The sequence below is a fragment of the Perissodus microlepis genome, chromosome 13 (assembly GCF_051167445.1).
Source record: "Perissodus microlepis isolate ML-2025 ecotype Zambia chromosome 13, ASM5116744v1, whole genome shotgun sequence".
In the NCBI taxonomy this organism is placed as follows: domain Eukaryota; kingdom Metazoa; phylum Chordata; class Actinopteri; order Cichliformes; family Cichlidae; genus Perissodus; species Perissodus microlepis.
In genome coordinates, this window is record NC_140473.1 from 33212341 (window position 1) to 33283818 (window position 71478).

The 71478-nt window shown below is 41.7% G+C and overlaps 4 protein-coding genes across 9 annotated transcripts in view; 2 read left to right on the plus strand and 2 right to left on the minus strand.

Annotated features, from left to right (window-relative positions):
* Positions 1 to 7923: 7923 nt before the first annotated feature.
* On the minus strand, positions 7924 to 15084 carry yipf4 (Yip1 domain family, member 4). The gene is made up of 6 exons (XM_084948726.1): positions 14860 to 15084; positions 13746 to 13899; positions 12987 to 13158; positions 10340 to 10417; positions 10139 to 10252; positions 7924 to 8588 (listed from the first exon to the last, which is right to left on the minus strand). The coding sequence occupies exons 1-6, from the start codon at positions 14915 to 14917 to the stop codon at positions 8451 to 8453; spliced, it is 714 nt and encodes a 237-aa protein (XP_084804852.1). The 5' UTR covers positions 14918 to 15084; the 3' UTR covers positions 7924 to 8450.
* Positions 15085 to 16009: 925 nt separating this feature from the next.
* On the plus strand, positions 16010 to 33355 carry exo1 (exonuclease 1). The gene is made up of 14 exons (XM_084949513.1): positions 16010 to 16361; positions 17301 to 17491; positions 17681 to 17800; positions 20057 to 20180; positions 21587 to 21724; positions 21905 to 22117; positions 22602 to 22789; positions 22916 to 23018; positions 23099 to 23312; positions 23912 to 24098; positions 25180 to 25702; positions 25853 to 25942; positions 32046 to 32242; positions 33154 to 33355. Exons 2-14 carry the CDS (start codon positions 17331 to 17333, stop codon positions 33227 to 33229), a joined length of 2334 nt encoding a protein of 777 aa, XP_084805639.1. The 5' UTR covers positions 16010 to 16361; positions 17301 to 17330; the 3' UTR covers positions 33230 to 33355.
* Positions 33356 to 49931: 16576 nt separating this feature from the next.
* Positions 49932 to 63058, plus strand: LOC146375499 (uncharacterized). Of its 4 annotated transcripts, none has more exons than XM_084949008.1 (7): positions 49932 to 49995; positions 54669 to 54778; positions 56417 to 56497; positions 56604 to 56712; positions 56809 to 56984; positions 57572 to 59576; positions 59928 to 63058. In XM_084949008.1, exons 3-7 carry the CDS (start codon positions 56495 to 56497, stop codon positions 62408 to 62410), a joined length of 4776 nt encoding a protein of 1591 aa, XP_084805134.1. In that variant the 5' UTR covers positions 49932 to 49995; positions 54669 to 54778; positions 56417 to 56494; the 3' UTR covers positions 62411 to 63058. The 4 variants fall into 4 exon arrangements, with proteins under 4 accessions (XP_084805134.1, XP_084805133.1, XP_084805132.1 ...); XM_084949007.1 differs by having other exon boundaries at positions 57572 to 59105; positions 59349 to 63058; XM_084949006.1 differs by having other exon boundaries at positions 57572 to 58937; positions 59160 to 63058.
* Positions 63059 to 63080: 22 nt separating this feature from the next.
* edaradd (EDAR-associated death domain) overlaps positions 63081 to 71478 on the minus strand; it is a 17742-nt gene continuing 9344 nt past the window's right edge. The window contains exons 2-6 of one of the 3 annotated variants that reach the window (XM_084949012.1): positions 70515 to 70573; positions 70098 to 70140; positions 68765 to 68841; positions 66000 to 66048; positions 63082 to 64942 (exon numbers count right to left, since the gene is read on the minus strand). In XM_084949012.1, coding sequence (XP_084805138.1) covers positions 64554 to 64942; positions 66000 to 66048; positions 68765 to 68841; positions 70098 to 70140; positions 70515 to 70573 — 617 coding nt within the window. In that variant the 3' untranslated portion in view covers positions 63082 to 64553. Of the gene's footprint in view, positions 64943 to 65999; positions 66049 to 68764; positions 68842 to 70097; positions 70141 to 70514; positions 70574 to 71478 lie in introns of all 3 variants that reach the window. The other 2 variants (XM_084949013.1, XM_084949015.1) reach the window with 2 other exon arrangements.

A 71478-nucleotide genomic window follows, 5' to 3' on the forward strand; every position in this document is an offset into this window, starting at 1 on the left:
CATTCAGCAAGAGCCCACAGCGTAGCACTCGCCGCATGTCACTGGAGAGTGGCATTAGTCGAACGTCCCTCCGGCGGATATTAGCTACTCACAAATGGCACAAACTCCAGCTACTGCAGCATCTCAACGAGGATGACCCAGATCAGCACAGAATTTGCAGAATGGGCAAAACAAAAATTGGAACAGGACCCTCAGTTCACGCAGAAGATTTTGTTCAGTGATGAGGCAAACTTTTATGTGAATGGTGAAGTTAACAAACAAAACCACGCTATTGGTCTGACATTAACCCACATTGGATGGATCCCTCCAAGACTGTTGGAACAACAAAAGTGATGGTTTGGTGTGGTATATGGGGTACAACGATAGTGGGTCCATTCTTCATCAGTGGAAACCTCAAGGCCACTGGATATTTGAAATTGCTACATGATGATGTGTTTCCCTCTTTATGCACTGAAGCTGGCACGTTCCCTGAGTTTTCCAGCAAGATGGTGCACCACCACATTATGGGTGCAGGTCCGAGCATTCCTAGATGAACAGTTTCCTGGAAAGTGGATTGGTCGTCGTGGGCCAGTTGAATGGCCCCCAAGGTCTCCCGATCTGACCCCCTTAGACTTTTATCTTTGGGGTCATCTGAAGGCAATTGTCTATGGTGTGAAGATACGAGATGTGCAGCACCTGAAACTACGGATACTGGATGCCTGTGCTGGCATTTCTCCTGCGGTGTTGCTATCAGTGTGTGAAGAGTGGGAGAAGAGGGTTGCATTGACAATCCAACACAATGGGCAGCACATTGAACACATTTTATAAGTGGTCAGAAACTTGTAAATAACTCATGAAAGAATAAAGTTACGTTGAAACCAAGCACACCATTGTTGTTCTTGTGACATTACCAATAAGTTTGATGTGTCACATGGCCCTCTTCCTATTGAAAAAACAAAAGTTGTATCCAAGATGGCCGACTTCTAAATGGCCACCATGGTCACCACCCATCTTGAGGAGTTTGCCCCCTCACATATACTAATGTGCCACAAACAGGACGTTAATATCACCAACCATTCCCATGTTATTACGGTGTATCCATATAAACGGCCCACCCTGTACAATTCATTATTTAAGCACAGAATTCTTTATTTCAATGTGTGTGGCTCTTGTGGTCCTCCATACACAAGTGCCATCAAGCAACGTGGTGAACAGGAAAGAAAAATATATTTAATAAAAACACACATTTTTTCGTGCTGATGAATGCACTGAACAGTACAGTGTGAATAGTAAGTTTGAAGTCAACAAAGAGATCGCAGAAGTGCTGAAAAGAAGTGTATATGTATTAATTAATAGCCTCTGTCAGTGCGCCCCAGGGCAGCTGTGGCTACAATGTAGCTGCCATCACCAGTGTGTGAATGCGTGTGTGAATGGGTGGATGACTCAATGTAGTGTAAAGCGCTTTGGGGTCCATAGGGACTAAGTAAAGCGCTATACAAATACAGGCCATTTACCATTTTACCATTTATATATTAAATATTCATACTATATTCCTAATAATTAATAATAATACCTTTGAAGGGCAAAGCATTTTTAATGTGTCCATTTATATGTTCCTCCGTCTTTTCCCCGACAGCAGGGCTGAAAGAGGGCAGTGAAAGAGAGTCTTCTGCAACATGTTGTGCATTCCTGCAATGCTGGCTTTGAGGCAGAATTATAGATTGATATGTGCATCTGAAACAGAGAGAAAAGCAGATAAACACCATATACACGTTTGAACTATTTTGATGCTACTTTATGCTGTGTTCTTCAAAGTGCTGACAACAGATTAAGTGAGATTATGAGATCAAATATATTTTGGATGTAAAAAAAAAAAAAAGAAAGAAAGAAAACAGTTCAGGTTTTAGCAGCAATAACACATTACACTTAGCATGTGATAGATTTGGGGAGAAAAGTCTTTACAAAAAGATACTTTACAAGATACTTTTTTGTGACATACATATCTATTGACATACAATACATATACACTTTAACAAAGGCTAACTAAAATCTGGGCAAAAAGAAAGCAGTGGGGAGTAGAATAGAGAATAGAAGTATTTCTCTTTGGAAAGAACTTTCCAATGTTGATGCAGGTGGAATGAGATGCATGAATAAAGTGTATTATGCAGTAAATGGAACGATGTAAACTGATCTCCAAAAGTTGATTCTGTTCATCTGGACGTAGTGTTTTGTGGGAGAAACGTTTCGTCACCCCAATCTTATAAACAGGACATTTGCATAATGACTGAAACTAGCCCACTGTTTATAAGGTTGGGGAAACCTGCAGTCAGCTGAGACTGAAGAAGTCACTTGGATGAGTGTCGAAACGTTTCTCCCACAAAACGCTACGTCCAGATGAGCAGAATCCACTTTTGGAGATTTACTTACCTGGATGATTGAGCATGGATCAAGTCGATGTAAACTGATGTTACAGAGTGTAAAAAGTAGTGAAGTGAATTTGTTCAATAAGACAAAAAACAAATACGTTTGAAACTGACTACAATATGCCAACTGGAGAAGAAAAAAGTGCACACGGTTTACTCAAGTAAAAGTATAGATACCTCGAGTTAAAAATACTCGACTAAAGAAGAAAGAATAGGATAACTTCCCTTTGTTTTGTTTTTGTTTTGTTTTTTTGTTTTGTTGTTGCTTGTTTGTTTTTTAAACTATTTATTTATGTAGTTATCCTTAAGTTCTGTTATTGAAATTTAAAATGAAATAAATAAAAATTGTTGATGACAAAAAAAATAATAATACTTGACTAAAAGTAGAAGTATTGACTAAAGACTTTACTCAAGTGGAATTAGAAGTACAGGCTCCAAAAGTTTAATGTAACCCTGTAAAATGTAAGAAATAGAAGTAGAAGCACAAAAAACATACCGAAGTACAGATACCCGAAAATTCTACTTAAATACATTAACAAAGTAAAATAAAGTAAAAAAAAGTAAAATTTAAAAATAAACCAACCCAACCTTTACGTTTCCACTGTATCCATGCAGGGCACGCGTCTCCACCTACCGTGGAGCTCCACAGTGGCTGCAGCCAGACCCCTCTCCATAGCTTTGGATCACAGCACGGATGAAATGAGATTCTTTTTGTTCTACACAAATACGAGCACTGTGCGCACGGCCACTTTCACTCTGGACCCACAGACACACGAGCTGAGACTGAAACACCACACTGACTCTCTTACTGTTACTGGCACCAGGCTCCCAGCTGTGTTTGCAATATTGTGATCTCAGGTAGCATCAGTAATGTTTCCTGTTTGTAGTGCAGGACATTATCAGGAAGTCACTTTGTAATGTTGGCACAATCTTTGTGTCATGTGCTCACTGATGCTGATAGTCACACTCTCAGAAAATACACAATCAATCTCAATTCTACTTTTTCTACTTTTATCTTCTTGCTAAAGATTTGGGGTTAGGTGGGCTGCAGCTTCAGCCTGTGATTTTATCCCCTCTAAGCTCCTGTTGGCAGAGTCGAATCACATCTGAGGAGACACAGAAATCGTTTCAGAGAGCTGTGTCTGATGTCAAATTCTATTATCGGACTATTTCCATCTCATTGTGTCTACAGTACTTTATAACACACAGTACAGGTGAGTTTGAAAAACACTCACATACATTTGATGCACCCGCTGTGTTAAGGCCTGAATCCACTTTAAGTCACAAGAATGAGAAGTTCTTGTGACTTAAAGTATTTTACAGTAGAAAGAGAAAGAACTGCTGAGTTAGTTACAAACATACAAAAAAAAAAGAAGCTAGCTAGCTAGCCAGGCCCCTGTAGCTGGTGTAGCAGAAGGTAGCATAGTCCCTGCTTGCTGTCCCCTGACAGACTGTCCCAAGCAGCTGGGGAAAGAGGGCGGCTGGGTGACGGTGAGGAGGAAGCATAGTCCTACACAGAAGCCCCAGGTACACCACCAACCCGTTCATGTGTCTAACCGTTTTTCCCCACTCGGCGACACACCCGCCGGGGGTCAAACTCTGGTAATGGGTGATTCTGTTCTCAGACATGTGAAGCTAGAGACACCGGCAACCATAGTCAATTGTCTTCCAGGGGCCAGAGCAGGCGACATTGAAGGAAATTTAAAACTGCTGGCTAAGGGTAAACGTAAATTCAGTAAAATCATAATTCACGTCGGCAGTAATGACACCCGGTTACGCCAATCGGAGGTCACTAAAATCAATATTGAATCGATGTGCAACTTTGCTAAAACAATGTGGGACTCTGTAGTTTTCTCTGGTCCCCTCCCCAATCAGACCAGGAGTGACATGTTTAGCCGCATGTTCTCCTTAAATTGCTGGCTGTCTGAGTGGTGTCCCAGAAACGATGTGGGCTTCATAGATAATTGGCAAACCTTCTGGAGGAAACCTGGTCTTGTTAGGAGAGACGGCATCCATCCCACTTTGGATGGAGCAGCTCTCATTTCTAGAAATATGGACAAATTAATTAAACCCCCCAAAATATGACTATCCAGAGTTGGGACCAGGAAGCAGAGTTGCAGTCTTACACGCCTCTCTGCAGCTTCTCTCCTCCTGCTACCCCCCCAAAAACCCATCTCCATAGAGACTGTGTCAGCTTCCAAAAAGACAAAAAACAAACTAAAAACCAGCAACAAACAACTTAAACATAAACAATTACAAAGAAAGAACAGTACAGTATCCACATCTGAACCAAAGAGTAAAACAGTGAAATGTGGATTATTAAATATTAGGTCTCTCTCCTCCAAGTCTCTGTTAGTACATGACTTAATAATTGATCAACAAATCGATTTACTCTGCCTTACAGAAACCTGGTTGCAGCAGGATGATTATGTTAGTTTAAATGAATCAACACCCCCGAGTCATTCTAACTACCAGAAACCTCGAAGCACAGGCCGAGGGGGAGGTGTGGCAGCAATTTTTCACACCAGCCTATTAATTAATGAAAGACCAAGACAGACTTTTAATTCATTTGAAAGCCTGATGCTTAACATTGTCCACCCCAGCTGTAAAACTCAGAAACCAGTCTTACTTGTTATCATCTATCGTCCACCTGGGCCTTACACAGAGTTTCTGTCTGATTTCTCAGACTTTTTATCTGATTTAGTTCTGAGCTCAGATAAAATAATTATTGTGGGTGATTTTAACATCCATGTAGATGCTAAAAATGACAGCATCAACATGGCATTTAATCTGTTATTAGACTCAATTGGCTTCTCTCAAAATGTAAAAGAACCCACCCACCACTTTAATCACACTCTAGATCTTGTTTTAACATATGGCATAGAAACTGAACATTTAACAGTGTTTCCTGAAAACCCTCTCCTGTCTGATCATTTCCTGATAACATTTACATTTACAATAATTGATTACACAGCGGTGGAGAGTAGATTTTATCACAGTAGACGTCTTTCTGAAAGCGCTGTAACTAAGTTTAAGAATATAATCCACCCACTGTTATCATCTTCAATGCCCTGTACCAACACAGAGCAGAGCAGCTATCTGAACGCTACCCCAACAGAGGTCGATCATCTTGTTAATAATTTCACCTCCTCACTACGTACGACTCTGGTTACTGTAGCTCCAGTGAAAACTAAGGTCTCTAATCAGAAGTACCTGACTCCGTGGTATAATTCTCAAACACGTAGCCTAAAGCAGATGACTCGTAATCTGGAGAGGAAATGGCGTGTCACAAATTTAGAGGATCATCATTTAGCCTGGAGAAATAGTTTGCTGCTTTATAAGAAAGCCCTCCACAAAGCCAGAACATCTTACTATTCATCACTGATTGAAGAAAATAAGAACAACCCCAGGTTTCTCTTCAGCACTGTAGCCAGGCTGACAAACAGTCAGAGCTCTGTTGAGCCAACCATCCCTTTAACGTTAACTAGTAATGACTTCATGAACTTCTTCACAAATAAAATTTTAATCATTAGAGAAAAAATTACCAGTAATCATCCCACAGATGTAATATTATCTACAGCTACTCTTAGTACCATTGATGTTAAGTTAGACTCTTTTTCTCCAATTGATCTTTCTGAGTTAACTTCAATAATTACTTCCTCCAAACCATCAACGTGTCTTTTAGACCCCATTCCTACAAAACTGCTCAAAGACGTCCTGCCATTAATTAATTCTTCGATCTTAAATATGATCAACCTATCTCTAATAATCAGCTATGTACCACAGGCCTTCAAGCTGGCTGTAGTTAAACCTTTACTCAAAAAGCATCTCTAGACCCAGCAGTCTTAGCTAATTATAGGCCAATCTCCAACCTTCCTTTCATATCAAACATCCTTGAAAGAGTAGTTGTCAAACAGCTAACAGATCATCTGCAGAGGAATGGCTTATTGAAGAGTTTCAGTCAGGTTTCAGAGCTCATCACAGCACAGAAACAGCTTTAGCGAAGGTTACAAATGATCTTCTTATGGCCTCTGACAGTGGACTCATCTCTGTGCTTGTCCTGCTAGACCTCAGTGCAGCGTTCGATACTGTTGATAATAAGGTGTGGAGCAGTGGGTACAGGGTGTATTGTCAGAGGAGACTGAACTTCATCTCATGTCTGTGGAACCAGATGAAGTTAGAGCTGGATCAGGTGACCCTAAATCCTCCCTTAGTTACTTCTTAGGTAAGAAGTATTATTTTTCTCTCACTATGTGTTTATACACCACTCTGAATGTAATCATTAGTTATTAACCTCTGTCTCTCTTCCACAGCATGTCTTTATCCTGTCTTCCTTCTCTCACCCCAACCAATCACAGCAGATGGCCCCGCCCCTCCCTGAGCCTGGTTCTGCCGGAGGTTTCTTCCTGTTAAAAGGGAGTTTTTCCTTCAGACTGTAGCCAATAATATTATTTTAGGGTCTTGACCTTACAATATAAAGCCCTTTGAGGCAAATATTTTTGTGATTTGGCATTACATCAATTGGAAAGAAGTACATCAGTGTGTGAATGTGTGTGTGAATGTGTGGATGACTGGTTGTGTAAAGCGCTTTGGGGTGCTTAGGGACTAGTAAAGCGCTATACAAATACAGGCCATTTACCATTTCTAGTACATTTCTATCTCAATCCTTAATGACCCTAAACTGCTGCACTTACATTTTAAAGAATATTAAGAGTTATAATTACCTGAATACTACTCTAGTACCACCTTGACGTTTGTAATTTGAAGAGCTACGTAGTGGGCCACCAAGAGAGATTAATTCCTCAGTTCTTTGGTATTTGACAACCTACTGATGATGAGCCTCAGCTTCACTCTTGTTCTAAGTATTCTTCTAATGTCATGTCCCAAACCGACACAATACAGTCATTATCTGGCTGCCAGCCAGTCATATAAGCACATATTTACAGTTGTTTCTGCCACTTAAATTTGCCAAACTTACGGTACGTCATTTTTAAACCAGCACTGGCCTAGTTAAGCCTGGTTATAGTTAGGGTGAGTTAGAGCTGTTTTCTTGCGTTGGCCTTGGCTCTCCATGAACTATGCTTCCTTCTGATAACATGTTGGCAATAAACCTTTCTAAAAACTGACCTCAACAGCCTCCTTATATTCCTTTTTCCAGTTTTATGTTAGTCTCCTCACCACCTAGACCTTCGTGGGGATGTAACATAATTGTTACACTTTTTCTTCTTTTCTACAAACATTAGAAACCCAATTGTAAGTACAGTAGCACTGAATAAGAATACTGTCTTAGTGTGTTTGACCCGACATTTACAAATGATTGTAAAATTTGTAGGCAAATCTAGTGCTGCAGTATAGATTACAGGACTGTTAAGTGTGACAAAGTTGGGTTTACTGTAAAGCAGTGATGAGTCATGAGACACCAGATGGTTTAGAGACAAATTACTCTACAAATTTACTGTATTATTGATCAAACGAGTATAGTCCTGTATAAAAAAGACTCAGGGTTTAGAGAACAAGGCACCACATTTAGTAGACAATGGTTTATATCCTTCTGATTGACCCATTCCACCTGCTTCCACTGCTGAAATCTATAAATTAACATGTCTGTAAAAAGGGAAAAGCATAAATGAACATTTCTGGTAGAAAGCTACAGTGCACAACAATAAGGATCAGCACAAACATACATAAATATTTGGCACCATATTCCTCAGTGTGATTAGGATTTTTAAAAATATGACATTAATATCCAGGCCTGGACTTATTTCTAGACTCAAGAACTACAGGTTTGCGCAGGGCTCTGGAATCTGTATTGCACTGGTGATTGATAAGTCTGCATACCAAAGTTTAAGCAGCAAAAGCATATGCACTTTATTGACCAAAGACACAAGGGAAAAACTATATACATTAGTATATATTCCCAACTTCCCCAACATCTAGAATAACAGAGTTTTAAAAAAATCCTGGTTTTGTAGGTTTTTTTGTTTTTTCCCCCCACCCATGCTCCAGGGTAACTGTCCATGAAAAGGTCCACAGCTCCAGGTCATCCAATCACACTCCAGTATATAGTGACAGGAAGTAGATGTACAGTAGGAAAATGGGATATATGAGAAGGGGCTTCTTTGTTTTAAATTCATCTCCGACAAGCAGTGAAGCAGCACTGTATGCAGCCCAGAAAACTCCAAAAAGCTGAAAGATGAGAAGACATTCATTCAACATTAAGAGCAAACAGCCACAGGGTGAAAGAACTTCATTGCTTATCTAAAAGCTACAATTATTAACAATTTTCTATTATGCTGTGGGTTATGATAGACTCATTAGAAGACAAGCTTGTCAAGAACATACTGACTGGAGTGCACAATTACAGCAATGCTCTAATTACCTGATGGTTCTAATGCCATCCTGCTCTGACATGATAGAATTTTCAAGTCCAGGGCTCGCAAAATCGCTAGCCCGACGTCCCAGAGCTAGCGATATCTCCGGTCGGGCGACCAAAATCTATCTCAGCCCCGCCCGTCGGGTTATCATATAGCCCAACGGGCGGGGCTGAGATAGATTTTGGTCGCCCGACCGGAGATATCGCTAGCTCCGGGACGTCGGGCTAGCGATTTTGCGAGCCCTGAAGTCACTGCTTGTTGACGTAAACTTCTCAGGCAAGTTTGTGTCCCTGACTTTGCTTGCATACTGCATGAATGCATGCTGAACCAAGCAGCGTATATTTTCCTTTAGAGTAAAGGAGTGAATTTGGAACCAGGGACTATGGAGGACTCAAACCATCAGAAATAACAAGGCGCTCTATTTTTTTATTCATACATTTCTATCCGCTTCTCGTGAGGAGAAATGAGGAAACTGTCATAGGCGCATCAGTGTCTGTCACGTTTATGAAGCTCTGTCTCCATGTTCACACCAACATGTTTTTGGACTTGTTTCGTCCACACTGAGACGGCGTTTTTGGTCAGGGAAAACGCAGCGTTTTGAAAACGCTCTCCAAAGCGGATACAATTGAAAAGTCCAGTGTGGACTGCAAAATCGGAGGCTCTCGAAAACTCTGACGCATTTTAGTCATGTGATGCAGTCATGTGACCAATTCAACTAAGATGGCGGACGGATTACACAGCAGCCCTATTGAAGATTAATTCTGATTCTAATATCAGTTTGTACATGCTCCAGAAGCAACTTTGTACTCTCGTGTTACTCGCAGCAACAACTCCACCTCATCGTCAGTCCATTTGAACAACTCGGTGCTTTTCCTCAACATTTTGCCGCGACGCTTCAAAGAGCCGGAAAATAAATGGCAGAAGGAAATGACGCAGGTCGTCCTATGTTTCACGCATGCGCACCACAGGAAGGAAAGTGTTTTCAGTGTGGACGAACTCTCGGAAACGATTGAAAATGATAGTGTGGACGCAGAGTGTTTTCGAATTTATCCGGATCAGTGTAGATGTAGCCTTTGACTACAGCAGTCCAGCCTCCTTTTCGGAGCAGGCCCTCTCACTTACTCTCTACAATGATTTGAACACCAGCTTACTAGACTAGACCAGCTCAGCACGTGTTTGAGCCGTCTCTGCTTCCTACAATCTTTACAAAATACCCATACATGCATAGCACTACCGATTTGCTGTCATAATCATGTTTTTTATTTATATCTTTCATTTTGCTGTAGCCTATGAACCAGGTTGTAACATTGAGCTTTTTAACAACATGAAAACATAAGACACTTGTTTATTAAAGTGACTCACTTTGACTAGTGTAGAAACCACCTCGAAGCCTCCAATCACTAAGAGCAGAGGGGCTATGACGATGAGAGGAAGAAGGGAATACCCAATCACTCCAAGGACCTGACCGTATGAAACCTGCTCAGGAGAACAAAAGCATTTCTTATCCTCTGTATGTACAAGTTAGAGTTAACTTCAAGTGCTGCAGGTGTCAGCTGGATTTACCTCCCCACCAAGAACACGAGCCAGCAGGAAGATGGTTAGTGATCCAAATATCCAGATGGTGATGATCCAAGACACAACCTGTGAATGCAAAGAACAGGTTGGTGTTGACACTGAATTATGCCACAGTGAGTTTAAGACATGACATTCTTCTAACCAACTTTGAGGATCCAGCTAGTAGATTATATATATGTCTGACGCAGATGCATATAATGTAGAGGATGCAAAGTACTGTCTACTGAAGCTGCATTTGTTGGTCTACACATAAGGACGTGGTTGGTTCAAAGGAAAGGTTGTATTTAATCCAATTAATTAGCACAATGTACTCAAGTTTCCACTGGACACATTTTCAATCCGTCGTTTCCAAATGTCACTTGGCACAAACAAAATGCCGTGTTTTCCATCAGATATCTGTCAAGAAGCCAGATGGGACTAAATAACAGAAAAACAAAGTGATTTTATTTTAATGCTGGTTTTGAATTTCTCTGTAAGAACTATAACCAACAGCATATACAAACTAAAATCAACTCATCTTCAATGCAAACTTTTATCTTTGTAATAAGTTACAAGATCTTCTCTCACTCAAGCAACTCTGTACTCTGCTGGTGGAAAGAGGTACAAACAATGACCCTGAGTTGGTGTGTACCTGACATATTTCACCTTACCAAACAAAACCAGGTAATAGGCCTAACCGAATTCAGCAAACAGAGAAACAAAGCAGCCGATCATCACAGTCCTCTTCCACTGGGGAAATTCATTCAACAATGAAACGTAACACAGGTCTGCAACCAAAAAACTGCATACGAGTGTTTCTTATAGATTTGTACGCGCTGAAACCGGGAAAAATATTTTTAAAATTCCTTCTCGTCGCGTTTTCTTGCAAAACTCATGTTTTTAGTTTAACTCAGCGTAGAATTTTTAAACTGAAATCTGAGTTAAAAACCATATCCCATAATGATTTCTTACATTAATGTAATATTTCTAAGAGCGAGACTCCAGAGAAATACAAACAGAAAATGGGAGGAAAGGGAAGCGTGTTGGTAGCATCAAAGAGAAGCTTTCACAGACAAAAAGAGTAAACGTGTAGTGTTAAATCTATCATGAACGAATCGTTTTTTGTTTCTTCGTTCAATCATAAGAAAAATGATGCATAGTTAATTGTAACAAAATATTGATTTGTTTCATCGCTGTTGTGCTTTTTTAATGTAAACTCTTTGTGTTTTGCAAAAAAACTGTTCGTGATGGAGGGAGATCATGTTTGGATTCAGCAACATCAAATTTATCTAAAATATCCCACGCAGCTGAAAAAATATATAAATACGTTTTGCAGACCTGTGCAATCCGTCTTCATTTTCACAGACTCACTGCTTCCACTGCTCACCATAGGATTGGACCTACTTGTTGTTCAGGAAGTAATCCTAGCTATTACAAGTCTGGGCGGTAGAAACGTTATATGGTAGAAATGATATGAATTTGGCCAACGGCAGAGATTTTGACTATACAGCTCTACCGCGTGTTGATGATGTCATCAAGCTGCACCTGTTTTGATTGAAAGCATCGCAGTGGCTGCAAGCACGGAGCTTACACGTGGGGATTGCATTTATATAGTGCTTTACAATTCCACTATTCATTCACTGTCACATTCACACACTGGTGGAGGCAAACCACAGTTGTAGCTGGGGCAGCCCCTCTGGCCATCACCAGTAGGGTAAAGTGTCTTGCCCAAGGACACAATGACCAAGACAGACAGAGCTGGGGATTGAACCGGCAGCCTTCCGGTTACAAGATGAGCTTCCCAACCCCCTGAACCACGGTCGACCGGTGCTCATAAAGAAGACCGGTGCGACGCATTTGGACCTGGTTTGGGTTTAAGCGGTCAGATATTGAGCAGAAAAACAGCAAATTATGCCGGGGACATTGATAGCAAAGAGATGGAATACCAAGTCTGCATACCAAAAAGTTTAAAAGGAAAGCCAAAAACTGTGCCCTCCACAAACGCCCAGTCAGTCAAGTGGCCCTAACACCAGCAGACCGATCTTTTCCAAGCCTGTTCCAAAGGCACATTTTCCACTTTATTTTAAACAATTTAGAATTTTGTGTATTGGTATTTGGAAAAAGATCTTAAAAGTTATTTGAAAAGTTTTGCAATTTAAACATTTAAAAAAAAAAGTTTTGCACAATAAATATGCTTAAATGGCATTCTATACTGTTCAGTTCAGACATATATACAGAAGAAAAGAATATATGGTGATATATATCGTTACAGCAATGTGGATTTTGGGCCATATCGCCGAGCCCTAATTACAAGTAAAGGTTTTGAGTTACTGGAGGCAAAATATTCGTTTTGTCTGGCTCCAGCAGAGACTGGAACCCACAGCCAATCCACACAGATCTCAAAGTGCTGTGCAGCCCAGTGCACTGGAGCTGTTTGACACGGCCAATGCTATTTTGGGCTTTAGTTCTTTTCTGGATTCAGTATGAAGCTACATGAAAGAAAAGCAGTAACACAATGAGCACTACTTCAACTCCTGTTTAACCCACAAACATTGGTTTCAAATGCCATCCAGGCAGGACAGATGATGATGGTCTTGCTGTAGTTTGAACATGTTTGAATGAAACGACACAGCTGTGTTTCTTGTGTCCTCCTCACCCTGAACTGTCCATAGATGGAGATCATGGAGAAGAGCAGCACCACAGCCAGAGGGCCCCAGAAGTCTGGGTTGTCTCTAACCACCTGCCGGTTGTAACCCAGTGATGGCATTGGCATCAGCACACATCGAATCTTGTAATAGATGTCCTTTATATCAATGTCCAGCTCCTCCCTGTTCAAAAAAAAGCACAACAAGATGACATGATCATCACTGGTGTTAAAGTCAAGTCTAACCCAGTCAGTTTCAATGGTAAAGATCACAAAAACAGGATCTACAGATGTGCATGTGTTTTGAGCAAGCAGCACAAAGTGAACTGAACTGTTCAGAAGCAGTGGAATAATACAACTGTCCAGCCCTTCACCTTAAAGGGGATCTATTGTTTTATTCCTCTGATATACATCTTGTTCCAATAGTGCATACTTGTATTGTGTACTCTGATGTCTGTGTTATTCCATAGAGAAGGAACGTCTCCGTCACACTGCTCTGGGTTCGGGTAGAGAATAAGTTCCCCGTAAGTAATCCTACAGTTTCAACATCTCAGTACAATTATAAAAAAGCAGAAACATTTCACTACAAGTACTCCCAGTTATCTAAAAGAAGTCTACACAGTGCAGACTTGGATGACATTTTTTTTGGGGGGGAAAGATAACCCACTATTTAAGTTTATTGTAAAGATTAGCCAAGTTGATGTGAGTCATAATACAACACACTTAAAGCACTAAGGCTGTTCCTACAAAATAAAACCACCATGCACTTACAGAAGAGGTTTGCTCTCTTCATTGTCCTCTTCCTCCACCTCCAGCAGCCAGCCGTAGCCTCGTTGTCTCAGGAAGGTGGTGGCATACGGGTCCTTCCCACTGTCACTGCCTATATTCAGTTTAACATCTGGAGTGCTGATGGTGCCGCTGAGTTCTGAGGATGACATATTTGTTTACATTGTGTAATGTGTGCTTTTAGACTGACATGGCTCCAGAAATACACACTGCAAGATGTATGACAAAACAGCTTTAAGTCCACCACTATAACCAGTTCTTACTCTCAATGCAGCCTCACCAAGCTGACCAATAATCGTCCCAATTAAAATTAGGATGTCAAAGTAAACATTAGTGGCAGCTCCACTCTAAACATAAAGAGTGAGACCGATGCAGGCAAAGGTTAAATCTTTTTTTTTTCATAAGGAAGGTATTCCAGCGTGCTGCCAGAGCGCACTCGCCTGGCATGTTTAAAAGTAATAAAGTAACGTACTGTGTTACTTTTTATCCAAAAAGGTATTGCGGCCTAAATCACTGATCCAAAATCACGTATGTGTGTTCAACCCGGATGACATATAGTGACTATGAAAGCCATAACATGTGACCCATTCACAGAACCACTGTGGACGGATGAATTTGGATGAGAGTGAAATGTTTCATCCCAGATAAAAGTGACCACTTATAGCAAGTCTGTATTGACAAGCAGTGACTTTTCCCGTGACGTGGAAACAAAGCCCTCCGCATCATAACAGCAGCAACCAGACCCTCACCCAGGAGAGACTCAGAGTCACTTACGCCATCACAATTTAAGTAGTAACATTTAATTTCTGGTTTAGCCAGTAAACTTGGTACTCGGCAGCTACGTTCTCCACCAGCCACGTATCAGTGCTGAAGTTATTTAGCAAAGCTAAATGACAGACTGTCTACCTGTGAATTACTGTGTACCAATTACTCAGAAATGCAGAGTCAGCCCACAGCAAAGTGCTATTTCTTAGTGTGGATTGATCTACACCTGGGTATCTAATCTAACTCGTGACAACGAAAATAAACGACGTGAGCAGGTACGAGGCTAGCTCTTTTCAGGCCTGCTAGCTGCGTAGCTCTGCTAGCGATAGCCTACCTTCAGCCTCGGTCGAAGACACGAACGTGAAATCTCCGTTGGTGGGAGAGAACTGCATGTTTCAGTTTCTATTACTGCCACACGCCTTGGCTCCACAGAAATTGCATTTAGTGACACGTTAATAAAGCTGTCATTGGTCACAACTCTTCAGTGAAGTTCAACTACCGCATCTTGTTTTCTTTCCGACGTTGTGCGCTTGGACGTAAGCAGGAAGTGCAGATGATGCTAGTAAAGAGTACACGTCTTGTGATGCATTCAGGTCTAATCATGATGGTCGGAAACTATCAGAAAATCTTTGTTAAGTTCAGTGTGCGGAATATATGCAGGGGTGGAGGGAAGGGGATCCACAAAAATAATTCAGGAACCACACGTGGTCTTTTATACTCTAAAGCCTGAGTGGAGTATTTATGTCAATTTAACAAATTATAGATTAATTATAATTTCAGCTAAACGTCAGAACTTGACAACAGCCTTTAATAAAATGTTGTTTTTTTGTTTTTGAGTATTTTGTTAATGAAGTTTATGTACGCCATATTCTCAGTCTAACGTTTTCCTCTGCAGCACATGTGATGGGTACAAACTGTTAAATACCCCCCTTAATACCCCTTAAATCCTGCTCGTACTGTACTGTGTCGTTAAGTGCTTAACGATATTAGGGCTACGAAAATGCATCAGAACAAAATGTTGTTAATTTGAAAGAAATGAACAGTGCCCCACGTACTGCAAAGCCTGAGTGTATTTTGTGCAAAGTAGAGTTCAGTGTGTTTTGATCACAGGGTATCTACAGCCAGGTCATAGATCATAGGCTCTCATCTACATCCAGCTGAGTGTGATCTGCTCACACTTGCCTGCAGTGCACATTTTTACGTGATTCTTTTTCAGCTTGGTATGGGAGATATTTTGCTACCAGATATATTATTATTATTATTATTATCTTTATTTAACCAGGAGATTGCATTCTTAAGATAGCAAATTAATTTACACATACATTTTGGTTTAAGAAAGAAAGCAAAATTCACAGATGCATTTGAACATGACTTCTTCGCTTTTGCCAATAACTGTTTTCTACAGTTGGACTTTTGGATCCAGCCTCTAGTGGCCCTTTGGAGGAACTGCAGTATTACAGGAGGTTAGCTCTCTGTACCGGCGTACTTCGTTTCGCAAAGAGGCGGGTAAACAGTGTAACGGGACAGAAACATGGAGCCAATGGCATGTCGTCGAATCTCTGGTGGTGTTCCCACAGCCGCGACTAATGTGGAAGATTTGAGTTGCACCCACATCAACAAGATACGGGTCGCTACAGCAGCCCTATGGACACGTCGTAGCGTCACGCCGGTGATGTTTTGAAGCACACTCCCTTTTCTATTACGTTCCCTGCCTCTTAGTGAATCTAGCCAATAGCAACATCTCTTACTGAAATACTTCTTTTGCCGCTAAAACCAAACTCCCTCTAGTTTTCTGTCGTCGAGGGCTCTGTTGGTGTCGCTAATTTCGAGAAAAAGGTAAGTTTAACTTTTAACCTTTAGTCGAATTACGTTAAACTGCTTTTGCGTGTTCTCGTCTGAGGAGAAATGTACACTGACATCAGTTGTAGGGCCAAGAAACTGTCCAGTTTTGTCCTTTTCCCGACCAGCTACCTTTTAAACGACATAAGATAACAAGGCGTTTCCAGTGTGATTTTCATCTGTTGAGCGCATTCAAAGCAGAAACGTCTGCGCTGACTTATTGTTGTTATTGTTACGGAGCGGGAAGCGAGCAGCTCACGTGCAAATTATCAGACAAACATGAACTAATTCACACGTGCTCACGAATGAACTGATAGGTAAATATAGGAATGTGTTAACGCCGCTGAACGCTGTTTACCACTGCATACGTTTATATTTACACGATACAAGCGTGACAACTTTATAAGTAAAGCTAGTTTAAAAAAATAAAACAACGCGTGGCATTTAAATCTAAATCTGGTTTACTGTGCATGTGGCTTTAACATTAGCAAAAGGGAAAGTAAATCTGAAGCCTTCAAACAATTCTTAAGTGAAATAGCAGGTAGCAAAATATTAGCCACTGTAGGTTTGGAGGATATTTTTGGATGCACTGATATATCTGCTGAGTATGGGTAGAATGGGCCTGTTGACTGACACTGACAGATGGCTGATTTTGTTTTATTTTTTTTTAATCTGTAGTGTCCTGTCAGTCTTACACTGTCAAAATGTCATGGAAAAACGAAGAGCTGTAAAGAAAGCAAACAGAATTATCAACAAGCAAATCCGTATCGGCCCAGGATTTTGGAATTGATGCATCAGAAGAAACCTCCATTTGTGACATAGTGCTGTTAAACCTTTTAGTCCACAAAGTCCATTTTAGTTTAAGGTGTCCAAGCTAGATGCACCCTCTCTGAAGGTGTTCTTTATCCCTTACTGATGATGATTTCTCATGTTCAGAATCGGTGTGGCACCGATCACTGGCTGAAAATGGGAATCTCTGGACTGCTGCAGTTCATCAAAGATGCAGCAGAGCCCGTCAATGTGAAAAAATACAAAGGCCAGACGGTAGCTGTGGACACCTACTGTTGGCTGCATAAAGGAGCTTTCTCGTGTGCTGAGAAACTTGCTAAAGGAGAACCGACTGACCAGTAAGCAGTTGTGTTATTTTCAATCAATTAAAACGACCCTGTTGTTGTAGGGTCTTTATCTGTTGTTATGATTTGGTACAATGCAAATAAAACCGAAGTGAACTAAAGGTGTTCTGAATGAGGCTGTTTTCTGATTAGGAATGGCCTAAAGTCTAGAACTGACAGTGGTGTTGTATTTGCCCCATCCAGGTATGTGTGGTACTGCATGAAATTTGTGGACATGCTCTTGACCTTCAGTGTGAAGCCCATACTGGTGTTTGATGGACGCAATCTGCCTTCAAAACAGGAGGTGGAAAAGGCTCGCAGAGAGTGAGTATTTACTTTTATTTGCTTCTCGCTGTAAACATATACATTTGAACAAGTTTAACCTAAAGTGAGAACAATCACAACTCTTGGGATCCTGATAGTTTCTATAGTAGAATCGAATGAGGAATTTGCGATGCATCCAGATAGAAAGAAACCAATACAGTACACTTCATTACAAAGGCTGGACTTTTAAAGAAGAAAGAACACATAGGAGCAGTCTTACTGAGAGCAACACAAAATCATGTTTTCATGTTTAAGCCACTCGAAAGAGTGTCAGTTTTGTGACTGCATGAGATATTTTTGCGTCTGATCTTAAGTCATATGTAGGAGTTTCTCTTACGGAAGGATATGTTCAAAATATATCATGCAAACCTGATTTTTGGGTTGTAGTGTGGTATTTATAGCAAATTGCACTAAAAAAGCATGCCTGATGCATTTGTGATAATTGCTTCTAGGAATGATCATTTAGAATGGAGTACTGCGTGACTGACAGTTTGAGTGAGTGGCTCAAAGCTGTGGGCACAACACCGTGGTTCTTTCCTAAAACTCGGCCTTTAGTCGTCATGTTGACTAACTTTTTGTCATGGTTGCACTGGTGCGCCTGTTTTTTTTGTTTTTCTTGGGTGCACACAAATTTTTCAATTTTTCTTAACACCGCAGTTTTACTTGTGCTGGAAGTGCTTCACTGAGTTGAAATGTAAACTTAAAACATCTCAAGATATATGAAATAAAAAGAAAATCTAAATTGGAAGGACCTCAAAGTGTCTCTCAGTTTTCAAACATCTCAGTATCTGAGCAGCTCGATATCTATGGACTATCCTCCATTGCAGTCACGTGCCCCTCAGATGGCCAACTCCTGTAATTTTGCCCCCTTTTTTCTTCTTCTTCCTTCTTTTTTCCCAATGTGTCAGCAATGACACCATAAACATGGCGCACGCGACATCATTACTGTACGTGGGGTTTACGTTCAAGCCGTTTTTCTTGTGAAGAATCATTTCAGACTTGAACTTAGTGAACAGAACATCTTCTTTGGAAACATTGTAGGTAATGTTAGCCGTAATCATCATGTCGGCCTCCTCTGACGGCCTGTTTGCTGCTGCTGAAAGGCCGTGGGGAGCGGGGACACTGGGCAGTGCATTTATCGCAGCATATGTGTTTTCTGGATACACTGTGCTTTTTCAGCATTTCAATTGGAAACTTATTAGCACCAGTCACAAATGCAGTATTGTCAGCCACGGTCTCTCCACACTCACCACAGGAAATGCAGTGCATCATGTTGTCAGCTTTACTGTATCTTAGCCGGGGAAAGTGGACAAGCCCTCTCTTCCAAATGTATACACTACCCCCTTTTACTCTCAGTGGGCTCAGTCCATCATATGTGGCTCATTATCTGATGCCGTCTCTGGACCAGTGTTGGACATAAGCTGAGAGGTCGATGGCTCCGTGTCATGAATTTCAGACGGATCAGGCCTTAATGAAAAGGTTATCAAGCGTTCTTTTCTCCTTCCCCACAGCTACATCCACCTCTGGGCCTAGGCTGCTCACCTCTCTATCCGCCTGCACTTTCAAACGTACTCCCACATGTAGGACTACAGGAATCACGGCCAATCAGAGAGTCCCGCCCTTGACTGTTTGTGATTGGTTTAGATCAGGGGTCCCCAATCCCAGTCCACGAGGGCCGGTGTCCCTGCAGGTTTTAGATGTGTCCTTGATCCATCACAGCTGATTTAAATGGATAAATGACCTTCTCAACATGTCCTGAAGTTCTCCAGAGGCCTGCTAATGAACTACTCATGTGATTCAGGTGTGTTGACCCAGGGTGAGATCTAAAACCTGCAGGACACCGGCCCTCGTGGCCTGGGATTGGGGACCCCTGGTTTAGATCATGATATGGGAATAATGTGTTTGAAAGTCTCCGTGTGGTCAACACAGTTGCTGAGACTTTTCTTCTTTTACCCGAATGGCCTTTTGCACCGATGAAGAGCTGCTTTCCAAAACAGCAATAGTTTCTGTGAAGGTTCCCGAGCAATGAGCACACATCCCCATCACAAACAAATACTTTAACTTCATGAAGCAAAAGATGTCCAAAACCACATCCTTGACAAGGGAGCTGAGCTGTACCTGTGACTGTCCTAATTTTTTCTTTACTGCTAACAGTGACACCACAGCATCGTATCGTATGGTTTCAAATCATGACTGTCACTTCTTTCCACCTCACGTTGTATGTCCTCAGTTTGATTTCACTTCTGTACTTTTCAGACGCAGAGAAACCAACCTACAAAAAGGGAGACAGCTGCTACGTGAGGGCAAACTGTCCGAGGCCAGAGAGTGTTTTAACCGCTGTGTTAACATCACCCCAGCTATGGCTCATAACCTGATTAAGGTGGGGTCCTTCTCCTTATTCGATCTACCTATGAGCGCTCACACGCGACGTATGAAGTGCTTCTGGTAATCGCTGTCACCTATTGTGTTAACTTATTCTGTGACAGCGGGGGGTGTTTGAAGCATGCTTTCAATCTTAAACCCACATTCACACAAATGCATTTTCACTTGACGCCCTCTTTGTCTGGATTAGCATTTGATCCCATGCTCTCTGCATTTTAAGCTACTTTCCTCTTTCTTTCTTGTGCCTCTTATTTATTTCTGGTGTTTCTACTTACTAGGGCTGTGCGATATGACCAAGATTTTAAATCTTGATATAAGACATTTATCGTCCTGACAACAATATATATCACAACAAATTCACATTTTCTGTGAAATTCTGTGAATCTCGGGGAACTTGGCTTGTGTGAAGTGTTTTCAGCTGGGTGTCGTGTAGCTCCTTTTGCTTCTCATCTGAACTCTCGCCATCCTCCGTCACGTGATTCTTGCGTAGGTGGTAGAAGAGGTTGTTGTGCTTGAGTCTGAGGTGGGGACCAGTTTGTGCCTTAATCTGCATAGTGCAGTTTCTGGTCCGTGTCAGACTTTTCACAACCAAACCACGTCCATGAGGCAGCCCCTCGTTTAGGAATAAGGTCCTCGATGTGTTTTGACTGGTCCTTCTATTTGTCATCATTTCAGTTTATTTTGAAAAACCTCAACAGGATCTTCAGCTTTATTGTGAAAGGTTTATGTGGGGGAAAAAAACAAGCAGACGGCGAAGCCCCAGGCGGGGTTACCGTCGTTGTTGCTAACGACAAAGCTAAAAACAGTCGCTTGTCTGTCCGCAGTGTGGTTATTTTAACTATAAGAGAAAGACAGAACTTTAAGAAATGAATATAACCATCAAAACCATGAAAACATTACCGTAAACACCATAAACACCATATCATCCGATATATATCGTTATATCAAACAACCCTACTACTTATTTTTTTACCTGATATAGTTACATTGTTACTTTGCGTTATTTTGATATTATATTTGCACTATCCTACTGTATCCTACAATTCTTATTGTATGTTGTTGTATGTCTTTATTCCTGTGTTTCTCTTGCCGCACTGAGCATGTGCATGACAAAAGAATTTCCCTCGGGATAAATAAAGTTCTTATCTTATGTACTGCACGTGCTTCTGTAACTGGGAAACAAATGGTTTGTTGCTTAATTAGCAATAAAATCTATACTTTCTGTGGAGAAAGTTGGCTCTCTCACCCAATCACAAAGTGAACGTGTATACGAGTCATCCTCTCACAAAAAGTCTCCATCTTTGCTTGTTTATGCATAAACACTCCAAAAAAAATACTAAAATGCAGTTGCAAAAATTGTCATGTAAAGGTGAAGAAAGGCTTGTTTTTGTGTTCTTGGACCAGGCTGCAAGGGCGAGAGGCGTGGACTGTGTTGTGGCTCCGTATGAAGCTGATGCTCAGCTGGCTTACCTCAGTAAATCTGGTTTGGCCCAGGCGGTCATCACAGAGGACTCTGACTTGCTGGCATTTGGGTGCAAAAAGGTATCTAAACTCAGGAGGTGCATTTCCAGCTGCATGCTGCCTCTACTCTGTATGCAACACCATATGTCAGTGAAGAATGAATTGATTTTAAACCTAGTGTAATCTCTCTAATTAGCAGGAGCAAACAGGACTGTGTTAAAGATGAATCTGTCTCTTTTTTTCTTTTCTTTTCATTCACAGGTTATTCTAAAGATGGACAAGCAGGGCAATGGCCTGGAGATAGACCAGAGCAACCTCGGCCGCTGCCGATCCTTGGGGAATGTTTTCACTGAGGAAAAGTTCCGCTACATGTGCATCCTCTCCGGCTGTGACTATCTCGCCTCTCTGCATGGCATCGGTCTGGGCAAAGCCTGCAAGCTGCTGCAGCTTGCCAAAGACCCTGATATACTGAGGGTAGGACAGGCCGAAACCATGAAGTCATCAATTTAGATATTTTATTGATCATGGTGTCTGCTTGGTCATTTACAGTATATACAATAATCCTACTTATAAGAAAATCATGTGTTAAATGTCGGCTGTCTTTTCTTGTCCCTCACAGCCAAGTATCTGTGGCACATGGCTGCCGGAGAGCAGAGCTTTCTTCCTGTTAGCAGGAAGTCTTTGCTTCCTGCTAAGTGCTTGCCTCTTTAAGGAGGTTGTGTGATTGTCGGGGTTTCATTTTTCGTCTTTAGCTTATACTATAAAGTGCCTCGAGGCCATTGTTCTGACTCTTGTGAATTAGAAATAAAATATATAAACAAAATTGAATTGAAAATGAAATGAACCCTGTCCACCCCACCCCTAAGATGCCGTAGTTGTTATTCTATACACGCTCTTAATTAGTGACAATGACAGTTATTTTTGATCACGTCTGATAGACTGCTCATCTTCCTGTCAGGTAATCAGAAAGATGGGCCAGTACCTGAAGATGAGTCTCGTCGTTCCCGAGCAGTACATCGAGGGATTTGTCAGAGCCAATAACACCTTTCTCTATCAGCTGGTTTTTGATCCCGTCAGGAGGAAGGTCGTGCCCCTCAACCCATACCCAGAGCACATTGACCCCGCCACGCTGAGCTATGCTGGACTGTATCCTCGTGTCCTGTAGCACATCTGATCTGCTCTTATCTCGACTCGTGTTTGATTTAGCAAGGTGACTTGTGTAAGTTGCCTGCCTTGGCCTGTCCAGTATTTTGTCCTTGATGTTAAATTCAGTCATTTAGGAGATGATAAGGGCTTGCAAATGGCCTTGGGAAACCTTGACATCAACACCATGGAGAGGATAGATGACTTCAGCCCAGACAAACCTATTCCACAGGTACTGGATCATGGTCAGTCAAAGGTGTTAAAATAAAGTGTTATTTTTAATATAGAACAACTTTCCAAACCTAATTTCAGCAATGCAAAGGCCGCAGTCACAGCTGGAACTACTCACCGGCCTCCACAGGGCCGAGTATATGGAGCAGAGGCTTTACGCCAGCCACCGCGGCGCCTGCCCGGCCCCCAACCTCTCCAGACAGGCCTCCCTCCACCAGGGGGAAGAAGAGAGTCATCAACCTGGATGGCCTAAGGATACCCTGCAGAGAGCTGCAGGTGAAGAGGCCCGGAGAGGGTGAGATCTTCCTGCTGTGCTTATGTTGTGTAGTGGAATGTAACAAAGTGCAAATCTGTTCTGTATCTACGTTTCATGCCTCTGTTTATTTACCGTGTTTCAGTATGTGAAGCATAGCTGAAACAATTAGCACGAAGATATTTCCATGTAGAAATACTAAACATTACACTATTGAGCTACATTAAACCGTGCAGCTTTGCTGAGATCCATGTTAATGTTGTACATTTATTTTGCAGGTAATTCATTTGTTTGGACAGTTTTGTTGACACGAAGCCTGAAGTTGGTTTAGTTTGGCAGATTTCAACATCCACTAGGAAACGAGTACAAAGACCTAGATAAGATATTATCTGCCCTTTCTAGATGGAGGTAGAATTAACAGAGAGGTGGGAAGCTAGATGCACGGCTTAAGAAGAAAAATGCAAATCAGGAAAATTGAATTCAGAGTAGTTGTGACTTCTTGAAATTTAGATTCAGAGAAGGACAAAAAAAATACAAAAGAGGAAATTAAACAATGGGTCATCATTTAATGGTTGTAGCTTCACAGGATTTTATTCGTTTTGTTTTTTTAATTTTATTTTGTTATCTGTACTCTCTTGTAGACTCAAGTATATCGGACCAGGATGTGCTGCAGGAGTACGCTTCATCCAGCCCAAAGCGCTCCAGGTCAGACCAGCCAGCAGACAAGCCCACAGTAACAAGCCTGCCCCGGTCACGCAACATATTTGCCACTGTCCTGCAGAGGAGGAACCAGGAAGCTGAGGAGGATGATCAGGTCACACGCAGCAGGTAACACTACCCTGATTCTAACACTGTAACTGAAAGGATTCGATGCACAGACTGAACAATGTTTATTTGCAGTGTTGTCCGACATTCTTAGTACACGTAGTTTTCCAGCTGCTTCCTGCTGCCCAGCACACACACAGCTCTCTGGTCAGGTCGTGGAGGCATTAAGACACTGCCTGAGGCTTGGTCCTGGCAGGGGCCTCCTGAAGTCCAGCTAGAAATGCTACACACACACACACACACACACACACACACACACACACACACACACACACACGTGTGTATTGATTGCAATGTATATTCTGTTGTGTTAAGAGTTGGTCTTGACTCTTTGACACAACACCAGGGCAGCACTGCTGATGACACTTGTGCCTCTGCAGATCTTCATCCTAACAGGTTATGAAGTCATAACCAAATGTGATAATGCTATGTCAGCAGTGTGTTTCCTTTCAGTTACAAAATAGGATATTATTAGACTTTTGCACAAGTGAGATGTAGGCTGTGAGTTTAATCACACAGGCCAGTGGAGGGACTCGGCTGACATGGATTTTAGTTGTAGATAAATGAAGGTAGAAGCACAACATTGGACCCTTATTGAACACAGATGTGTGGCAAATAATTCCTCTCTTTGTCAGTGACAGAATCGGTAAGGTAGAGACTTGGTTCATATCAGGGTAGGCTGAAAGTTCTGTGAGATACTAAAATTCATCAGGACATGTTATTATTCAAGACAGCAAAAAGGAAGTAGGATATTAATATGATGCTGCAGCTCTTGCTTCTGATTAATGCCTCAAATTAGTGGAAAGAAAACCTATTCTGAAGCTCAGAAATAAACTATAAACTGAATAAAATATGTGCTTGACACACATTCAGTGTGATGAAGGTGATACTGAATGATGTTTGAGTCATTTTGGTCCTTTTGAAATTTGAGACAAATGAAATTGGCATCCTGTCCTAATGGCTTTAAATATTGCTTTAAACCAAGCACTGTAACTCAACCAAAAAATGCTCCAATAATATTGTTTACCGTCCCCCTCACTTTTAATGTGCAGTTATTTAAACCTGACCATCTTCCCACGTGTAGATTCTTCAGCAGTTCCAGTTCAGCACCGAGTCGGAGCATTCAGGATTCCTCCCCGGAGGACCCCACAGCCGTCAGTCCCACTCAGAAGTCCTCACCCAGCATTCAGAACTGTGACGCTGAGAGTTCAGATGGCCCGTCTCTGGAAACCACCAAGCCATCTCCATCACCCAGTACCACCAGTTCAGCCAGTCGTGGCCTCAGCCTATTTCGCTGGTCAGACGGCCCGTCAACTGAACAATCCACCACGCCATTGTCCACCTCAAGCTTGTCTGCGCTGCAGCAGTTCCAGTATAAAAAGGAAAGCTGTTCATCTCCACCAAAAGTCACCAGACCCTCTGGAGATTCGGTTCTACCAGAGCCCTTCTCCCAGGACAGAAAATCAGAGAAGGATGAGCTCTCAGACTCCCCTCCCTCCCAGGACAGCGCTTATTTCTCCCAGTCACAGCCCTACCTCACTTCCTACCATAAAGAGGAAGCCCCCACCTACAGCTTCTCCTCCTCCTACCAGGAGGTTGCTGCTTCTGTAAGTTGGTGTAAATCTCCCCGTTTTACAAATGCTGTTTGTCCCTTGCGGTTGGGTCAGCGTCATCACAGTTTCATTTCTGTTGCATAGAAAGGTTTTCTGGTTTCACAACTTTGGTTTTTTTGTGTCTGACTTTGTCTGCTTCCTTAGGAAATTAATTCAAGCAAAGATTCAGAGATAGAGCACAGTCCCACACACTCAGCAGAAGCAGAGGTGAAACCTGGCATGCCGAGAACTAAGGTGAGTTTGAACCAGAATCCAGCGTTGTACAGGCTTTGGGTTTAATCACAGCTGAATGTTCTCTTAGTTTGTTCAACACCGTCCAACACAGGGTTTTTCTTATGTGTCGATTGGCACGTTCGTTATAAACTGGGCGATAAAATGTTTAAATTGTTGTTTGTTGGTGACAACAAAGTGTTGATTGAAGTCAGTGAATGTTTTCACAGAAGGCCAATAACAATGAGAGTCAGCCATACACACCAGCACATTAGGAGTGTGTGTGTGAGATACAAGAGAAGATGAAAACAAATGTCTTACGAAATAAGACGGCCCAAAGCTAACTGCTGAAAAGAACACTGTTAAACACACACGTCTGAAGGATTTGTGGAGATTTTGGCTATTTAAAGTCAAACACGGAGTACTACACTAAACTGCCTCATGTTTCCACAAAGGAAGTTACCACCACAAATCTGTATAATCTGAAACTGCCATTCTTGCACAGTTGACGGTTCATCTGCACAATGCAATGTGCGTGCTTTGCATTGTCCCATACAGCTTGTCCCGTAGCAATAAGACAGTGATTCCAAAGATGCAACAGCCCAAAGGTCACAGACAAATCCATTTTTTCTGAAAATCTTGTGAATGCAACAACTCGACAAGAAGCTAATGTCGGACTTTCATACCAAAGGTGCATCTGCGAAAAATCTTGATCGAGTTTGAATCCCACTGACCGTGACCTCAGGTCAAAATCAGAGGTTTTCTGAAAACGTGACTGCATTGAGACCGAGGTGACGAAGGATTTTGAAATTCGTACCATACTTACATCTACTAGGAGGGTGAGGGGCAGCACTGTTTCATTTTTTGTTCATCTGTTTGTGGGATTGCTCCCCGAGAATTCAAATGAATCCACGCAACTAGAGCAGGGCGATATGACCAAAAATATTTATCACGATATACATTTGAAAATTTGTGATAACGATATAACTGACGATATAATTGACACGAGACAAAATACTTCACGACTCCTCAACTTTATTAGTGCAAAAAAATCAATGCATTTTCACTTAAACAAGCAGCTGTTTTTTATGTGCATTAAAGTTATATAAAAACGTAACAGTGCAAATTCTTTGCTGACAGTTTAACCAAAAGGCATTTCCAGTGGAAACTGGCCGACATATCCTATAATATCCACAACACTTAAAAAGAGGTTATACACACACAATACGGTAACATTATGTTGAAGCACAGTACGTATCACTCCGCGAGGCTCCGCCTACGATAGCCGTAATGCTCCGACAATCCATCACGTGGTGCGGCTTCGTAGCTTAGCAAAGTCGCACTGAAACATTTGACAGATTTTCGAGCGCCGTGCACATAAAATCGTTTCGAGGTCAGTAAACACAACCAGAGTTCATACATAAGGCTCACGGGATTATAAGGGGCTCTGTCGACTTTCAGAAAAATCAAAGGATGATTTTAAGTGTGCCGTATTTTCCAAACAACACGGTTGTTGCACGCTAGCATGCTCTACCAAAAATAGTGCTTTGTTGTGTATCTGACGGACGAAAGCTAAACCAGTTCCACACCACTGAGGTTGCAGCATTTTTACAAACCAGTTCTGGTTCATCCGTTTCACTCAACATCTGCTTTCGCCCTTCTCATTCTCCGCCATGCTTTTTCTGCCATGTGCGTATGAAAACAAAGGCGGTATTACCATAAAAGGTGTGATATGGCCCAGCCCTACATGCAACAACAAAAAAGTGATAAGGTATCGATTTTTCTTCTAGGTTTTATTTTGTATTAATACCTACATTATTTATTTGGACCAAGGAATTGGTCTTCCATTTGGTTTGCATTCTTCTGTAACACCTGGAGCTTTTGACTGGTCAGTTACAGAAGGGGAAATAAGTTGCATATCATTGAGTGACATAAGCGTTTGATTACAACCCAGCAGGAAGTCTGGCTCACACACATTGCATGATCTCAGCTTGTGGCATGTATATACAGCACAACTGTCCACAGAAACAATCTCACCATTAGTGGCCCACAGTGTGGAAGTCCATGCAAGGTCTTTCCTCACAGGCTGAAGATGATCATGAGAACGGTGATGGGCCAATCAAAACCTAGACTACAATGTTATTAAGGAGCTTGTTAACCTGAAGGGAGCTGGGACCACAACACAGTTGTTGGCACACAGTGAATATCTAAATGATTCAGAGAAGGCTTGAAGGAAACTGCTGCAGTCAGATGAAACCATAATAGAGATTGACAGACCACGTGACTTTCGCGCATTGCATGCCGGGTATGAGTGGCAACAACATCAGGACACTGCATCAAACACTAGTATTTCCAGCACCGGTTATCATTAATTCTGTGGTTTTAATCCCTACTTGCCTTTTATTTGCCCCAAAAACAGTTCTGTACAAAACAACAGAGAACACGGCAGCTCCGCACGAAGGCAGACGTGACAAAAAGGCAAAAAAAAGTACGAGGAAAAAAATCAAAGGAGTGAAAGGGTCAGACCCACACGAGCACAGAGTGGAGTAAGGACGTTAGCGTGCTGCACAACTTTCATCACGCACATATTTATTATTATATGGTCCTAAGTGTGAGTGCGTACAATCACAAGATGTTTAGTAACTTCAGATCCCTGCAACAAGCCCAGGTCCAGTTTACTTTGGTGATTTGGAGATTCCATCTCACAGCTGTTGTTTTTCCCTTTATCTCCTGTACAGGCAAACACATCTATTTGTTTCAGGTTGTAGTGTTACACAACATTTTCAGATCTAATAGAAAAAAAAGTGTTTTGTAATTCATTCAATTTTTCTTTATTTATAGCTGGCATTATTGTTTCATTCTGTTATAGAATCTTACAAGAAAGAGGCAACATTGTAAAAATCCATCATCCTTTATTAGCTGCTTTGGTGAAAAAACCCCAACATACTGGAAAACAGTTATTCATCACTTGCTTGCTTCAATACAACCCTTGGGCACATATATGCGGGAAGTTTCGTGGCTGTTTTGATCTCGCTCTCTCTCTTAACCGATCAAATCTGGCTGTGGTAGCAGCTTCACACTCGGTATGACCCAGGCTGATAGAGGGGCCCAGTCTGGATCGCATTCCTGCATTTTGTAGGCTGGTAGTGAACAAAGCAGCATAGCAACGAATTCAATTCAAATCAATATAAGACTTATTTGTAACCTACATCAACAATTATGTTATGATAAATTACGTAATAACTACAACAGAAGACTGACCTTTGTGTAAATGCTTGGAGCAGACGAACATGTGAGCTGGTCTGTGCTGGAACGTAATATTTGGTCTTCGAATGGCTGCAATCCAGGCCATCCGTCGGCTCTTTGTTACATCGGAAACGTGGCTTAAACAATTTCTCTTCCACGACGTAATCCGATAACAACCGATCTCTTTACCCGTCGGCTTCCCGTCGCTGTCATGTGACCGGCTATTGCAGTTAATAATACAACAGCTTCTTGCCATTTTGTTTCTTTTTATCGCTGTGTGACTGTTTTCATGTGAAAGCCTGCGTGCGCTAGTACCGCTTGCCTCTCGTTCCCAGAATCCTTTGCGGTTTTGCCCCTGAATGACGTCACATTTTCAATCTCTATTGACATCATCTCCATCTGTTGTGTTTGGAGAAAGAAAAATGCGGAGTATGGTTCAAAGAACACCATCCCTAGAGGTTGGGGCTGTTTGTCTGCTAAACAGGGTACAGAATAAGACTGGGCGATATATCGAGTTTCTAAATATATCGATATATTTTTATACGAGATATGAAATGTGACGTTTATATCATTATAGTCTATGTTACGTTATAAATATAGTTGTGGAGCCACAAGTTTGCCTCTCTTTCGTCCACTTTTGTCTCTACGCAGCGTTACTCTGCCTCGCCTCTCTCCTTCACTGAACACAACTCCCCCATCGCTTCACCTGCAGGCAACGACAAGGTGGATACGGCAGCTATCAAAGGGGAGCTGCTTGGTAAAAACAAAACATCTGGAGATTACTATTTTAACACTGGTAGCATTAAAATGATGTTAGCGGCAAATCTCCATTAATGGCAGCGTAATCGACAGTGCGCCCTATGTATGAATTCTGGTTGTGCTTACTGACCTTTTTAGTACGACTTTGGTAAGCTACGAAGCCGCACCGCTGTCGGAGCATTACGGCTACTGTAGGCAGGAGCCTCGCCGAGGAATCTGGGTCCTAAACTCTGTCGCTTCAGGTCCCAAAGTCAAACGAACAAAGTCAAACTGTCTAAATTCTTTCATCTTTAATAAAACGATCAGCGTTGCTGCTTTACCAGGTGTAACAATTAAGTTTAACATCCAGGCATCCATGAAAACAGGATTTATTACATTTAACAGAGTTAGAAGTTAACAGGAAGTTAGCTCACTAGCTTCCATCTAAACATGATATAGCATGTTCTGACTGAGAGATTTCTGAAAAACTTCAAACGTACAGCTCTGCTGTCACTTCCAACATAAATGAAGACAGAAAACTAAACAGCAGTGACGTTTGTAGGGTTACTGAAGTTGGGCTAGCTGCTATATAACGATGTGCTACGTGATCGCTAGCGACACAGCTATGTTAGCATAAACACAGTGAAGCTGGAGGATAAACGCTAACTTTTTTCCACTCGATAAAAGTTAACGTGAAGGTTCCTGATGGTTAGAGACAAATGCAATCGCATGGCAGGATGCTGTAAACGGACCACACTGCAGTCAGGAGAACAACTGAGATAATCCATCCACAATACCAGGTTAGTCATTAACATACTGCAACAATAGAATAGAAGCAGCAGGGGGAGGATTTAACATTAATGAATCAATGGTACAGAAGTGGAGGAAGCAAGAAGAATGAGTTGAGTAATGTTTGACTTATCTGACTGTTTTTTGTTTTGTTTTTTTTTTTGCTTTATGCGCTTTATAATCTGGTGCGCCTTATGGTCCGAAAAATACACTACTTTTCTGTTACTCTAATACTGGTTGTAGTATGGTGTAGTTTCATAGAAGTTGAACAGAGTTGACTACATATTGAATATACACAATATTACCAAAAGTATTCACCGACCCATCCAAATCATTTAATCCAGGTGTTCCAGTTACTGCCATGGCCACAGGTGTATAAAATCAAGCACCTATGTGTGCATACTGGATTTGTGAAAGACTGGGTCGCTCTTAGGGCTTTGGTGAAATCAAACATGCCACCATGATAGGATGCCACCTGTTCAACAAGTCCAGTTGTGACATTAGTGGTGTTATTACAAAGTGAACGACTGCATCTCAGCCATGAAGTGCTAGGCCACGTAGAAACACAGAGCGGGTTTGTGGAGGCTCACAGTGCACAAAGGTGGCCAATTTCCTGCAGAGCAAATCACTACAGACCTCCAAACATGTGGCCTTCAGATTGGCTCAAGGACAGTGTATGGAGAGCTTCATGGAGTGGGTGAGAGCGCCCCAAAGGATTGATCATCAATCAGTGTCAATGTGTCTAAAGCTGATGAGTGTTATGATTTCAACAGTGGTCGATGCAGTAATGTACAATAAATGTTTCTGGACTGCCTGCCGGTCTGACAGCTGCATCCATGTCCACACACACAGAGTTTATAGATTTTATTCTACTCTTTACTATTTCTAAACTGTATTGATCCAAGACATTACCACGGTCTTTGCTCTTACATAATGAATGAATGACTGTAAAAATGCTCAAAACTTTAACTGGGATTTCAGTGTGCATGAAAACCTGAACTGTGCAGAATAATCCTCTCCGCTCTGAGCTTGACATTGACTGATTCATTATGTCAGTCGCCAGGTGTTGTCACCAGGTGTTGTCGCCAGGTGTTGTCACCTGAAATGGCTCTGAACTATGTTGCAGTCCAATGACTGGTTTGCTCCAACGCTATTCTTGTTGTCATCATATTGTCTGTGAAAACATGGACAGCATGAATCTCACAGATGGGGAAACAAAGGCAGTGTTGCCATGAAATGTATAACTGCAGTTTCCTTACATATTAGGACGCCATGTTTTAAACCAAAAAGAAGCCCCTACCTCTTCACCTTTGTTTTCTGTGTCTCTTCATGCACATGGTCTGTCTCTTTCCAGGTTTCAGGTCTGCCAAAACCAAAGTCCAGCAGCCAGAGTCAAACGGCAAGAGTGCAAACACTGGGTCCAGCGAGGGTCAGCGGACTGAGGAAAAGGTCTTTGAATCTGGGCAAGAAATTCCCCTCAGTGAATAACGAAAACAACCCTGGTGTCCAGGCCACCATCAGCAGCCTCTGGAGGAACTTCAGCTTTAAAAAGTAAATTAGGAGAAATACTTCAGTGTCGAAGTCACAACAATCATAGTCCATCACCACGGCCATCAGTGGTTCTGAGTTTAAGCATGTAATACACAAGCTGGTAGTACTGACCTTCCAGAAAATCCACGTTAGCTTTAAAGATTCAATATATAAAATTGTTATTTTATCTTTTTTACTGAACGGTGCTTATTAACTCAGAAGCCTGAAATCAGCACAGGAGCCATGATGTAAGATACACTTTAATTAGTCCCACACGTGGGACAGCAGAAAGTGGACAGTGACAAGTTACAGCAGCAAAAATGAGGAAACACAATGGAATAAGAGCAACATACCACAAACAATAGAATAAAATAAATCAAATAAAAAAATGTAAGTCAGGTAAAAGTGTGAACTGGAGTCGAACCACTGCTGCAGTGAGCCAGAAACAGCCAACAAGTGTGGTTAGTGTTACAAATGAAATCCAAACAGACGCTTTTTTGTCTTTGTGGAACTTTTCTGGCCTTACTGACTACTCAAAGAAATTTAAACTGTAGGCTCCTTTTAACCAAACACTGCTTTCAGTACACTTTGAGCATGTTATCTACCTCCATTGTTACCAGGTTTATCTTGTTCTGTCAAATCAAAAGTTAATGTCTCAGTTAATTAACGAACAGTTTGTCAGAAATGATTCAATCGCTTCAAAGCCATCCAAGGTTTTTAAGGTGTCGAGCAGCACCAGTAACTATTCCAGCTTTTCCTCCTGTTGTTACTCAGAGAATATTTCTGAGATCACATTGTTCACATTGTTAAAAGATGCTGTCAAAAGGAAACTGGGCTCATAGCTCCTCAGCAACGTAGACATGGTATGCCTGTGATGAGTCAAGTATTATTTAATTGAAGAGCCGTAAACTCTTCTACTCTTGTGTTTTCAGAGAAGCCCAGAAGATGACTGGCTGTCAGAAAAAAGAGCCCATGTCTCCAGTTAAAGACAATGTGCTGACCAGCTGAACGTCAGCACACGACTGCATGTTTCACTCGGTGCTGAATGCTCGGTGGAGCGAGGCTTTTAAACATACCGTGTATGTACCTGTATTTACTGTAGAGTTTTAAATAAAGAAACCGTCTCCCTCTGTGTAGTCTGGAGTTTTCTAACATGCCTCCCCTTCTTTACTCTTATCTGCCTTCAGCACTACAAGCACGTCACATATTAAGGTGACATGCTTTTAAAAATGGTGGCAAGCGTAGTTGTGTATGTGCTGAAATGCACAACACGCAAGCTGAGGAATGTGGCATCAAAACTGCTGGCTTCTGAGGTACACTCACACTGCACAGGTTAGCTGTGTAACATTAGCTGTGAATGGTCAAACTTTGTCTTAAGTGTGTCTTTTTGTATAGAGGAACCCTTGAACCATGTCTCTAGCTCAGGGGTGTCCAACTCCAGGCTTCGAGGGCCGCTGTCCTGCAGGTTTTAGACGTGTCCAGCTGATTTAAACGGCTAAATCACCTCCTCAACATGTCCTGAAGTTCTGCAGAGGCCTGCTAATGAACTAATCATGTGATTCAGGTGTGCTGACCCAGGGTGAGATCTAAAACCTGCAGGGCACGGGCCCTCGAGGCTTGGAGTTGTACGCCCCTGCCTTAGCCCATTGTTGGTGATTTTGCCGGCAGTTTTCATTTGTCTGTATGTGAAAGCAGTATATGTATGATTTACTTTTTTTTTTTTTATATGTCACTTTGCATCAACTCTCGGGACTGAAAAATTAGCTTAGCACTCCACTCACAATGACTTCGTTGTGTTTGTCCATCTTTTCACATTTCAGTTTAAATCCGTATATATGTAAGATGTAATCATGTCATCTTATCACACAGCACTTTGAAATGTTTCGTTTTATTGTAGAGATCCTTGGATTATGCTGTTGACAGCGTTTTGGCGTGTTCTTCCATTAACATAGACTGCACAGCGTGTAGCACTGACTCTTGCGGGTGCATACTGCATGATGTCTTTACTGCAGTAAAGCAACACTCCAGTACATGTGGCTTTTAAAACAGCCAGAAATGCATTTAGGTGATTTTTAATGTGCCTACTGAGGTTTTCTCTTCATTACAAATGTTATTAGTAACTAGGATTTTTTTTATTATTATATGCAAACCCTTTAAATGGCCCCTATTTGAAGGGACACATAATCATCTAAGGTGGAAAACACAGTACCATTTGTTTAAAAAAAAAAAGTGGTGCGCTGACACTTGGAATGCTTTTAATGACGAGGACAAAGCTGCAGAGCAGGTTGACATTCTTCCTCATGAACTTTATCTCTAATCACAGCAATGTTTGCCACACTGTACATGTTTGTCAAAGAAGATCGATGGGCACATAGTGAATTTTATTACATTAGTCATTCCAATGGTGTTGCTGCAGGGCAGAATGCCTGAGCAGATCCAGATACCACACATGCTTCGGTGGCCTCTTAACCAGCCTGACTCATTATTGCAAATGGCCCATTGTCCTCATTGCGGAGATTAAAGTTACAGCTTAATTCTGTTTCCTTTATTGTTTGCTTTGCACCTGCAGTTGATTGCTACAACTATAAAAGGTGTGAACATTTTTTCTTGGTATATTGGTTCAAGACATTATTGCACAGGTGTCCAACTCCAGGCCTCGAGGGCCGGTGTCCTGCAGGTTTTAGATGTGTCCTTGATCCAACACAGCTGATTTGAATGGCTAAATGACCTCGTCAACATGTCATGAAGTTCTCCAGAGTCCTGCTAATGAACTAATCATTTGAATCAGGTGTGTTTAAACAGTGATATCTAAAACTTGCAAGGCCTGGAGTTCGACACCCCTGATGTATGCCAACCAGAAAACGGAGCTTTTGCTGTTGAAACAGGTTTATGTTCATTCAGTTAGAAAAATGTAATTATCTGTTACAGAAAATGAAGTTAAACTATAGTTAAAAGGACTTCTTCTCTTCCAACCAAATCGGAGAACACTGCTCTGAGAGACTTGAGTCTGACATGCCTGTGACAGCCCCAAGGCTGCAGTGCAGGGATGGGCAACTCCAGGCCTCAAGGGCCGGTGACCTGCAGGTTTTAGATCTCACCTAGAGCTGGGTGAAATGGCCTAAAATCCATATCGTGGTATAATTTGAAGCATGTGCGGTAGCGATATATAGCGCGATATATTCTTTTATTCTGTATAACATATTTTCCGCACTATAAGGCGGATTTAAAATCCTTTAATTTTCTCAAAAATCGTCAGCGCGCCTTATGTATGAATTCTGGTTGTGCTTACTGACCTCGAACCGATTTTATGTGGAACACGGCGCTCAGAAATCTGTCAAAAATATTTTAGTACCATTTTGGTAAGCTACGAAGCCGCACCGCTTCATGGACTGTCTGAGCATTACGGCTACTGTAGTCAGGAGCCTCGCGGAGGAATCTGGGTCCTAAACTCTGTCGCTTCAGGTCCCAAAGTCAAACGAACACTGCGGCATCACTGAGAGTTAAAAACTGTCTAAATTCTTTCATCTTTAATAAAACGATCAGCGTTGCTGCTTTACCAGGTGTAACAATTAAGTTTAACATCCAGGCATCCATGAAAACAGGATTTATTTTAAAAAAAAATTTCCGCCTGTCCCGTTTGGTTCTTTTGCCATCAGAATTATTCTCTAAAGGAAAAGACTGTTGTCAAAGGCAAATAGACCAATACGGCCGTATTGGTCTATTTGATTCACCTTTGCTTTCATTGTTTATTTTATTTTATTTTCACTTGCTACAAACGGGACAGACATGACTGGGGGAAAGAAAGAGGGATGGTGATAAAGGGCAAAAAACAAAAACAAACAGACAAAAAATACATCTCTCAATCACCTGGATCACCTGTTGAGAAAAAAGAAAGAGAAAACAAGCAAAAAGAAGAGAGCAATATAATAAACATCATCGTGACTATAACAGTAAATACTAAATATTGAATATTATTGTGCAGCACGTAAGATCGACAGCGCACAGTGTGCTTTGAGGTAGGAGCCAAAAAGGGTGTAGTTTGTGTGTGTGAGCACCCGTGTGTACACCTGTGAGCATGAGCGCTTGTTTTTTTAAAAGGTTCCTTCATGTAATGATCTGCTAGATGGTGTGGGGGGGCCACAGCCCCGTCCTCCAGGGCATGAAGCAGGTATGGAGGAGATCAAGACTCCAGACATCCAGAGGCGCCCAGAACACAAGAGACCAAGGAAGACCAACAGAGGGGCAGCCGCGCCACTGTCCCAGAAAGAGCTGAGGAGAGTCCCAGATGAGGGGTCACTCAGCAGCCGCGGAGCAGAAGCCAGGGGGGGTTGCAGTGACGTGCCCGTGAGCTCCGCCGGCAGCCAGCTGCGCCAGAGTGACCGAGCCCCAGGCCGAGAGGCCGAGGGCACCCCACCCCCGAAGTGGCCCGAGCGAGCCCCAGGCTCCAGGCCCCGATAAGCAGCCACCAAGGAGTGAGCCGGTGGGTACCTGGACGCCCACCCCCGGACACAAAGAACCACCAACGCACCGATGTCTGAGGGCGTCTGCCACTGACAGGGGGAGTGGTGGGGGGAGATAGGCCTCCAAACCTTGGAGGGCCTGAGATGTCCCCAGAGAGGTGGCGTCTGATACCCAACCTGACATATAGACACAGACATACAGGCACACACAGATACAAACATCCATTCCCACCTTCATGCTCTCATATGCAAATACGTGGAGACAGACTTAAATAGACACTGTACACACAATCACACTCCCCAAGCGTACTCTAAGCCCCGGGTCTAGGTACCCTTGCCCCTGGAGGGAGAAACTGCACCCAGACCCAGGTGGTGTTACCCTTTTCCCTGGGGTGGAGAGAAGCAGACCGCCCCGACTCTGCAGCAGCAGGGAGGCCCCACACTCCAGACCCCAGTCGGACGGCCAACTCCTCCTCCCGGCCCCCCGCTCCAGCACCTCCCTCCACCCGCTCATATGTAGTGTTGATGCATGTGTGTTCTAAGGTGCATTTAAAACCCAGGAGGGCATGGAGCTACCTGCCAGAGAGCAGCAGGTAAGCGCACAGCCCCTCCTGATAGCCCTCAATGTCTACGTGTATTTAAAATTGAGAGGTGGGCAATGGCGATGGTCTTTTGGAGTCCGTGTAGCGTGCCCACCCCCAAGGTCCTATATGTATGTGTTATGAGAGTGTGAGTAATGTGAATGTCTAAGTTGTGGGATAACATTGAGGCACAAGCAGCCAGAAGGGGACAGAGGGGGGGATGCCTCCCCTGCACCCTGGTGACACACCTTCACCCCAAGGCCCTGCATGTGTGGGTGATTGTGGTGGAGCGGGAAGAGGGAGGCACCTGGAGATGGGGAGGGAAGGAAGGGAGGGGCAAGTGGCCCCTCCCTGGGGCCAGCTCCCCCGCTGACCCCAGTAGGCACCCCCATACTCTGCAACCCACCAGGGCAAGGGGGCCCAAGCCCATCCGGACCGGGGCCCAGTTCAGCAGCACCGCCCGGCCCCACAGAGCCCGGGGCGACCCACCCGACCCCACCACAGAGAAAACTGCACCCACCCCGTCATCCACTCATGCTCCAGACTACACAAGACAATAGACACCCAGGCTGAGTTCTTCCTCCACCTCTCCTGTATCTCCCCCACCTGCAGAGTGAGTTCCTAGAGAGAGGAGACCTCCTGCAAGATGTAGCAGCCTCCCCCACCAGTTGAAGAGCCCCCCATGTGGCTCTATGCACTGGTGGCACCCCGCGCCAGTGCTGAGCCCCTAACAGGCCATGACTGCAACCCCGGGTTGAGCCCTCCAAGGAGGGAGAACAACTGAGATAATCCATCCACAATACGAGGTTAGTCATTAATATACTGCAACGACATGGGAACAGAGCAGCTGTGAGAGAATTCAGCATTAATGAATCAATGGTACAGAAGTGGAGGAAGCGTAGTTTTTGGCTTTCCCCATATTCCACCGTACACCGTTTATACCGCCCACCCCTAATCTCACCCTGGGTCAACACATCTGAATCACATGATGAGTTCATTACCAGGCCTTTGGAGAACTTCACGACATGTTGAGGAGGTCATGTAACCATTTGAATCAGCTGTGTTGGATCAAGGACACGTCTAAAACCTGCTGGACACCGGCCCTCGAGGCCTGGAGTTGCCCACCCCTGCTGCAGTGTCATTGAAATGCAACATTATTTGACTTCTGATCCTAGAAAACGTTCTAACATGAATGTGCAAAGCTGTGAAGCTTACTGCCAACATCGAAAGTTTTGATGGTCAAACCTGAGGAAATCTTTCTGAATTAATGTCCATATTGAAACATTTGGAAACCTCTAACATGACCTTTTCTGGGTATGCTGTTGCATTCAAGACATTTAGCTAGTTGTGTTGTGACAGTAAAGCCTGCTGAGTAAAGGATATGGAATGTTTTTGTCCTTTTTAACATTCATCATAACTGATGTCACTGGCTCTTGCGTTGCATAAAAGTATCCACTGTAGCATTTTTGAAGACATTTTGTGTATCCTGTGTGTCACACGTGTAAATCTGAAACAGTAAGAACTAAAATGTGTCCGCTCTGAACAAAAGTATGCTGAGAATGCAGTGCCACCACATTCCCCTTCAAACACATGACATGTGCAGAAACTATCAGCACTACAAAGTCGATTCCTGATCAATCACAGAAGAATAAATGCACCATTATATTATCTTTACTGTTTACATGCTATATACACGTGTCCTGGGCATGTTGTGAAGTTTCAGCTGTTTGGGAAACACAGGCAAAAAGCACAGAGCAGATCAAATGTGGACTCATTACAACAGTCACAAAAAGCTAGAACTGATTTACAAGAAAAGACAGTTACATTGACCACATTTACATCTTGTCTATCCTCTATATTATTAGTATACAGCAGTCATATCATACCATATGAGCCTAATGGAACATTTCACAGCTCCTCTCTGCACACCTACACTTTGATCACTATCATGCAAATCTGTGAATCCCACACTGGTAATGGCACACACTAACAATGATACAGGCTACTATATAGCCCACTTTAATGCTTCTTTTAGGTGCCTTCCAGTCACACGTTCCATTTATTGGCGATGCTTCATATTTTCCAATGCACGACTTCTACTGTATATCATGGATGTGCTCGCATATCCAGTAATAACCACATAAAGCTCTTGGTGTTTAGGCCTCTATTAGACATACCTAGCATATTTTGGTCATGCCATACTGGAGTCTTGGTCCTGGAGCAGATGTAGCCTTGGTGGAGAGCTTTATTGCCATTGTTACACCTGACTGGGAAATTCTGAAAAGCGTGCTTCTAATGTAAGAGTTAAAGACGCAACACTGTTTCCAACTTGTAGTGACACTTAGTCTGGAAGGAAGTCTTCTCACCACCGAGTCACCACATCCTCACAGCCGGGGGAGGGGGGGGTCCTATATCAGTCACTTTAATTTCACCTGGTGTTATATTTCCACTGTGTACATTCAAATCGGACGTATGATAAATTCGAAACGCACAGGGGTCGTGCCATTTCCAAAAACCACTCCTCACCTTTTCTTTCTGCTCCTGTGTTTGTCTGAGCGTATAACTGTGAATGATGTACTTCAGTTTTCCTCCTGCGTGTGTGTAGTTTTGCCAAAGGTGCTCGTGTTGTGAGGCGTTCATGTAGCTACAGTTTTGTAGTGTCTATAGTGGAATTCTGATGCATAGCTTTTGGGGGGGTTTTCACACATCTTTATTAATAACTGCCCAAGTTTTTCAGAGGTGTTTCCCTGTGGCTGTCGGTTTAGTCTGACTCCTGTAACAGTTATTTCAGTGTACTGTATTCTGATTTAACTTGAGGTCTTTTGGATAATACCAAACCCAGACTAGTACTTTGACTCCCAGTTAAGTAGACAACCTGAACAATCCTCTAGATTTGTTCTATATTCAAGTACAACAGCATAGTTTACGTAGGCTCTGATGAGGTTGGGCTCTGCTTAACATGAAATATGTAACCCTTGACACACTTTTGTAATTTGAATGAATGAGGCTATGTTTGTGTCCCTTTCAGTACTAGCTCAGAGCAGTGTCTAATGCTCAGTTTCTTCCACATACTCCACATGCCTTCCTCACTATGGCTACAACTTAGCAGATAACATAGTTGGGCAGTAACCAGAATTACAATGTCTATGTACCTATCCACATGCACAAAGCAATCCTGTGCTGCAAAACCTACAATACATCACCCGACGTAATACCAGTACTGCTATAACAGTGCAGGAGGTGTGTGTGTGTGTGTGTGTGTACGCGCGCACATGCACAAACATAGCCCATCCTGCTCAACAACACTCCACAGGTATTCATTAAACGGCACAAGTTCCAACCTGAAGCAAAGGCAGTGAATGTAACATGAATCGAAGACCAGTCTGTGTTCTTCCTCCATTTCCCAGATTCTAGAAAAATCATCCCCCAGCTAACAGACATGTATAAACAACACCCCCCTCATCTGCGCACCTGCACCCTCAACACCTGCATACTTGCTATATACTGTCACCTTCTGCTCGTTTGACTGGAAATACAAACAAATATGTTCTTGTTTTTTGGGAAATCCATTACTGACTATGTATTTCTTTCATTTCTAAAAACCACAAAACCGCTGCTCCTTCGGAAGCCTCCATCATGCATATGGACGGATATTAATGCCAGTGGCAGATATGGGACTGGTACATCAGTGCTTCATATGGAGCTGTCCAACTGAGAGCAATCATTGTGACACTTTGTCACTCTAAAAAGTAATTCATCAGGCCTTTTACCACCACTTGATTAAATCCATGGCTGCAACATAAAAATTCTAATTTATTGATTAAGATAGACCTTCTAAGTTGCAAACTTTATTTTTTTGGGTTGTGTTGAATTAATAATGTTGGTAATTACATTAAATTAATTTTATATGTAATTTGAAATTAAATCCCAATGTTAGTGGGTTCAAAATAAAATTCAAGTTGTAATTACTTAAAGAAATTGAATAGATTACTTATTTTTTTCCACTGTAACTTCTGATTTCAAATTCCCTCCCCTACTGACTTAACTAGCCCGGGCAAATTCACACATGTTGCGTTGCATGGTGCAAGCTTTTGTAAAAGACATTTCAAGGTAAGTAACATTTCATTTACAAATAACAGTTCTACCAAAGCAAAGCATTTGTGCTAGTCACCTGTAGTGGATTTGTGTACGATGTGATGCTCATACAGATAAGGAAATACTTTGCACTACCACATGTAGCTAATGCTAGCCATTCTAAACTTTAGCACAGGATAGGATAAGACTTATAAAGTTTCATTGGACAAAAGTCTTCAGCTAGAGAGTGCTGCTGTGGCTAGGAAAAGCATGGTTAAAGTTTTGCTACACAGTGCAATCTAATTTCGATCATAGGCTGATTTTGTTTTTCTTTTTACCAAAATCAGAAGCCTTTAAGCTGTGAATAGTTTTGTCAGAGGGATAACCTAGGCTTCTTTTTTCCGTCTGGCTCACCTATTTTATGTCTTTATAAAACTTGCATGACCTATACGTAATATTACATTGTAAATGATTTTGGTTAGTATTGTGATACAGCTTAAAGTAAGTATTGTTCTTGATCTTAAGAGCTGTAGCTATCTTTGTTTCTTAAAAAAAAAAAAAAATCAGACTGTGTGAAATATTGTTAATGTCATTCCAATAGCATTATTGTGGCATAGGCTATGTGGATCTACTTAACATTAAGACTTGTGTAAGCAGTTAGTATAGTGTGATAATCGAGGGTCATTAGTGCTTTGTTAAGTTGGGACACATTTTTTACAAAATGGGCTGGGAGTGAACAATGTGTAAATTCTAACCTCTGCAAAAACAGGGTTGCTAAAACATCAGAGATTACACCACGGTTATGGTGGGGAAGTCTCCCTTGTCTTCACCAAGATTGTTTTTGTTCCCTCAAAACTAAGGGTAGCCTTAGATCACATCTATCCTCTTTAAATAATGTATTAGAGCATTCATTAATGCAGTATAGCTAATAGTCTGCAAGGTTTAATTCTTCTGTTTGTGTGGTCTACAGATAAAGGAGGAGTTCAAGAGAATAACCACTGTAAGCCTTGAATGGCTACACTTGACCATTGCACCCCAAAACTGATGGATGTCATTTTATCAAGGGGAGGAGCTAAGGGAGTGAGAATCAGGCAGATCAAGGACATGCTTCTTGAGGTAGGACAACTATTTAGACTTTGGGTAGCTTTGAAATGCACTTTGTTGGCAGTCACCCATGTAGTTTGGTCTAAGTAATTCAGCATTGTGTGTGTGTGTGTGTGTGTTCCATTGATCATCTGAATTCATTAAGATTCAGTAAGTATAAAAGTCTAATCTATAATTCACTAACCTATTTTTTAAAATTTGCTTTACAAGGACACCGAAGAATTTAAATGGTAAATGGTCTGTATTTGTATAGCGCTTTTCTAGTCCCTAAGGACCCCAAAGCGCTTTACATATCCAGTCATCCACCCATTCACACACAGGTGATGGCAGCTACATTGTAGCCACAGCCACCCTGGGGCGCACTGACAGAGGCGAGGCTGCCGGACACTGGCGCCACCGGGCCCTCTGGCCACCACCAGTAGGCAACGGGTGACGTGTCTTGCCCAAAGACACAACGACCGAGACCGTCCAAGCCGGGGCTCAAACCGGCAACCTTCCGATTACAAGGCGAACTCCCAACTCTTGAGCCACGATCGCCCCCTAATTTAAGGCCAACCTTGAGAGGCAGGTGATGAAAACTGCCATCATCAGTGACCGGCACACCCCTGGATCTAACATAAGACTGCAACCATTGTGGTGGAGGGAACAAAAATCATGGAGGGCCAGAATTTCCCAAGGTGCTGTGTTTTGCTCATGGGCATAATATATGCTCTCAATCTGAGCTAATGCAAGGATCTGAAATATACTTTTGAAGTTGTTCAGAAGCTGGTTGATGGAACCATCATTATGTTAAAGATGTTGACTCTGTTTCAAACATTGTTAACTGTTTTGAATCCTGTATGTGTAACATTGATCTTAAAGGTGTTTGCTGCATTGTGTAATAGAAAGATGCAAGATCTTGTAAAGTTTGGTAGGCATTGAAAGTTAACATTTACTGAACACTTGCATGGAAGTATTACTGTAACAAAATGTTTTCTAAGTAGATTTTTTTACCAATTGAACACATTTGTTTCTGTGGTGTTAAATGCATAAAGGCATATTCTATAACTTGGCTGTGATGGTATAAATCTAAATTTCTGGTTTATTTTCACTTTTTAAATACAAAGTGTTGAAATGCCTGCAGTTAAAAAATAAAAAAGTTATTTGATAAAAAAAAATGTTGAATGAATTCCTTTCTTAAAAGCTATTACAATAAAAAAATAAGAGAAAGCTAAAATGATGATAATAATGATGAAAATCAGCAACTTAATATTTTAAATAATGAACTTTAAAAAATGTTTTTGTAATTGCTGTAATTAATTACACAACACTTAAAAATCATTTTAAATAATGTGGAAAAAGTAATTGGAGGAACATAATTTTTATGAGTAAACAACTTAAAAATATGTTTTTAAGCTACCAAATATTACGTAAATGGTAATTAAAATCACCTTTGATTATGGAGCAAAAGTTAATTCCCCTAACTCAATATAGTTTGTTGGTTCAATCTAATTTCAACACAAGTTATCGTAACTCAAAAAGAGTAATGGAAACTGTTGCGTTAATTTTTTGTTGTTGAGCTTAAACAATAGTTTTTAGAGTGTAAAAGATTTTAGAGAATGAAGTAAAGATGATTTAATGACATTTTAATTCCTTTATATTCTTCTCTGAACCTTATCTTTAAACTTTCTTTGTGATTAAATTAAACTTGAATGAAAAAGATGAAATATAAAGGACACCAGCCCTCACATCAATGAAAATCATGACTTTGACTCAAAATCCAAATGAGTATTTCCTTGTACATTTGTGAATATTTTGTAGCCAGCAGTTTTAGCCTGCTCTGGTTTCTTGGTCCTCTGAGGAGGACGGGATCTTCTAGTCACCAGAGCCAGTATTTCTGCCACGATACCTCTGCAGCAGCTCAATACTGGGATGGTCCCACCCCATCTCTCTCACCACTCTCATTTGTGTTCATTACCTTGGTTTGAGCTCTCATGTTGACGATAATAGTAATAATTGTTATTATTATTGTTGGTAGAAGTAGTGGTATTAACTGATGTAAGAAAACAATGTCTCCCATATGTGCGGTTAGACGTGCTCAACGAGCTTATTAGAACCTAGAAATTCAGTTTTACTCGTCTGCTGGTAATAATAAGGATGGGAACAAAGTTAGGTGTTGTGCCATGTTGTTACTGTAAGCACCTGTCTATTTTAACCCCATTAACTGAAAAAACTGTGAATCCTTAAACCTTACACAGTTTTCTATCAGTAGAATGGAGTCAATAAAATGTAATGGCCTTGTCTACATGTGCTCCACCAATTATATGCTGCCTTTATAATTTAGGCAACATACAACATAATACACATAAGTCGTGTCCAAATTCATGGGCCGCATCCTCCTGAGGACCCGGCCTTCGCAGTCTACGTGGGCCGGGTCCTCAGAAGGTCGGGTAGGCCGGAAGTAAACGGCTGTGAAATGGGACGGTCTAGCCTTCAGATTAGCGTCACCGCTGTGTAGGTGGAGTTTAATAAACTCGGCCGTCTGCTCCTTGCTATCTAAAATATAACAGGACACTGGAGTAAACTCTCGACCATCTCACACTTCTGCTTAATCAGTTTTCTGTTTGACGTTTATTCAGCTGTGTGAAAACCCCAGAGGAACTCACCCGGGAGATTAATAAAGTTTTATTTATTCTAATAATCTAATAACTTTAATCTCAGCCAAACCAATTTACTCACAAACAACTAAAACACTGAAAAAAAGCCCAACAATAAAACTTTTAGGTTGTCTAAGTGACTTATATATTACGTTTAACCTGAGTAGCGAAAGACCGCGGGGGTTTGAAAATGATGCGCTGGGAGTTGTGCCGTTCTGGGCGGCTCCAGTGACCCTCGAGCTCCCGGCTAGCTATCAAGCTGGTGGGTAGCAGACGTCTCTGAAAACGTCGACGCACTTTTGCAAATATGGGATATCTTGATAAACCGAGCAGATATTTGAAGTTTACACAGCTACTTTCTCGCCTGAAAATATGTTAAAAGTTTATTTTGTGACCGAGAAAGAATAATAAGAGTAATATTAAAAACTTAGTAACAGCCGCCATTGTTGGAAACTGGAATTGGCTGAGCCGCGCTATGAATTCTGGGATATGGTGGGCCACAAAGGACACACCCGACCCATCCTTCAAATTCGGGGAAAAGGAGGACGCATTTGTCGGCTGCGTTCGGAGGAGTCTACGCATTTGGACAGCCTTCGTTGCGTCGCTGTGACGTAATCGGCCTACAAATGCGGCCTCAGGAGGAAGCAGCCCATGAATTTGGACACCCCCATAGTTTTTGCTCTACTCTGAGCTTTGCACAACATATATGTAACCGGTTTGTGCTTCACCCGCTGCAACAGTTTGGCCCAAACAGACTCAGACAAACAACGCCTCTGTGTTGTGTTTTTTAAGAAGGCAGCGAGTCTCTGATTGATCGTTGCCACTTTATTTCCTGAATGGAAACAACGGTGTTGTATCAGTGCAGGGTTTGCCACACACCACGCTGCACTGCACACTACGGCAGAACATCCCATCAGCATTCCGCTTTAGCATACAGTTGTACACAATAATAAACAAATGAAAAGTACATGAACTGGTGTTGGGCATGTGTCCGCTAAGCACTTGTTACACTTGGTGCCCATCAGTTAATCAAACATGTTTCATGTGTCTGTACTACTTCGCTACATTGTGTGCGGAACAACACAACTCACCTCTTGTATGGCTACGGCAGACTGGCAGCGATTACTGCAGCCAGCCTCACCTAACCAGCCACACCGAGAGGGGGCGCTGTTTCCCCATTGCACTAACATTTGTTGCAAGTGGAATAATACCACATAAACACTGTTACATATAGAGGTTTAATGCAAAAAAAGAAAAGAAAAAACAAATCTGATTAAAGTACAAATTTATGAAATAAACATACAAAAGACATAAAATGATCTGTAAATAATGTGCTATTTGCAAGAAGGGGCCAGGTTGGTAGCAGGTTGGCCTTATTATGAAGAAAAGCCATAAGTAAGAGGTCAACTTAATCCGCTTATTGCTAACTCCAGCTACAGGAAGTAGCAATAACATTATCTTGGCACAGGGCTGAATTGACACGGGCGCAGTTGTGATAAGGTGAATGTAGTACATTCATGAATCAGACATTATCTACATAACATATGTAGAAATAGCTGCAGAACAAATAAAAGCTGTCTCTTGAAATGGGTGTGAATGTCTTTGTTATCATCTATCGTCCACCTGGGCCTTACACAGAGTTTCTGTCTGATTTCTCAGACTTTATATCTAATTTAGTTCTGAGCTCAAATAAAATAATTATTGTGGGTGATTTTAACATCCATGTAGATGCTAAAAATGACAGCCTCAACATGGCATTTAGTCTGTTATTAGACTCAATTGGCTTCTCTCAAAATGTAAAAGAACCCACCCACCACTTTAATCACACTCTAGATCTTGTTTTAACATATGGCATAGAAACTGAACATTTAACAGTGTTTCCTGAAAACCCTCTCCTGTCTGATCATTTCCTGATAACATTTACATTTACAATAATTGATTACACAGCGGTGGAGAGTAGATTTTATCAAAGTAGATGTCTTTCTGAAAGCGCTGTAACTAAGTTTAAGAATATAATCCACCCACTGTTATCATCTTCAATGCCCTGTACCAACACAGAGCAGAGCAGCTATCTGAACGCTACCCCAACAGAGGTCGATTATCTTGTTAATAATTTCACCTCCTCACTACGTACGACTCTGGATACTGTAGCTCCAGTGAAAACTAAGGTCTCTAATCAGAAGTACCTGACTCCGTGGTATAATTCTCAAACACGTAGCCTAAAGCAGATGACTCGTAATCTGGAGAGGAAATGGCGTGTCACAAATTTAGAGGATCATCATTTAGCCTGGAGAAATAGTTTGCTGCTTTATAAGAAAGCCCTCCGCAAAGCCAGAACATCTTACTATTCATCACTGATTGAAGAAAATAAGAACAACCCCAGGTTTCTCTTCAGCACTGTAGCCAGGCTGACAAACAGTCAGAGCTCTGTTGAGCCAACCATCCCTTTAACGTTAACTAGTAATGACTTCATGAACTTCTTCACAAATAAAATTTTTATCATTAGAGAAAAAATTACCAGTAATCATCCCACAGATGTAATATTATCTACAGCTACTCTTAGTACCATTGATGTTAAGTTAGACTCTTTTTCTCCAATTGATCTTTCTGAGTTAACTTCAATAATTACTTCCTCCAAACCATCAACGTGTCTTTTAGACCCCATTCCTACAAAACTGCTCAAAGAAGTCCTGCCATTGATTAATTCTTCGATCTTAAATATGATCAACCTATCTCTAATGGTCGGCTATGTACCACAGGCCTTCAAGCTGGCTGTGGTTAAACCTTTACTCAAAAAGCATCTCTAGACCCAGCAGTCTTAGCTAATTATAGGCCAATCTCCAACCTTCCTTTCATATCAAACATCCTTGAAAGAGTAGTTGTCAAACAGCTAACAGATCATCTGCAGAGGAATGGTTTATTTGAAGAGTTTCAGTCAGGTTTCAGAGCTCATCACAGCACAGAAACAGCTTTAGTGAAGGTTACAAATGATCTTCTTATGGCCTCTGACAGTGGACTCATCTCTGTGCTTGTCCTGCTAGACCTCAGTGCAGCGTTCGATACTGTCGACCATAATATCCTATTAGAGCGATTAGAACATGCTGTAGGTATTACAGGTACTGCACTGCAGTGGTTTGTATCATATCTATCTAATAGACTCCAATTTGTGCATGTAAATGGAGAGTCCTCTTCACACACTGAGGTTAATTATGGAGTTCCACAGGGTTCAGTGCTAGGACCAATTCTGTTTACATTATACATGCTTCCCTTAGGCAGCATCATTAGAAGACATAGCATACATTTTCACTGCTATGCAGATGACACGCAGCTCTATCTGTCCATGAAGCCAGATAACACACACCAATTAGTTAAACTGCAGGAATGTCTTAAAGACATAAAGACCTGGATGGCCGCTAACTTTCTGCTTCTTAATTCAGATAAAACTGAGGTTATTGTACTCGGCCCTGAAAATCTTAGAAATATGGTATCTAACCAGATTCATACTCTGGATGGCATTACCTTGGCCTCCAGTAACGCTGTGAGGAACCTTGGAGTCATTTTTGACCAGGACATGTCCTTCAACGCACATATTAAACAAATATGTAAGACTGCTTTCTTCCATTTGCGCAACATCTCTAAAATTAGAAATATCCTGTCTCAGAGTGACGCTGAAAAACTAGTTCATGCATTTATTACTTCCAGGCTGGACTACTGTAATTCATTATTATTAGGATGTCCAAAAAACTCACTGAAAAGCCTTCAGCTAATCCAAAATGCTGCAGCAAGAGTCCTGACAGGGACTAGAAAGAGAGAGCATATTTCTCCTGTTTTGGCTTCCCTTCATTGGCTTCCTGTTAAATCCAGAATTGAATTCAAAATCCTGCTCCTCACATACAAGGTCTTAAATAATCAGGCCCCATCTTATCTTAATGAACTTGTAGTACCATATCACCCTATTAGAGCACTTCGCTCTCGCTCTGCAGGCCTACTTGTTGTTCCTAGAGTATTTAAAAGTAGAATGGGAGGCAGAGCCTTCAGTTTTCAGGCCCCTCTTCTGTGGAACCAGCTTCCAGTTTGGATTCGGGAGACAGAAACTATCTCTACTTTTAAGATTAGGCTTAAAACTTTCCTTTTTGCTAAAGCATATAGTTAGGGCTGGACCAGGTGACCCTGAATCCTCCCTTAGTTATGCTGCAATAGACGTAGGCTGCCGGGGGATTCCCAAGATGCATTGAGTTTTTCCTTTCCAGTCACCTTTCTCACTCACTATGTATTAACAGACCTCTCTGCATTGAATGATATCTGTTATTAACCTCTGTCTCTCTTCCACAGCATGTCTTTTATCCTGTCTTCCTTCTCTCACCCCAACCGGTCGCAGCAGATGGCCGCCCCTCCCTGAGCCTGGTTCTGCCGGAGGTTTCTTCCTGTTAAAAGGGAGTTTTTCCTTCCCACTGTCGCCAAAGTGCTTGCTCATAGGGGGTCATATGATTGTTGGGTTTTTCTCTGTATCTATGAAGCGCCTTGAGGCGACTTTTGTTGTGATTTGGCGCTATATAAATAAAATTGAATTGAATTGAATTGAATTGAATTGAATTGAATTGAATTGAATTGAATTGAATGTTACTGATTTGTTACAATTGAGTGATCCAATATTTAAAAATGGCTATTTGAAGTTTTGAATTTTGTCTTTTATACATTCCTCAGTTCCTGTTCTGGTAAATGTTTTACTCTTTTTTCTTTCTTTCTTTTTTTAACCCTTTTTTGTGTACTTCCTGTTTTATTTTGACATTTTGATTCCCGGTGTTGTTTCCTTTGTTTTTACTTCCCATGCCCATTAGTCTGACTGAATTCAGCTGTTCCAAATCATTGTTTGATGGTGTTGGAGTTTCCTGTTGTGCTGCACAGTGCACGTCGCAAGTGTAAGTCAAAATAGGTTTTTCTCTGTTTATCAAACTAGTGTTGATTTAGCCGTCAGTAATTTTCTCCTTTAATTATATATTCAAAGCCAAAACAAATGAAAATACAAGTTTGAACACATATGGCTTACAGCCTGGTGCCTTATTCTGAACTCCTCTTAAAAAACAAACCAAACAAACATATTTTGAGTCAGTGGCCACCTTTCTTTTGAAATACATCGGATGCTAAGATTGTCTTTTATAAGTGGTACTTTGATGTAACAGACAGGTTTTGTTAGTCCAAATGACCATCCTTTCCTTAAGTAGGTCGGATGAGCTGATCTGAGTATTTTATGAACTCAGATCAACTCAAAACAGCCATCTCCAAGTTTTTCAGGGAATTGTCAAAAAACCATATATAGTCTATAGCGAGCAATCATATGTTGTTGATGTCTGGGAGACTGTGCAGACTGCTTTGAGCTACAGTAACTCAATAACCCCTCGTTACAACAAAGGTATGCAGAAGAGCATCTCTGAATGTCCAAAACATTGAAACTTGAAGTAGATGGACTGTTGCAGCAGTTAACGACAGTAAACCGAGGCTCCAGTTGGCGCTGGCTCACCAACATTGGACAGTGGAACTATAGGAAAACGTTGCCTGGTCTGATGAGTTTTGATTTTTGGATCAGAATTTAGCGAAAACAACATGAAAAGATCCGTCCTGTCTTGTATGAGTGGTTCAGACTGGTGCTGTCACAATGTAGGGGATGTTTGCTTGGCACATTTTGGCCTCTGAATACCAACTGAACACTGTTTAGATGTCGCAGCCTACATGGTTATTGTTGCTGACCACATTTATCCCTGTGAGACCACAGTCTTCCAGAAGCATAACACACCATGTCACAAAACTCGAATCATCTCAAATTGGCTTCCTGAACTTGACGGTGGACGTGCAGCTGCAACTGTGCTGCTATGGTGGCAGTATGATGCAAAATCTCAAAGGAATATTTCTAGTACTTTGTCAGATCTACGGCATGAGACGGGTAAGCAAAGAATGTAGAGATTTCTAAAGGAAAAAGGGGTTCCAACCCAGTATTAACAAGGTCTACATGAGTAAATGTGTAATTAAAAGGTAGACCATTAAAATGACTGATGGATATAAAAATAATATGTATCAGGGCTCGCAAAATCGCTAGCCCGACGTCCCGGAGCTAGCGATATCTCCGGTCGGGCGACCAAAATCTATCTCAGCCCCGCCCGACGGCTTATCATATAGCCCGACGGCTTATCATATAGCCCGACGGCTTATCATATAGCCCGACGGCTTATCATATAGCCCGACGGCCGGGGCTGAGATAGATTTTGGTCGCCCGACCGGAGATATCGCTAGCTCCGGGATGTCGGGCTAGCGATTTTGCGAGCCCTGTGTACATTATGAAGTGCATACCCAAACCTTTTGGTGACAGTCCTGGCTATGTATCCTTTCTCGTGCATATGGCAAACATTTAAAGTTATTTCATTAAAAAAGACTCGTCATGCTCTGTAACAGGATATTTTAGATATCAACAGCCACAAATGGAAAGTCGTAAAACATATCTTAAGTCCTGGAAACTAGCCCAGAGATTTTTGATTAGTGACTGTATATCAGGGATATCCAACTCCAGGTCTCGAGCGCCGGTGTCCTGCAGGTTTTAGATCTCGCCCTGGGTCAGCACACCTGAATCACATGATTAGTTCATTAGCAGGCCTCTGGAGAACTTCAGGTCATTTAGCCATTTAAATCAGCGGTTCAGGACACAGCACTCGAGGCCTTGAGTTGCCTACCCCTGTTGTATACAGTGTGGATTTAGTTCCTCAAAACGTAAATACAGAGTAGTGATGAAGTGATTCATCTCACCTCAGAGTCAAGAGCCTCTAGGGCTGTGATGACGAAAACTGAACCTACACATTTGTTTCCATTTAAGGTTGGTGTGGTCATACAAATGAAAATAGGACTCACACAGACGTACATGCCCACACAGATGTAAGTGGAGGATGATTTTTGTAGCACATCCTGCTGCTTGAGTAATGTGTTCAGCGAAGGAGCCACATTTACCACAACTGCTGTTTTGAAGTTTGCCCCTTGTGCGAGTGCCTCAGTTTGACATACTGTTTCGCAGTATTCGAGATGCTGTTTGGCCACTGAGCCCTACAGCAATTATTATAAACCAGGAGAAAGGACAGATCTTCTGAATGTCTGCACTGAATCAACTGTAATCTGCATTAATGGGTATCTGCATTAGAATTTGTCAGCAGGAGGCTGAAGTTAGGTACCAGATGCTTCTTGCTTCCTGTTTTGTAGTGCATTTGTAGTAAAAGTTTTGCTGATCAGTAATGTCTGAATGACTCTAAACGGTCTTTGTGGACAGCAAGAGAAACATATTGATGACTGCACATGAAACAGCAAGTTTTGGTATACATAGACTCTTTATTTACCCCGAAGGAAATTTACATCCATTATCCAGATATCCACCAGCTACAGTGGCAGCCACTAGAGATTTTAATGCTCCAATAATGCTCTGTGGCATGTTGTCACACTGCTGAAGTCTGTCTAAGTTGGGGGTAATCCTCAGCATAGAGAAACAATCTGTAAGGTTTAGCAGAAAATTGCAATCTATACTTTTTATACTCAGGAATTGTCCCTCACTTCTGGTTGATCTTTATTTCACTGTTAGAAACGTAAGGTTGGTTTATCACCTTCAGAAATATTCCAGAGGTGTTTCTCTCAGATGGAGCTGAAGAAAAGGACGGATCAGAATGACGGGAGCTCTGCTTGGCCCTTGTGTGATCAATGATCTCTCTCACTTAAAGAAATAGACACAGTAAAATTGTAATACATGAAGTGACTCCTCCTGTTTCTTGGGAATTCAAGTTTCTGTTGATCTGTGTTTTGCTATCATTTCACATAGACAACACCCTGCTGAGTGTCTCTTCTACACAGTCATCACATTGTATTAATTGGTCACATGGGTTGGGTAGTGACTTGCTGCACAGTCGGGTACGGCTTTTCAGGTGACATTCTCTGCAGAATAGCTAAAATGCTTTGTGGGAAAATGCCACTCCAGTTCGTCATCATTATAAGTTGTTCTCCGAAAATGTCTGACAGAATTATTTTAACACCTAAACAAAGTGGCACCTTATTAGTATGGCAGGCCCATGACACACAAGGCAGACTCACAGTCGGTCAGCCGACAAGTTATTGAGGCAGTAAAATCAGCAGTGGAAGTGTGGGGGTGTTGCACAGCACAGGCCAACTGTCAGCCAAAAAAAAAGGTTTCAGAGAAAGTATCTGTAACTGAGCTCCAAGAGGAGCAGTGTCATACTGGTCCCAGGGCTGTGTGCTGAAGGTTGTTGTTGCAGACTTTTGTTAAATTTAATTGCAAATAATTTATATTATGTTTGTCCATTGTGTTATGTTGTAATGCAAAAATGACATTCTCATTATAAAGTAGTGAATGGTCAAGACTAAACATTATTTCAATGTTGTATTTGTTGGAGGTTTATGATGTCTACATGCTCTCAGAATATGTTTAAATTATGAATATGAAAAGTCCTGCGTTGAACCTAATTTCATGTTTAAGAAAGTGTGTCCGACATATTTCTTTGGATGCTGCAAACTGAGTGTGCAGCTTTTAGCCTTACAGACCACTCAAAGTGCTTTACAAACTATTTAGGAAGCTAGCTATCAGTTAGCTTAGCACAAACACTGGAAATATTTGGACTCATGGTTTGTTAGTTTTTACTGTTGAGTTCACTGACACTGAAGCGTGTGCACTCTTGCTGTTAGAAGTTTACTTGTAGCCCGTTTGACAATCATTAGCTGTAAAGAAAAATGCCAATTGTGTGACTTTTAAGCCTGTGAAACCATTAACAAGTGTTTCTTTGTGGAGCTGGCATGCTTTCCCTGTGCCTGTGGGGGTTTTCTCTGGGCGCTGGGCCTTCTTCCTACACACCAAACACATACATGCTAGGTTTTTGATTCTAAATTGACCATGGATGTGGAGTAGACAAAGTGCTTGGAAGTATACAAAATACAGCTCTATATGAAGGTATGGTCAAATGTGGTCAAAGACTAAAGCACTCTGAGAGGTTGGTGCAACTGGGGGAAAATGGATGTTTTTAAACACAAGAACATTTATATCTGTTTCAGTTTTTACACGCTTTTAATCCTGCTGTCCTAGCACCTCATCAGGTCATTGTGCTGTGAAAATTGGATTACAAGCTTGAAACATAATCACGTTTACTTATTATTCTTGTTAAATTTCAGTGTACTAAATATGTACAAATATACCAAAATGAATAAAAACGAGTGCAGCATTAAATATGGCAGTTTTTAAGGAATGTAGATAATCAGGAGTCTTTAACTACCAAACAACAACTGTTTAAAAAAAAAAAACAGACACTGAGGCAAAATGAAGTGTAAGCAAGTGTTGCTGCTTGTTTGTACCTTTGTGGACCTGGTTAGTCCTGTTGATAAGGAGTGGTGTTTCTCACTCATACATCTTTCTCTTGTGCTTTCTAGTCAGGTTTCGGCTGCCTAAAGGCCTAGTCTGAAGTTAAGGTGTGTGGGGGTGTGTGTCTGTGTGTGCGGATTTGTTGCAAGGGGGCTCCAAAAGAGGCGGTCCTGATGCTGCCTAACCTGTTTGCCTGCATTATAGGTATTCAACTGGCAGCTTCATCTCGTCCTGCCCACAGAGCAGCAGTGATACACTGAAGAGGAGACATCTGGCCCTAGGCTTTCCTAAGGAGACGGTGTCTTTGGCACGCGGTAAGTCCATCAAATCTCAGTTTGGTTGTTATGGCACAATCTATGATTGGAATAAATTGGAGGAGATTTGATAAAAAAAAACAAACCTTAATGTTTATTCATTTCATAATCTAAAAATTGCATTTCAGTAAAATGTACATTGTAGTTGGTATAGGTTCATCTCTGTACTTAACATCAGTTACATTTATGTTCTGGAGAGTAAAAAGTTTTCATTCGAGTACTGAGACTGACCCCAGTCCTCTCACAGACTTGGGTGGAAAGTCTGAATTAATACTGAAGCCATTTAAAGACCAGGCGTTTGCTTATGTTTTGCCTCTGGTGTCATTGATTTTTTTTAAACTTATTAAATTGTTGTACTTGTATGTCAGCACCAAACTGCAGAGTTTGTCTGGCGTAAAGATTTTAAAACGGGTTGACCACAACTGTGGGCATGCCAAAGTCTGCTGTCACTGGACTCACACCCTGTTTGATTGAAGTTTTTTCTCAAAACGTTGCCACCCTGGATACACCTATTAACGGCAATGCAATTTGTTTTTTAAGAAGTGTCTTGTGACTTCACTGCCTTTCCTGTTTGTTGCTCATCTCTGGTTTGGGGAACCATAAGGTAGAGCCTAAAACCACTGCCCAGTTTCCTTGCAAGTCAAGAATGCCTGAAACAGCATCAGTGAGCATATGACTACAGTTTTCTGAGCTCTCACTGAAGAATTAGATTTATCTACTGTCATCTGGTTATTAACTGGTTAGTAGTTTCTATATTTAAAGAAAGAGAACTCCTGGGGTGGACTGTGTTATCACCAGTGGGTGTTGGCCAATAATAATCAATAGTTAGCAGTTAGTTTTGTAAGTATTGTTTTGTTTTTTTCAGAAGTCCTGTTTGTATTTCAATTTGAGTGACTGTTTTTACCACTTCTGATTTCTTTTTTGAGTTGAATTTAAAAGCATGGTGTTGACGATCGGCTGACTCTTAGCTCTGCTGGACAGTATAAACCTGATGAAGCAGACGCTCTTGAGTTTAGGTTTTTTATCACAGCATGTCTAAAACCTGCTCCCTCATTTTCTATTCGACAGTGCTGCAAGTGAATTAAGTTAGTGTTTATATGCAAACGTGCTGAGGTGTGGTCGAATCCAGTGTGTGTGTCAGTCAGAATCCAAACCAACTGGTTTAGATGCATACATTCACCTTAACAAACCTGGCAAAGGCTTTAGATTCCTGAAGTGTGAGACAATGTGGTTTGTGGGCGTCAGAGTTTCTCTGTCAGTTCAGAGTCAGGAAAAAATGAATAAAAGTACCAGCTCTTCTTTAAAAAAACAAAACGCGTTTCACTTGTGTGTGTCCATGTGGATCGTATTATCAGGTATTACAAAAATTTTATTGCACGGGTAGAAACAGTGACACACACTATTTTTTAGCTGCACCTACAGTATACCTAAACCAGTGTTTTTATTAATAAGCTGAAAGCTGCATGTTGCTGCATTGTTTGTGATGAGAGATCAGAAAGAGTACAGCTTTTAGAAAAAATAAAATGTTCTGATTTTACTTTTACCTACAAAAACGACATTCAGCATTGCTTCTCTGCATCTTACTTAGTCGGTGTCAGCTTTAAGTAAAAGCTCCCTCTGCTTTCTTTTGTTTCACAGATAATATTGCTGTAGTTCCCACATTCACTTGAATTGTCATATGAATTCTGTGATGTGAATGTGCATGTAATAGAAATAATGGTAAGTATAACCATGTTAGACATACAGTGGCTAACAATCATACACAAAAATGTAAACAGTGCCTGATGTAAAAATCTCATACTGTGTATTCTAACCACTGTCAAAGGACCAGGACAGCAAGAGTGCAAGCTTCTCAGAAAGCCTCGTGCTGGATAACGCTGAGAAAGGAGTTGTTGTTGCAGGAATCAAAGACAACACAATCTCTCCAAAAAGTGGTAAGATAAACATTTCAGATTCATTTTTGTTAGTTTTGAAAATTCAATAAGCACTAATAGAAAAAAAGAATGTGACATTATTTCTGCTTGTTTCAGGAGAAAGGTTTGTTGCAGCAACAATACAACTTGATAAACTTGAGAAAAACGATGTGATGGAAATCTTGAAGGTGCTGGAGCCATACAAAAGCAACATAAATCTTCTGACAAAGAAGGACTTGAGCCCCGGTGTTGACCTTGGCTCTTTGGGAGTAGGTCTGAAAGATTCGGCAGAGGTAAGCATCAAGCTGTGGGGAACATTTGGTTTATGTTATTATAGGAAAGACCATAAAATATGTTTTTATTTATACATTTTTAAATGTTTTTGTGTGTGAGAACTGTTGAAATATTGACTTTCAGTATTTCAATAAACTGTCAAATCACAATATATCTGAAAAGATATCCAGTTAGACATTAAATCCTTTTTCTAAAAACTGCATATGTGAAGCCTAAAATCCCCTACGTAAAAATCTTTTTCCCGAAACTGTTACCAAAATTAAGCAATAGTAAGCATATCAGTGCTTTCTAAGAAGACAGGTCAGTTTGCTTATTTCAACATACAATATATGCAAACTTGTAGCTCAGAGAATACTTTTACTGATGCAAGTGACCTGATGTATGGGGACGTTTTGTGAGGTGGTGGTGATTTACTTAAAATCTAGTCCATCCTATTTGTCCATGACATCTTCTATTTCCCATTTCTACCCCCACCTTGCTGCAGTGCAGATGAACTGGACATGATTTGTGCTGCTCAGAATACAATTTTGGTTAATAGTAGTATCATAAAGTTGGTGCTTTAATTTGTTTTTTTAATTACCAACAGATATTACAGAAGGATCTGTCGCTGGATGCATCAGCTCAGGGACCAACCGTTTCCCTTGATGGCCTGAATGGAAAGCTTAATGATGCACAAGGGTTGGGGGTAAAAATAAGTGAACCGACTCTTAATGGAGACCTTCCCAGTCTTAGCCTAAATAAGCCATCAACTGATGCTGGTGCCACATTTAAAATGCCCTCAGCAGGGCTTACGATGCCAGACATAAAATCAGATTCAAGTGGAACCCTAAAAGTACCTGATATCAGTGTCTCAGCTCCCAATCTTAACGCTCCCATTGCAACACTAGACATCAACAAACCAGAAGTCGAAGGCAAAATGAAACACAAGGCCCCGAAATTCACAATGCCACACTTCAATCTACCTGATCTTGATGCACCAAAAGCAGACATTGATGTCTCTGGTGATCCAGGTCTTCCTTCAGTCAGTGGAAGTATGAAGACACCAGACCTCAACCTGTCAGCTCCAAAGTTAGATTTGAAAAGTAATGATTTGGAGCTGAATGGGCCAAAAGTGGATTTGAATAGTCCTGATGTAAATGTAAAGGCCCCAGATGCTAATATTGAGGCACCCTCAGGGAAAATCAAGTGGCCCCATCTAAAATGGAAAAATCAAAAACTCAAAGGACCAGATGCCAACTTAAATGCTGATCTGTCCACACCTAATGCCAGCATTTCCACACCAAAGATTGATGGTGATCTAAGTACCCCAGATGTGAATGTTGGCTCAGCTCAAGCTGATATTAAAGGCCCTGATCTAGATGTTCAAACCCCAGATCTTAACGTTGATGCCCCTTCTGGTAAAATCAACTGGCCTCACCTGAAATGGAAGAAGCCCAAACTTGAAGGATCAAAAGCAGACTTGGACGTGGATGCAGACCTAAAGAAACCTGATTTAAGTCTTTCAGCTCCAAAGATTGAGGGTGACATTAATGTACCAAATGCTGAGTTGAGTCTTCCAGAAACAGAGCTAAAGGCCCCGGGTGTAGATGTTCATGCCCCAGACGCTGACATTGATGCTCCTTCAGGAAAAATTAACTGGCCTCATCTAAAGTGGAAAAAATCCAAACTTAATGGGCCAAAAGCTGATATGGACCTCAATGCAGATTTAAGCCCACCAGATGCTTCAGTTCCAAAAATTGATGGGGAGATTAGTACACCTGACGTGAGCCTCAATTTACCCAAAGCTGACGTTGATATCAAAGCACCAGATGCTGACATAAACCCACCTTCTGGCAAAATCAAGTTCCCAACACTGAAAAAACCTAAATTCTTGGTTTCTGGGCCAAAGGTGAAAGCTCCAGATGTTGATGCTGATGTGAAAGCACCTGACCTCAGTCTGTCTGCTGAAGCACCTGATGCTGATCTGAACTTACCAAAAGCTGACGTTGATATCAAAGCACCAGATGCTGACATAAACCCACCTTCTGGCAAAATCAAGTTCCCAACACTGAAAAAACCTAAATTCTTGGTTTCTGGGCCAAAGGTGAAAGCTCCAGATGTTGATGCTGATGTGAAAGCACCTGACCTCAGTCTGTCTGCCAAAGCACCTGACCTCAGTCTGTCTGCCGAAGCACCTGATGCTGATCTGAATTTACCAAAAGCCGATGTTGAAGCACCAAATGTAGACATTGAATCTCCATCTGGAAAGATCAAGTTGCCCACTATGAAAAAGCCAAAATGGTCAATCTCGGGTCCCAAGGTTAATGGTCCAGATGTTGATGCTAATGTGAAGGCACCTGACCTCAGTCTGTCTGCCGAAGCACCTGACCTCAGTCTGTCTGCTGAAGCACCTGATGCTGATCTGAACTTACCAAAAGCTGACGTTGATATCAAAGCACCAGATGCTGACATAAACCCACCTTCTGGCAAAATCAAGTTCCCAACACTGAAAAAACCTAAATTCTTGGTTTCTGGGCCAAAGGTAAAAACCCCAGATGTTGATGTTGATGCTGATGTGAAAGCACCTGACCTCAGTCTGTCTGCCGAAGCACCTGATGCTGATCTGAATTTACCAAAAGCCGATGTTGAAGCACCAAATGTAGACATTGAATCTCCATCTGGAAAGATCAAATTGCCCACTATGAAAAAGCCAAAATGGTCAATCTCGGGTCCCAAGGTTAATGGTCCAGATGTTGATGCTAATGTGAAGGCACCTGACCTCAGTCTGTCTGCTGAAGCACCTGATGCTGATCTGAATTTACCAAAAGCCGATGTTGAAGCACCAAATGTAGACATTGAATCTCCATCTGGAAAGATCAAGTTGCCCACTATGAAAAAGCCAAAATGGTCAATCTCGGGTCCTAAGGTTAATGGTCCAGATGTTGATGCTGATGTGAAAGCACCTGACCTCAGTCTGTCTGCTGAAGCACCTGATGCTGATCTGAACTTACCAAAAGCTGACGTTGATATCAAAGCACCAGATGCTGACATAAACCCACCTTCTGGCAAAATCAAGTTCCCAACACTGAAAAAACCTAAATTCTTGGTTTCTGGGCCAAAGGTGAAAACCCCAGATGTTGATGCTGATGTGAAGGCACCTGACCTCAGTCTGTCTGCTGAAGCACCTGATGCTGATCTGAATTTACCAAAAGCCGATGTTGAAGCACCAAATGTAGACATTGAATCTCCATCTGGAAAGATCAAATTGCCCACTATGAAAAAGCCAAAATGGTCAATCTCGGGTCCTAAGGTTAATGGTCCAGATGTTGATTTAGATGCTGGTGTTTCAACCCCTGACTTGAATCTCTCAGCTCCAAATATGGATGGTGAGATAAATGCACCAGATGTGGATCTAAAGTTACCAAAAGCTGAACTGGAAGCCCCCAAATTTGATGTAGAATCTCCAGATGTTGACATTGAAGCCCCATCTGGAAAATTCAAATGGTTCCAATTCAAGAAACCCAAATTTGGCACACTGAAAGGTCCAAAGGCTGATATTGACTCTAATGTGACGATACCAGAGGTGGACCTCAAAAAGCCTGATGCAGAAATAAGTGCACCAGATGTTAATCTTTCTGCATCAAATATTGACGCCAATATCAGTGGCCCAGACCTTAACCTTGGTGGTCCAGATCTTGATCTTGATGCACCTGATGCAAAGGTGAAGTTTCCCAAATTTAAATTTCCCAAACTCAAAGGATCACATGTCCAGGGTCCCAGTGTGGATGCTGATTTAAAAACACCTCATATTGATGCAAGTCTTGATACACCAAAAGCTGAAGTGAATGCACCTAGTGCAAACCTCAGAGCAGAACCTCTCTCCTTGTCTGCACCAAAAGTTAATGGTGGTCTTGATGCACCAGATCTTGACGTAAATTTACCGAAAGCTGATCTAAAAGGGCCCAGTGTAGACATTCAAGCTCCAGAGGTTGATGCCCATGCAGGAAAAATCAAGCTTCCCCAAATAAAATGGCCAAAGTTTGGCACATCGGCGCCAAAAGTGAAAGGACCAAATCTTGATGTTGATGCTGATCTACAACATCCAGATCTAGGTCTGTCTGTTCCTGATGTAAATGCAAAGTTACCCAATGCAGACTTGACAGCACCCAATGTTGAACTAAAAGCATCAGACTTGAGTCTCTCAGCCCCCAAAATTGAGGGAGACATTGGTACTCCAGGCATTGATCTTTCTGCACCAAAAACTAACATTAACATACCAGACCTGGGCCTTTCTACCCCAAAGATTGAAGGTCCCAACGTGAATGTTGGTTTTCCTGAAACTGATATCAAGGCACCCAGTCTACATCTGCCAAAAGCTGACCTCCAGTCATCTGATCTCAGCTTGAAAACACCAAATGTCAACCTTTATCCACCAAAAATTGGTGGTAGTCTCTCAGCACCAAACATAGACACGAGTATGCCAAAAATTGAACTAGAAGCACCCGATGCCAATGTGAAATCTCCAGATTTGGATGTCAACCTGCCAAAAGCAGCTCTCAAAGATTCCAATATCCAGTTGAAAACTCCAGATCTGGATTTGAATACCCACCTTGGTGACTTTAAAATGCCACATTACAATCATCCAAAACTTGATCTTTCAAGTCCTGAAGTAGAAGCTCCCAGTATTAATCCCACAGTTGAGGCTGGAATTAAGGTACCTGGAGTCAGCACAGATATGCCTACAACAGATGCACACATCTCTGTTCCTGCAGTAGATTTGAATGCACCAAATGTAGGTGATATTAAAGGACCTGATGTAGATGTGAAAGCTCCAGATGTAGATGCAAGTCTTGAGAAGCCCAAGATGCCACATTTCAAGATCCCAAAGTTTAGTCTTTTTGGATCTAAAACAAAATCTCCTGAGACTAATGCCAGTGCAGATCTTGAGGGGAGTGGCTCTGACTCTGATGTGGTGGAGGTTCCTGTATTCAAGTTCCACAGACTGCCCCAAATCAACATTGATGGCATTGGAGGAATTACTGAAGCACTGAGCTCAATAAAATCTGACTTGGAGGAGAAGGATTTTGTTTTCAGTAAAAGAATCCGCTTGCCAGTAGTGAATGCAACAGCAAAAGGAGGAGAAAAGATTGACATTTTGGAGAGATTGAAAATTGCAAGAGAAAAGGCGTCCTCAGTGAATGTGTCGCCAACAGAAGAGAAAACTGATATTGACCTACAACACACTGGCGCAGGTCTTGATGCTAATACATCTACAGGTGCAGGAGATTCGTCTTTGGTCAGAGGAGGCACTTTCAAAGTAGACAAACCAGAGTCTACGCTGGGGCTGACTGTACCTGATATTTCTACATCAGATGAAAATGACAAATATTCACTGAGCCTTTCTAATATGCTTGGCCTTAACGTCAAGGATTCTGATGCCAACTGATCGTTCAAAGGTTGGCCTGATAAATGAAGCTCCAGTCCGTAAATGTATGAATACATGCAGCTTAACTGATTTTCATGTTTTAGTTTGTGACATAAAAAGAGAGACTAGCTGTAACTAATCCATGCTAAATTGTCCATCTTGTTGTAATTTTAATAATAATTTAGCGTAATAGAGTTCAGTTGTTGATACAATCTATGTATATTTTACTGTTATTTATAAGCTTTTTCTAAATGTTAATTTGAAATTACATTACTTTCAGTATTGCTTGTGATCACCATAAACTTTGTCTAGCAAGTGCTTTACTAAATATTTTAAAGGATAAATGAATTGTGTGAATGTGTTACTCTTTGTTCAATAAATCATTACAATGTCCAAAATAAGAATGTCCAGTAATTAAAGCCAGAGATGGTCTCTAATTGTTGAAACATCCCTCCGTACAAGTGATTTAACCCACGGTCCATTCCTGCCATACCACTTGATATGATGAATATAAAATTCTAACAACCTCATTACATTACTAAATTATGTGATACTCATTAATGAATATCATTTGAGGCTCTTGTATCAGTTTATGGAACACACCTTTGAGATTGTTCTGATATTGCAATTCAATATTTTAAAATGACAAAAACATTGACAAGTTTTTTTCTTTTACATGTTTATTTCATACTGATAAAACAAAAGCTCTTAAAAATACTTCAAATGCATGCTTTTTAGTTTACAGGTTATTTTCTTTGGGTAATTTTACAAAAGGTGTTTGACTCCAATAAACTAATGTTTATAACATGGCTCTACTTTCAGCTTTATTTATGCTAATGATTAGTATTCAAAAAGTTATGAAGGGGATCCTGTTAACATGGGCTCATGTTTCCCCCCCCAAAACCCCCAAACAGTAATCCACACCAATAGAAAATCCTATTGGGGGGGTAATTCTTTGCACCTAGAGCCATGCTAGTGTTTCTGAAATCATCAGGATTTCCCTTTTTCATATTTAGCTGAACAGAAAAACGGAGACAGTGAAGGTTGACAGGAATGAGTACTTTTGTATTGGGGGGGAAAACATTTCCCTTAAGAACTCAGGAAACCATCAGATGTATGGATACACTGTCTCAGAACTAAGTGTGAAATTAATCTCTGTTACCGCAGCGGTCCACGGCCCGGTACCGGTCTGACTCATGTGGTACCGAGAGTTGAGGCTCGGGTGTGAAATTTGTGTTTTTCAGGGTTGTTATCGTGAACTCTGTTTCCCTGGGTCTTTTCCGTGTAGTTCTGCGTCTTCTTTTAAAAGAAATATTTCCGCGTGTCCATAGTAACCAGAGGGGATTAAGAGAGGAGGATGTTACTGTCAATGTTGTTGGTGTATTTCAGGAGGACGCTGCTAATAAAGTTACACAGTTACACAGTGAATTTGCGTTTATTATTATTATATTTACAAAACACCAGCGTTTGTGTCTCGGTCGGATCATTCTATTTTGTTGTATTTATCTGCCACACCTCAAAGGCCGGTCGTAAAAACATTGTCTGACATTAAACCGTCCGTGGAGCAAAAAAGGTTGGGGACCGCTGTGTTAATGAACAAGTCAGTGGAATCACTATGTACAAACTGTCCCATTACGGTGAAGCTATTTCAGTGTCCAACTCCAGTGTTTTGTCCTGTAACTTCTGTTCTTGTTGTTGAGTTGCACTGCACAGTGACATGTTTCTGCCTCTGCCCAGGTATTATGAAAATATCTAAACAGCCTTTGAAAAACAAAGTAAGAAAATTAAATTTTGCAGCATTGACATCAACATCATTGCTTGAATTTGAATAATCCAACTCCATCTGATTTAGTTAATGTCAGTCTTTAACACTGCTCCGAAGACTCAGAATCTGCGGCAGGTGTGCCAACGTCAGGTCACAAGTAAGAAATATACTGGTGATCTGCAGGCACCGATCAGATCTGTGACTTTGCATTGTATTCACCATATCCAGAACAGCGTGAGGTCAGTACTGTGCAATATTCTCTACAGACGGGTTCGACAGCATTGTTTTATCCATTTCACAAGCTCATTTACTAAAGATACAAAAAACTGGTAGCATGTATCAAAGCTTATGAAAATTAGGAAATCAAGTACAACCCTGAAAGATTAAGAGTCAAATTGATTAATGTGTGTGTTGCCAGCGCGACGGCCAATCCTTCTCTATCCAGCTCTGCAGCAGTCGCAGCACATCAATGCGCTGATAGATGCGGCAAAGTTCAGTGAGCTCAGTGACCGTCTTCTGGTTGTAGCGTAACAGGAACTCCTGGGTGGGGCTGTGGGACAAGGAACCCTGGGTCCGATGCTCCAGCAGGGTCAGTTCGTCATAGCTCATCCCCCAACGACTCGCAAAGTTTTTCCAGTTTTTGATGGTGCAGTGGTTTGGATCCAATTTGAGCCGCAGCAAGTCCAGCAGATCTTTGTCGTTCATGAGGTCGCTGATTTTGGGAGGGGGTGCCGGGCAGAAGCACTTCTCGCAGGGGTTCGTTAAAAACTGTAGTTCTTTGGGATAGTCTGAACTCAGAGATGGACAAGGAAGATTGAGTTAGCTCAAGCACATTACCAAATAACATTTGCTATCTGCTAACAACAATTTGCTAACAACTATTTAGCTTGTCAGTATTTTCTGTTACGATGAAAAACAAACGCACATTTAACATGGAAAAGGTTTCAAAACATCCAAGAAATCCCTTTGAGGCAAAAAGCTTATCAAACTGCTTTAGTCTGGGTGGCTGTAGCTCAGGAGGTAGAGCAGGTCACCTTCTCATTGGAAGGTTGGTCTGCTCCAGTCTGCACGCCAGATATCCAAGATACTAACCCCACTGTTAGAAAGCTTTTAAGCATGGAACAAAGTGCTTGTATGAATGGGTGAATGAAGCATGTTATGTAGAGCACTGAGTGCTCAGGTAGAGTAAAAAAAACAAACCTATGTTCAACAGTATAGTCAACAGCTCTGCTCAAAGCACGAGAAGCCCCGCCGACAAGCCTTTGTTGTTTACAGCCAATCAGAATAAAAGTGTCACAAAAGGAGAGTGAAGGGTGTTGCAAAGGGGCTCTGGACTATCCCAGTTTTCATTGGTGAAAGGCAGGAGTGCAACCTGCCTAGAGAGACAACCATTCACACTTAAATGTCTTTGGACTGTGGGAGAAAGCTGGAATAACCAGAGAGCGCCCACTGGTGTACGCGAGTCCACAATGAAAGGGCTCAAATCCAGAACCTTCCTGCTGTGAGTGAACGGGGCTAAACACTGCACCGCTGTGTCATCCCAAGCTTTCTGAACTCAATGATGCAAAGCTCAAGCAGAGTGAAAGAAATGAGCATGAAGCTGAAAGTAGCAGAATAGGTCCTCTTTAATAATTTAGTCACGTATTCTTCTAGTTGTGTTGAGTACAACACAGTGCCCATCGTGAAGATTGTGGTGTGTTCAAACTCCTCTCCCAAAGTGTAACCATCATATGATTATTACTGTCAAATTTAAATCAAAGTAAAACTGCTGTTAGTCTGATAAGCAGTATTTCAGTTCCTTCTGATATTTTCATTTAAAGGGTTCAGCACGAGTAACTGACCTACCTGGTGAAGAAGAAGTGGGGCAAGTGCATTCTTCCACATCTTCCACTGGCTGCACACAGAGAAACATAAAGAATGAATGGTAGGCACATGCTACTGTGGACTGGTCATTTTCCCCCAGGACTACAAACATTGCTGAGGGTATGTGAAAATGAGTGCTGCAAAGAACAACTTTACATTCACCGACCCACTACTCTGCTAAATCCAAATGTATGTCTGTGCATGATGGGATTTGCTGGGTGTCTCAGCAGGGCAGCCCGTACACCCAGTACTTCCATTCTGTGTCGTTTTGCAGGTGCTGGTGTGTAATATTTGTAAAGGAATATACACCTTTTTAGCAAATACTACCATTAACTCAAGGTGGAAACATTGTTTTTGAGTGTTGTTTGGACTGATCGGTCGCAACCAAATATTATCAATGACCTTTTCATGAGTCGTGGAAAACATACACAGCCAAGTAGTGAGGATATATTTTACGGAGGACAGTTATTAAAGCAACCCTTTATACTTAAAAATTATAAAGCTTATTCAAGCTGCTGTACTTTGCTGCAGAGCCGCTGCAGTAAAAGACAAAACATTTGCTACACACGGGCATGAGGCAGAGTTTTTACATTTCTCCTGCTGATGCCTCACATCCACTTTTGTGTTGGCCTTAGTGCTACTGCATCCTGAACAATGCAGAAAGTCTATACATGTGCTGTCAAAGCCATGAAAATGAGAAAGCAATATATGCCCATACTTGCAAACTCTAATTACTGCATTAGTGGAGTGAGTAAGAAAGACAGAATTACAGCTTAATAGATTTCATTTGATCTTTTTGGTGCTAAAAATACTGCAGTGCATGTACCAAACAGAAGTTCTGATGGCCGTGATGTGCAGTTATATCTTTGGTAAAGTGCCCCGTGTGGAGCGACGTTGTAGCTTGTATTGCAGCACTATAGCTAGCAACTCTAATTCTATGTACGTATTTAGCAGGTATATTCCTCAACTGGATTGTGGATACTAGCATGCTGTGGATGAAGACAATATGGACCATTAATCCTCACTGTAATCCATGTCCCGGTGTCATAAGAGAAAGGATTATGACCATTCCTGGGACAGAGGCAAACATGGAAACTGCTTGCCTGCTTTAAATAGTTAAAAATGTGAAACGTTTACATTCCCTACAATCGTTATGGTTGTAACGCTTCACAACGCTTGTACACTGCGAAAAAACTAATCAGCCGTTTGTTTGGATACTGTGGTAAATTTACTGCCTTCAGTAGTCGCTGCAGTTCGGTTAGAGCAGGTTTAGGTTTCACTCGGCAGCAAATGTAGATCAGAGGTTTAGGTGTGATGCTTTTTCCTGGCTGGTGCTAATTAAACATGTCTCAACATAAGCCATGTTGCACAGTACATCAAGGTCGAGCAGAGAGTTGAGACGCTGTGCTGGAGGGATGTGAATATTTCACCAGTGGAGAGACTGGAATAGACTGGAATGGGTCAAATCTTCTGTCCCCTTTAAGCTCGCTACCGACAGCAGCAGCACCGTGTTTCAGAGAGCGCCCTGAAATGGAGTCATGTGAGCGCTCTTCCTACTGTGCTCGGTCTCTGTTATTAGCAAAGTTCACAGCTGCACCTTCAGTGAGACCAAACCACATCCTGTATAATCACAGCTTAAAATAAAAGGTTCTCACAGACTATGCTCTGTGTCACATCTTTAGATCTGGTGAATAATGTTTGGTTGTTGGCGGTCGTATTTTCAGAGGATCCCCACCCATTGGTGCTAACCAGTGCATTGCCACGCTGCCACTGTGTTCTCTTCAAGCACAACAGGGAACAAAGGGAGAGATCCAGGTTTGTAGGCTGGAAGGACACCACAGCACCGGTCCGTGCTGACGGTGTGTCCTCCCTGTTATAATCTGTTTTTGTGCTGATATGTGGCCATAGGAAACGTTTTGTTATTAACTGCTCGGGCCACACAGTTGTGCCAAAGCAGTATAACCAATCACTTTCTGTAAGAAGCAAAGCATTGCATCAGTTTTCAATAAAGAGTGTCTAACAGTACAGTGCACGTCATGCTTTACTCAGTTCCTATGGACTTGTTACCTGTGAAAGGCATGTAGGGAATAAAACAGCTGTGGTTTTCAGAGTTAGTGAGCGCTGCACTAGAAACATGAGCAATTCAATTACTGCTCACAAAATATCACAATGCAGACGAGGCAAACTCATTTTATATTACAGGCCACATACAGCTTGATTTGATCTAGTGTGGGCCAGACCAGTGAAACACAACGGCTCACACACATATCTTTATATAAGACAAAGAAGCACCGTTTCAACAGTACATCTGTTTTTCAACACGATAAAGAAATGCTGCTGTGGTAAATACAATAAATCTTAAACTGTAAGAAATAATCTAGAATTTAAAGACATTCGTGCACTGTGAGTGGCTGTTGGGAGGTTTTTATTATATACAGTTTAAACATCCAGTGGGCCAGATTGGAGTCTTTGCTGGAACAGTTCTGGCCCCCGAGCCTTATGTTTGACACCCCTGATGTAGTATAGTATCCTAATGTAAACAGCCCATGGTTCACCCTGTTATCAGGTGAAACAGACACGTTGAATCATTTTGTGTTCAGTGTTGTCGTGCCACGTGAAACGTACATGTGTTAAATGCATGTGGACCATAATGAATTGTTACCATTGTTGTCGCTAGCCTCCGTACCACATCTGTTGAACCCTGGCACTAAAAGTGCGTCACGTGCATCAGAGCTAGTAATACTGACCTGTCTTATTCTGTCTTCTGAGGAGGGACTCAGGTATCTCGAGGGCATCGAACTGAGGTGCAGCGTCACAGCGTCTGCTGGAAACACATCACTACATGAGTGCGTTACAGTCAGAATGAATACATATACATGTGTACAATACAAATGCAGTTTTCAGTGAACAACGCGATCAAACATCTTTCACAGTAACAGAAGAAAAGGTGCAAAAGCTCCGACTGTGGCCAGGTGTAAATCAGCAGCCAGAAAGAAAGGCCACCACGTCTTCATTTACTCAGCATCACAGACACAGCTGCATCCAAAACGCCATCAGTACATCATCTCAGATCAGTGGTACTTTGAGTTGGTTGCTGTAAGAATGTGAAAATTTTAGCTCTAGCAGACTTTTGCTGCAGCTGCCTTCAGCTTTTGCTTGTTTGTCGGTCTTCTCAAGTGGCGTGTGTAACCAAACAGCAGCTTCTGTTGGGTTGACATCAGTCGACTGACTTTGACACTGAACAATATCCCGTTTCTTAAGCTGCTTTTGCAGTTAGGTCATATCCACTGGTACTGGTACACATCAGAGCTCATCCTGCAACTCCTGTCAGTACTCACATCACCACTAAACACGGGTTCCTACTGGTCTGGTTCCACTGGCACCACCACGTCGACTGATACTGTGGTGCTTCCCATCATTCTGATACCGGCCTTTTGACTGTAAGTTTATCTTCGTAGCATGTATAAACTGAACGTTTGAGACGTCCTACCAGACTGATGTCAGAGTTGTTGGTAAAAATCTGTTCGGACAAAAAAAATTCTAACATCGTAAATCAATGGAGCTCCCTCGTTTTGAAGCGAGGTGTGAGCTTCTGTCTGCAGGTGACAAGGTCCCTTGTTTCTGCATTTAACCCAAACTTTGACTTTGTTAACAAGCAGACGGTGATGTAATGCTTAAAGCAGGTGGACAGACACACCAAAGTCGTTCAGAGCTTTACTAGAGTAGGTGAAAGTATTTCTTACAAACCCAACAGCAACAGCATTAATTGATGTATTAGATGGCCAAAGCCATGAATTTGTACTGCCTGACTAATACCCAAGTTTCTCCTTTATCACGTATTTTATTACGTAAAACATTAGATCCAAGTTCTCGAAAAAACCAAAACATCTCAAATAAAAAGACTGAAATCTTTACTTCACATTTTCCTGAAAAATTTAAATGCAATTTAAGATAAATTAGTTACATTTTCCATTTCTTAAAACTGACTTTTACATAAAATCCAATCCAGTTTGTAACTATTTTGATGACAGAATAAATATCCATAAATCCTTTATACAGCAGGCCAAAGCCCTCACTCACCATGGGGATCTGTTACTTGCACGGGATAATTGGCCTCCAAGGACTGTGGGACAGACAAACACAGACATGACGATATGAAAAGCAAACAGAACTGAAGAGAGAAACCTGAGCAAGAAAAAGGTTGTCTACTTTGGAAGCTTCCTACTCTCTTTCTTCATGAGATAAAGACTGTAACTGAGGAAGAAAATTACTCTGGTGTGCAAAGACAGCCTGCTGCAACTTGTTCTTTGATGAGCCCTCGGGCGCTAGCAATCACAGCACACTGTGTTCAGTTATGGTACATTTCTTAGCAGATTACTGTAAGACTCTAAGGAAGAACAATGAGAAATCAGCACAAAACAAACTACATAGGAGACAAGTCAAGACAATGAGAGCGTTAAACACACGGCTGGAGAAAAGAATAATGAGGTTGCTCACAAATTCTGCCACAAAGCTGGTGGTGTCTGTGTCCTCCACAGGCTCAGAGCTGCTTCTGTCTGTTTCCGAAAAAAGGAAGAGGCTTTAATAGCGTGAATGTTGATGTGGTCACCATTACTCATTTGATCTACTTCCTACACCACAGAGACGGCCACAGTCACAGAGAAATGATTAGAAACAGTGACGCAGACAGCTGTGCCGCGCCGGGCTGTACTGGGTGAAAGGTCATTTGAAAGAGTAAGAAAACGTGTCCTGAACAGTCTGTAACTACATTATAAGTAAAAAAGTGCAAAGTCGGAGTTTACATGTAGGTTTCCTAAACATACAAGACAAAAGGTAAAGTCACCTGATAACAGTGCAAAACTCTGAAACAATCTGGATATTGTTAGAGGACGACTGACCTCCAACAGCTCAGAGAGCAGCACAAAGACGGCTTTTCAGCACCGCACTGCACTCAGGCCAAATACAGTCCTGCGCTGGTCTTTCTTGGGTTACAGCAGATAACTTACACGTGTACAAAACAACTAAACATGCAGAGCTACATAGTGTTTCGGTTTAAAGTCATAAGACATCCAAGGAGCTCTCAGGACAACAAGAGTCAAGTAATGAAATATGTACGTTACACATTTCCAGTCAAACACCGGCGGATCAGGATGGAGACTTGTTTAAATATCAGGAGTCATCCTGGCAGTTTTCGCTCAGATTTAAACCGTTTTTTAAAGAACTGTATTTAGTAATAACGATAATCATAAAATGCTCTGATGTTGGATGGTGGGTTTTTTCTCAATGTCAGGTCATGGTCGAAAAACATTTCCAAAATAAAAGCTGGGTTGACCAAAACAAATAAAACATTCTCTGTTTAGACAACAATGTCGAGGGGAAAAAGATGCACAGCCAAAATGACTCAAACTCACGACTTCCCACTCTGTCCTTTTCTCTTCCTACTCAGCTCTCTGATTAGACA

Coding starts and splice junctions, on each gene's coding strand:
- yipf4 (XM_084948726.1), bottom strand. CDS start 14,917: ATGCAGTTCTCTCCCACCAACGGAGATTTCACGTTCGTGTCTTCGACC. Junction 10,253..10,339: donor CTCGTGTTCTTGGTGGGGAG/GTAAATCCAGCT, acceptor TCTCCTGAGCAG/GTTTCATACGGTCAGGTCCT. Junction 8,589..10,138: donor TGGTTTCTACACTAGTCAAA/GTGAGTCACTTT, acceptor CTCATCTTTCAG/CTTTTTGGAGTTTTCTGGGC.
- exo1 (XM_084949513.1), top strand. CDS start 17,331: ATGGGAATCTCTGGACTGCTGCAGTTCATCAAAGATGCAGCAGAGCCC. Junction 17,492..17,680: donor AAAGGAGAACCGACTGACCA/GTAAGCAGTTGT, acceptor TGCCCCATCCAG/GTATGTGTGGTACTGCATGA. Junction 22,790..22,915: donor ACGCTGAGCTATGCTGGACT/GTATCCTCGTGT, acceptor TGTTAAATTCAG/TCATTTAGGAGATGATAAGG.
- LOC146375499 (XM_084949005.1), top strand. Junction 56,713..56,808: donor CACAATCTCTCCAAAAAGTG/GTAAGATAAACA, acceptor TGCTTGTTTCAG/GAGAAAGGTTTGTTGCAGCA. Junction 56,985..57,571: donor GTCTGAAAGATTCGGCAGAG/GTAAGCATCAAG, acceptor AATTACCAACAG/ATATTACAGAAGGATCTGTC.